Source organism: Oncorhynchus gorbuscha, linkage group LG13, assembly GCF_021184085.1.
Source record: "Oncorhynchus gorbuscha isolate QuinsamMale2020 ecotype Even-year linkage group LG13, OgorEven_v1.0, whole genome shotgun sequence".
In the NCBI taxonomy this organism is placed as follows: Eukaryota; Metazoa; Chordata; class Actinopteri; order Salmoniformes; family Salmonidae; genus Oncorhynchus; species Oncorhynchus gorbuscha.
Genome location: NC_060185.1, coordinates 95270588 through 95342676, shown reverse-complemented (window position 1 = coordinate 95342676; position 72089 = coordinate 95270588). Strand labels below are relative to the sequence as shown.

Genomic DNA, 72089 nt, shown 5'->3' with positions numbered 1-72089 from the left:
AGTAGAGGGTGGTATCTAGAGAGAACTGTAACATTCTGATCTTACTGCAGTAGAGAGTGGTATCTAGAGAGAACTGTAACATTCTGGTCTTACTGCAGAAGAGAGTGGTATCTAGAGAGAACTGTAGCATTCTGGTGTTACTGCAGTAGAGGGTGGTATCTAGAGAGAAGAACTGTGTGCAACCAAATTCCACATACAGGTCAGAAACAGAACTTTACAACAATGACAAAGCTGTTCAATATTCTACATTCAGCAGACCATAAAAACCAACAATATATTGTTTTTGTTGTATGATAGCCATTTACTAATTTTCCCAAGACTATAATATAGTACCGTAATATCTACCAGCAATATTGCTACGTAAATCTGTAAAATTACAGGTATAAATTACTGCATTACAATGATTCATATTCTGCTATCAAATCACCATTCAAATGTCTTTAAATCTATTCTCCTTGACAAGCACAGTGTATTTTGCAGTGGTAGAAAAAGTACCCAATTATCATACTTGAGTAAAAGTAAATGAAAATGACAGAAGTAACAGAAAATGACTCAAGTAAAAAAAAATGTTTAATTTACAGATTTCCAGGGATACACTCCAACACTCAGACATCATTTATAAATGAAGCATTTGTGTTTAGTGAGTTGCCAGACCAGAGGCAGTAGGTATGATCAGGGACGCTCTTTTGATAAGAATTAGACCATTTTCATGTCCTGTTAAGCATACAAAATTTAACAAGTATTTTTGGGTGTCAGAGAAAATGTTATGGGAGTAAAAAAGTACATTATTTTCTTCAGGAATGTTGTGAAGTAAAAGTAAAAATTGACAAAAATATAAATAGTAAAGTACACATACACAAAAAACTACTTAAGCAGTACATTAAAGTATTTTTACTTAAGTATTTTACACCATTTGTATTTTGAACCTACACACATCATTGGATGAATTCAATACACATCAGAAGCTGAGCATATTCCATGAAAGCCTGGCCGGTAGGTAGCCTGGTGGTTAGAGAGTTGGACGACAAGCACGATCAACTCCTTGAGCTGACAAGGTATAAATCTGTTGTTCTTCTATAGAACAAGGCAGTTTAACCCACTGTTCCTAGACCATCATTGAAAATAAGAATTTGTTCTTAACTTACTTGCCTAGTTAAAGTGAAAAGAGAAATTTGAATCATTCTGTAAAGTGCTACAGTATATCAAGAGCTATTTTCTTTTCCAGGACGACTGGGAGCAACTACCTTTTTTGTTCTTCCAACTCAAATCGAATTAGACAACCGTAATATCCAATTATATTACACACCTGCATACAAAGACAGGGGAAAACATCACACGATTAAGCAAAATGGCTGAGTGAATGGATGAAAAGCATACCTGTCATCCCACTCACGCCTCACTTGGCTCTAATTAGTCGATGTATTGATCTAATTAAGCAAATCTGCCACTGTTTGAAGGCATCCAGGACTGACTGAGAAGATTGCCAGAGGCATAAAGTTGGTGAGATGGGGATTAGGAAGACTTCATGGTTTATATTATAGCTAGTCATGCTCCAATCAGAGATATTGAATTATTAGATTACCCTGAAGCAGCAAACCGTAATGTAATATTGTGTATGAAATGTAATATGTTAATTACAGTAACCACTATGATAATGTATGGTTAAATAAGCAGTGATTTAGGTTAATGATTTATACTGTAATAGGGTCAGGTAGGTGTTGGAGTGACACACTTCCGGGTTAAAATGAGGTTAAAACGGGTTTACTTCCGGGTTAAAATGAGGGGTTGGCTAATCGAAAAAACAGGAACAGAAAGGGGTCACTGATTTTAGCAGTCCTGACGGAAACCCGTTGTTCATTCCTAATGGCACCCTCTGGGCCCTGGTCCAAAGCAGTGCGCTTCAAACCGGGCTGTCTGCATTGTGTCCCACCACCCACCAACCCCTCTTTTACGCTACTGCTACTCTCTGTTCATCATATTTGCATATTCACTTTATCTACATGTACATACTACCTCAATCAGCCTGACTAACCGGTGTCTGTATGTAGCCTCGCTACTTTTATAGCCTCTCTACTGTATATAGCCTCTCTACTGTATATAGCCTCTCTACTGTATATAGCCTCGCTACTGTATATAGCCTCGCTACTGTATATAGCCTCTCTACTGTATATAGCCTCGCTACTGTATATAGCCTCTCTACTGTATATAGCCTCTCTACTGTATATAGCCTCTCTACTGTATATAGCCTCTCTACTGTGTATAGCCCCTCTACTGTATATAGCCTCGCTACTCTATATAGCCTCGCTACTGTATATAGCCTGTCTTTTTACTGTTGTTTTATTTCTTTACTTACCTATTGTTCACCTAATACCTTTTTTTGCACTGTTGGTTAGAGCCTGTAAGTCAGCATTTCACTGTAAGGTCTAAACCTGTTGTATTCAGCATTTCACTGTAAGGTCTACTACACCTGTTGTATTCAGCATTTCACTGTAAGGTCTACTACACCTGTTGTATTCAGCATTTCACTGTAAGGTCTACCTACACCTGTTGTATTCAGCATTTCACTGTAAGGTCTACTACACCTGTTGTATTCAGCATTTCACTGTAAGGTCTACCTACACCTGTTGTATTCAGCATTTCACTGTGAGGTCTACTACACCTGTTGTATTCAGCATTTCACTGTAAGGTCTACTACAACTGTTGTATTCAGCATTTCACTGTAAGGTCTACTACACCTGTTGTATTCAGCATTTCACTGTAAGGTCTACTACACCTGTTGTATTCAGCATTTCACTGTAAGGTTTACTACACCTGTTGTATTCAGCATTTCACTGTAAGGTCTACTACACCTGTTGTATCCAGCATTTCACTGTAAGGTATACTACACCTGTTGTATTCTGCACATGTGACAAATAAACTTTGATTTGATTATAGGGGAATATGATATCATTTTGGATGCAAGCCTAGTGTCCATAGTGCTATATCTGCCTAAAGCAAACCTAATCCAGTGTCCATAGTGCTATCCAGTGTCCATAGAGCTATCCAGTGTCCATAGTGCTATATCTGCCTAAAGCAAACCTAATCCAGTGTCCATAGAGCTATCAAGTGTCCATAGAGCTATCCAGTGTCCATAGTGCTATCCAGTGTCCATAGTGCTATCCAGTGTCCATAGAGCTATATCTGCTTGAAGCAAACCTAGTCCAGTGTCCATAGTGTTATCCAGTGTACATAGTGCTATCCAGTGTCCATAGTGCTATCCAGTGTCCATAGAGCTATATCTGCCTAAAGCAAACCTAATCCAGTGTCCATAGTGCTATCCAGTGTCCATAGTGCTATATCTGCCTAAAGCAAACCTAGTCCAGTGTCCATTGAGCTATCCAGTGTCCATAGTGCTATCCAGTGTCCATAGAGCTATATCTGCCTAAAGCAAACCTAATCCAGTGTCCATAGTGCTATCCAGTGTCCATAGTGCTATATCTGCCTAAAGCAAACATAGTCCAGTGTCCATAGTGCTATCCAGTGTCCATAGTGCTATCCAGTGTCCATAGAGCATATCTGCCTAAAGCAAACCTAGTCCAGTGTCCATAGTGCTATCCAGTGTCCATAGTGCTATCCAGTGTCCATAGAGCTATATCTGCCTGAAGCAAACCTAGTCCAGTGTCCATAGTGCTATCCAGTGTCCATAGTGCTATCCAGTGTCCATAGAGCTATATCTGCCTGAAGTAAACCTAGTCCAGTGTCCATAGTGCTATCCAGTGTCCATAGTGCTATCCAGTGTCCATAGAGCTATATCTGCCTAAAGCAAACCTAATCCAGTGTCCATAGTGCTATCCAGTGTCCATAGTGCTATATCTGCCTGAAGCAAACCTAGTCCAGTGTCCATAGTGCTATCCAGTGTACATAGTGCTATATCTGCCTAAAGCAAACCTAGTCCAGTGTCCATTGAGCTATCCAGTGTCCATAGTGCTATCCAGTGTCCATAGAGCTATATCTGCCTGAAGCAAACCTAGTCCAGTGTCCATAGTGCTATCCAGTGTCCATAGTGCTATCCAGTGTCCATAGAGCTATATCTGCCTAAAGCAAACCTAATCCAGTGTCCATAGTGCTATCCAGTGTCCATAGTGCTATATCTGCCTAAAGCAAACCTAGTCCAGTGTCCATTGAGCTATCCAGTGTCCATAGTGCTATCCAGTGTCCATAGAGCTATATCTGCCTGACGCAAACCTAGTCCAGTGTCCATAGTGCTATCCAGTGTACATAGTGCTATATCTGCCTAAAGCAAACCTAATCCAGTGTCCATAGTGCTATCCAGTGTCCATAGTGCTATATCTGCCTAAAGCAAACCTAGTCCAGTGTCCATTGAGCTATCCAGTGTCCATGGTGCTATATCTGCCTAAAGCAAACCTAGTCCAGTGTCCATTGAGCTATCCAGTGTCCATGGTGCTATATCTGCCTAAAGCAAACCTAATCCAGTGTCCATAGTGCTATCCAGTGTCCATAGTGCTATCCAGTGTCCATAGTGCTATCCAGTGTCCATAGTGCTATCCAGTGTCCATAGTGCTATTTCTGCCTGAAGCAAACCTAGTCCAGTGTCCATAGAGTGGTCAATACATTGAACAAGTGGAGAGAGGGTTTAAAATCCCAAACTTTACAATTTATGAGATATCATTCCTGGCACCTGTTCTGACTGCAGGGGCAGGGTTGTCCAGTCCTGGGACCTGTTCTGACTGCAGGGATTGGGATGTCCAGTCCTGGGACCTGTTCTGACTGCAGGGGCAGGGTTGTCCAGTCCTGGGACCTGTTCTGAATGCAGGGTCTGGGATGTCCAGTCCACTCCGCCATGCAACAGAGGGTGTCTAAGACTGTGTGATTAGCACACTGGCCAGCTAATTTTAGCAGGGTTTGAAATTGGACTAATCAGGAATTAAGAGCCGACATCCAGTCTAAATCCCCTTCTTTACACATTCACAGGGGATACTTTCAGGATGGAAAAAAGGCAATTGTCTGTGGTCTTCCGATTATCCCCTAGAAAAGCCTCTAATCTGGCTGAAAGTACTTAAGGAGTCAAACAGCAAAATAAACTAGATTAATTATCATCCATCCATTGGTCTGGTCTGTTTTCATACTCGACCACAGTAGATGGATGAGGGAGGAGGAGGAGGAGGAGGAGGGAGTTGTGAGGAGGAGGAGGAGGAAGATGAGGAAGATGTGTTGGAAGTTGTGAGGAGGAGGAGGAGAAGGAGGAGGAGGAAGATGATGAAAAGGGGGTGGAAGTTGTGAGGAAGAGGATGGGAAGGAGGAAGGTGAGGTTGAAGAGGAGGAAGAGGAGGTGCAAGTTGTAAGGAGGAGGAGAAGGAGAGATGGGGGAGGTTGTCAGTAGGAGGAGGAGGAGATATGGAGGAGGTTGTCAGGAAAAGGAGGAGGAGGAAGAGGAAGAGAAGCAGAGATGGGGGGTTGTCAGGAGGAAGTGGAGGAGGAGGAGGAGGAAGATGTCAGTAGGAGGATGGAGGAGGAGGAAGAGGTTTTCAGGAAAAGGAGGTGGAGCAGGAGGAAGAGGATGAGAAATGGGGAGGTTGTCACGAGGAAGTGGAGGATGAGGAGGAGGAAGAGGAGCAGAGATGGGGGTTGGCAGGAGGAGGAGGAGGAGAGTTGGGGGAGGTAATCAGGGAAAGGAGGAGGAGGAGGAGGAGGAGAGATGGGGGAGGTTGTCAGGAGGAGGAGGAGAGTTGGGGGAGGTAATCAGGAAAAGGAGGAGGAGGAGAAGGAGGAGGGGGAAGAGAAGCAGAGATGGGGGGTTGGCAGGCGGAAGTGGCGGAGGAGGAGGAGGATGAGAGATGGGGGAGGTTGTCAGGTGGAGGAGGAGGAGGAGGAGGAGGAGGAGGAGGAGGAGGAGGAGGAGGAGGAGGAGGAGGAGGAGGAGGAGGAGGAGCAGAGATGGGGGTTGGCAGGAGGAAGTGGCGGAGGAGGAGGAGGAGGAGGAGGAGGAGGAGGAGGAGGAGGAGGAGGAGGAGGAGGGGGGAGGGAGGAGGAGAGATGGGGGAGGTTGTCAGGTGGAGGAGGAGGTGGAGGAGGAGGAGGAGGAGAGATGGGGGAGGTTGTCAGGTGGAGGAGGAGGAGGAGGAGGAGGAGGAGGAGGAGGAGGAGGAGGAGGAGGAGGAGGAGGAGGAGGAGGAGGAGGAGGAGGAGGAGGAGGAGGAGGAGGAGGGAAGATGGGGGAGGTTGTCAGGTGGAGGAGGAGGTGGTTTTGCCAGCTGGCCTGGCCCCTCCTAACCACCATCTGCTTTAACAAATGTTAAGGCTGGACTAAATTCCCCTGAGTCCTCTGTCCTAACCAGATTATCAGATATTCTAAAACGGGGACTTGCCTCTTATCGTCTCCCAATCTCTTTTACAAAAGTAAATCAAGACTTGCTGTAGGGGATTACCAGGATTAGGGGCGACCACAGACAAGGTTCTCAACTCTGTGTCTTAAAGTCGCTGCCCTTCAGCCTGTCTCCCTTCTGCTTACTAGCATCTAAAGACATGCAAAGCCTTTCATTCAGTGCATTCAGCTGGCCCATTATTTCCTCTGTCCTTGAGTGTCACTCTACTGTAAATTATCTTGCAGGAAGGCTGGTTTATTCAGATGGTGAAATCAAAGGTAACATTTACAATAATGAGTTAATGAGTCTTATCTGCAGCACTCTTATATAACGTGTCTATATGAGGTCAGCCTCGGTTCCAACACATTAGAGTCATCTCTAAAAGCCTTGTCCACACATGGTGGAGGAACCCCAAGCAGTTCAGATATACACTGAGTGGACAAACCATTAGGAACACCTTCCTAATATTAGCCCTTAGGAACAATCTCAATTCATCGGGGCATGGACTCAAAAGGTGTCGAAAACATTCCACAGGGATGCTTGGCACACAGTTCTGTAAATTTGGCTGGATTTCCTTTGGTTGGTGGACCATTCTTGATACACACAGGAAAACCAGCAGGTACTACTACCATACCCCATTCAAAGGCACTTAAATATTTTGTCTTGCCCATTCACCCTCTGAATGGCACACGTACACAATCCATGTCTCAATTGTCTCAAGGCTTAAAAATACATCTTTAACCCGTCTCCTCTCCTCCACTCTACACTGATTGGAAGTGGATTTAACTCGTGACATCAATAAGGATCATAGCTTTCACCTGTATTCACCTGATCAGTCTATGTCATGGAAAGAGCAAGTGTTCCTAATGTTTCGTGCACTCAGTGTATATGAAACGTGAGTATGTGGTGTCGAGCACCCAACCAGCATGGAATATTAAACAATGCCTCAGAGGAGAGGATTTCCTGGTTAGAGACTCAACCCACAGTCTGCGTGATAGATTGCTGACAGATTTCCCAGTGTACACCACTTCAAAGAGGATAAAATGAGGCATGAATTTCAATACAAACAACCCTGAGCTGGTCTTGCTCTGCCTCTCTACACTGGCGTTCACAGATGGCGGCTGATTTCAGACGTAGTAGCCTACAGTACCAGACAGTATATGCCACAAGACAACAACAACAACAAAACATTGTCTAGAGCACACACACACACACACACACACACACACACACACACACACACACACACACACACACACACACACACACACACACACACACACACACACACACACACACACACACACACACACACACACACACACACACACACACACACACACACACACACACACACAAAGCTCTCTAAATAAAATGTTGTATTCCTCTTTTTACTATTATCATGTGTGTCTAATACAGTTCCCTGTCAAAGATTATGTTCATCCTCAGGCTTAATGCATTTAACATGGTTCCCAGTTTTCAAAGGAAAAATCTTGTAATTCTTGTTTATCCGTATGACAACCTGAAATGACAAAACATGGAGGAAAAAAAGCAACCGAGGACAAATCAGACTAAACCTTTACAGCACCTCGGATGAGGTTACAGTGCACTGCGTTCTAGGCTTGCAGTTATCAAGTCATTCCCGGATGAGGTTACAGTGCACTGTGTTCTAGGCTTGCAGTTATCAAGTCATTCCCGGATGAGGTTACAGTGCACTGCGTTCTAGGCTTGCAGTTATCAAGTCATTCCCGGATGAGGTTACAGTGCACTGCGTTCTAGGCTTGCAGTTATCAAGTCATTCCCGGATGAGGTTACAGTGCACTGCGTTCTAGGCTTGCAGTTATCAAGTCATTCCCGGATGAGGTTACAGTGCACTGCGTTCTAGGCTTGCAGTTATCAAGTCATTCCCGGATGAGGTTACAGTGCACTGCGTTCTAGGCTTGCAGTTATGTCATTCCCGGATGTTATCAAGTCATTCCCGGATGAGGTTACAGTGCACTGCGTTCTAGGCTTGCAGTTATCAAGTCATTCCCGAAATGACACAAGATACAAATGTGTACCCGGACAACACGATGTAGTCGTCGTGGAGATAATTACATCAGTGGTAAAGGAATAACCGGAGGGTTTTCTACACCAAATAAAACCCCATCTCATTATTATATGAGTCCAGGATAGTGTGTATTTAAGCAATAAGGCACGGAGGGGGGGGGGGGGGGGTGGTATATGGCCAATATACCACGGCTAAGGGCTGTTCTTACACACGACGCGTCGCAGAGTGCCTGGACACAGCCCTTAGCCGTGGTATATTGGCCATATATCACAAACCCAGAGGGGCCTTACTGCTATTACAAACTGGTTACCGACGTAACTAGAACAGTAAAAACAAATGTTTTGTCATACCCGTGGTATATGTTAGCCAATCAGCATTCAGGGCTGGAACCACCCAGTTTATAATTCTTCTTTAGATAATGGTTAAACATGGAACAAACCGTGCTGCTCGGATTCCTAGCCGTGGTAACACCTCATTTCCTCAACAGAATTGTTTTTAATGGAAACAACAATCTCGACTGTAGAGCCACTCCACATCTTAGAGAGGAAACACACTCCTCTCGGTCTTCGCCACTGATTTGATTGTTGTACACACACAAAGGTAAGAAGGCTGCAGCAATGGGGATGATTGAATTATTCAGTTTGGCAGAGATTTGGCAGCAATTGTGTGGAGTGCCTTGAGGAGGGAGAAACACAGACAGAAAGGAAGGGGGGAGATTGCGAGTAGAAGGAGAGAGAGAAAGAGAGCAAGAGAGAGAGAGAGAGACAGAGCAGAGAGACAGTGAGAGAGAAAGAAAGAGGGAGAGACAGAGGGAGAGAGAGAGAGAGAGATAGCGAGTGAGAAAGAAAGAGGGAGAGAGAGAGAGAGACAGAGGGAGAGAAAGAAAGAGGGAGAGAGTTAAGGAGAGAGAGACAGGGGGTGAGAGAGAGAAAGAGAGAGAGGGAGTGAAAGAGAGCTAGATATAGAGACAGAGAGAGAGACAGCGAGAGAGAAAGAAAGAGGGAGAGAGAGAGGGAGAGACAGCGAGAGAGAAAGAAAGAGAAACAGTGAGAGAGAAAGAAAGAGGGAGAGAGAGAGAGGGAGAGAGAGAGACAGTGAGAGAGAAGAAAGAGGGAGAGAGAGGGAGAGAGAAAGGCTGCGAGAGAGAAAGAAAGAGGGAGAGAGAGGGAGAGAGAAAGGCAGAGAGAGAGGCTGCGAGAGAGAAAGAAAGAGGGAGAGAGAGACAGTGAAAGAAAGAAAGATAGAGGGAGAGAGAGAGAGCTTCCTCTAGTTTTCTGCTCCATTAGACAGCCCCATGCGTAGCCCAGTACAGCCCATCAGCAGTGATGCAACAACAGCATTCTCCAGATCACAGTTACCACTCTGCTAATTTCCTCTCCTCTCCTGACACATAGAACAATGAAAGCTTTATGAGTAGAACTAAAAAACTGAAAGAGATTTACATTTGAAGCCGGAAGTTTACATACACTTAGGTTGGAGTCATTAAAACTCGTTTTTCAACCACTCCACAAATGTCTTGGTAACAAACTATAGTTTTGGCAAGTTGGTTAGGACATCTACTTTGTGCAAGACACAAGTCATTTTTCCAACAATTGTTTACAGACAGATTATTTGACTTATAAGTCACTGTATCACAATTCCAGTGGGTCAGAAGTTTACATACAATTAGTTGACTGTGCCTTTAAACAGCTTGGAACATTCCAGAAAATGTTGTCATGGCTTTAGAAGCTTCTGATAGGCTAATTGACATCATTTGAGTCAATTGGAGGTGTACCTGTGGATGTATATCAAGGCCTACCTTCAAACTCAGTGCCTCTTTGCTTGACGTCATGGGAAAATCAGAAGAAATCAGAAGAAAGATGCTGGAGGAAACAGGTGCAAAAGTATCTATATCCACAGTAGGTCTATATCGACATAACCTGAAAGGCCACTCAGCAAGGACGAAGCCACTGCTCCAGAACAGTCATAAAAAAATGATGTGGATATATTGAAGCAACATCTCAAGACATCAGTCAGGAAGTTAAAGCTTGGTCGCAAATGGGTCTTCCAAATGGACAATAACCCCAAGCATACTTCCAAAGTTGTGGCAAAATGGCTTAAGGACAACAAAGTCAAGGTATTGGAGTGGCCATCACAAACTCCTGACCTCAATTCTTACAGAAAATTTATGGGCAGAACTGAAAAAGTGTGTGCGAGCAAGGAGGCCTACAAGCCTGACTCATTTACACCAGCTCTGTCAGGAGGAATGGGGCAAAATTCACCCAATTTAATGTGGGAAGCTTGTGGAAGGCTACCTGAAACGTTTGATCCAAGGTAAACAATACTAATTGAGTGTATGTAAACTTCTGACCCACTGGGAATGTGATGAAAGAAATAAAAGCTGAAATAAATCACTACTATTATTCTGACATTTCACATTCTTAAAATAAAGTAACTGACCTAAGACAGGCGATTTTAACTAGGATTAAATGTCAGGAATTGTGAAGTTTGTGAGTTTAAATGTATTTGGCTAAGGTGATTGTAAACTTCAACTGCACATCCACTACATCCAACTGACTCCGTGTTGATGAAAAGCCGAGGAAAAAATGAGAAATCCAAGATAATTATTTACAATTGTAATTGAGTTGAAAACCCTTTTAAAATCGAGGGAAAACTTGAAACTGAGCCCTGGCTGGTCAGCAAACTATCCCTAGGCAAATGGAACATGACAGACAACATGATCTTATGGAAGCTTGTAAATCAATGCTAATGTGAAAAAATATTGGTTTTCTGTATTGATAGCCACATCTCACTAATGTAGTACTGATTTATGCAGGAATATGGCAGTATAGCGTTACACATATAAGAGGGGCGATTGACCAAGCTAGTCTGATTGAAGATTTTAGCGTTTTTGAAGGTTGTTTGGACTATTCATGTCATTTTTCACTGGCCCCTCGATTATGACAAACATATGATCAATTAGACTGTATTTTTTGGCAGATCTATTCTCTGCTTGATTAAGCAATAGGAGTAATATCAGATTGTACAAGAGAACATACACTCACTGTATCACATTTCTATTTACAATTAACATTGTAGAAACATATAGAGTATTTGTTCAAGTCCAAGAAGGGCTTAGCTATATCCTAGTAGAATTACCGTGTGTGTGTGTGTGTGTGTGTGTGTGTGTGTGTGTGTGTGTGTGTGTGTGTGTGTGTGTGTGTGTGTGTGTGTGTGTGTGGACAAGTCAGTGCATTATGTGTAATCCAACTTACTATATATGTCCAGCTTCCTGGGCTGTTAGATGAAATGTTACACGAGGCCAGGTGCTCAGGACTCATGAATCAATAAGTCAGTGACAGGCTGTAATACAACCAGTAGACAACCTTAAAGTCATTTTTACAAGATGATTTTTTTAAAAAAATCACTGAGAATGTTCTCAAAGGGCATCTGACTGGAATCACAAACAACATCTTAGAAAAGACTCTAGAATCCGAATTTGTATATTTATTTTTCATCAACTGGATGAAAGTCTGCAATCAAAACAGTCTGTAAAAGCTCTTCCCTTTCTGTTGCTTTACGTAAAGTGACGCGCGAAATGAATAGAGAATCCAGCCATAAAACTTCATCTTTCATATGTCTTTCGTAAAAAGACATTCATTAAAAAAAAAAAATCTCACATCCTCACATTTTTTTTTGTATTTTGAACTTCCTGTCTTTAATTTAGAGCCTACTGCTAATGATACTGAGGATGTCTGACTGTTGACGTTGCATTCCTGTTATATGTAGATGCATTCTTTCCTTTTCCATTACTTTTCCCTATTAGCCAAAACCTCATTCAAGTCTGCAAACTTTAATATGAATGTCTGAAAGGGGAAATGGTTACTGTTTTATGTTTTACTTCATTTTTATCTCTCTCTCAATACCTTAAAGTATAACTGACAGCGTTGTTTTCCTTGTTTTCACAAAAGTCCTGTTTGCATATTTTCCATCATAACTTCTGATTAAAACTGTTCCCGAATGAGAGATGGATATCTAAACTGTTTAATCATTTCTTCCCGCTAGTCCAGTTATGTTGTTGCAAGAATAATTGGACATACATTTATTATTGTGTGTCCAACTAACCATTCCAGCAACACAGAAGTTGTGAAGGGCATTGGCCGTCGTTGACCTCGACACTACAATGTAGAATAACAAAACAGAAAATGTACTAATCATCGTATATATGATCTCAAGGTTATTTTTATTCTTAATGGGATTCTGTTATAAGTAGAGGAAATTAAGAAAAGAAGGACAGACAGTATAATATAATGAAGGAAAGAAGGACAGACAGACAGACAGACAGACAGACAGACAGACAGACAGACAGACAGACAGACAGACAGACAGACAGACAGACAGACAGACAGACAGACAGACAGACAGTATAATATAATGAAGGAAAGACAGACAGACAGACAGACAGACAGTATAATATAATGAAGGACAGACAGACAGGACAGACAGACAGACAGACAGACAGACAGACAGACAGACAGACAGACAGTATAATATAATGAAGAAGGAGAGACAGTATGAAGGAAGGAGAGACACAGACAGACAGACAGAATAATATAATGACAGACAGACAGATATAATGAAGGACAGACAGACAGACAGTATAATATAACAGACAGACAGTATAATAAGACAGACAGACAGACAGACAGACATTATAATAATGAAAATGAAGTATAATATAATGAAGGACAGACAGACAGTATAATATAATGAATGAAGGACAGACAGACAGACAGTATAATATAATGAAGGACAGACAGACAGTATAATATATTGAAGGACAGACAGTATAATATAATGAAGGACAGACAGTATAATATAATGAAGGACAGACAGACAGTATAATATAATGAAGGACAGACAGACAGTATAATATAATGAAGACAGACAGACAGTATAATATAATGAAGGACAGACAGACAGTATAATATAATGAATGAAGACAGACAGACAGTATAATATAATGAAGGAAGACAGACAGTATAATATAATGAAGGACAGACAGTATAATATAATGAAGGACAGACAGACAGTATAATATAATGAAACAGACAGACAGTATAATAATATAATAATGAAATGACAGACAGTATAATATAATGAATGAAGGACAGACAGTATAATATAATGAAGGACAGACAGTATAATATAATGAAGGACAGACAGTATAATATAATGAAGACAGACAGTATAATATAATGAAGAGACAGACAGTATAATATAAATAATGATGAAGGACAGACAGATAATATAATGAAGGACAGACAGACAGTATAATATAATGAAGGACAGACAGACAGTATAATATAATGAAGGAAGGACAGACAGTATAATATAATGAAGGACAGACAGTATAATATAATGAATGAAGGACAGACAGTATAATATAATGAAGGAAGACAGACAGTATAATATAATGAAGGACAGACAGACAGTATAATATAATGAAGGACAGACAGACAGTATAATATAATGAAGGAAGGACAGACAGTATAATATAATGAAGGACAAACAGTATAATATAATGAATGAAGGACAGACAGTATAATATAATGAATGAAGGACAGACAGTATAATATAATGAATGAAGGACAGACAGTATAATATAATGAATGACAGACAGTATAATATAATGAAGGACAGACAGACAGTATAATATAATGAATGACAGACAGTATAATATAATGTATAATATAATGAAGGACAGACAGTATAATATAATAATGAAGGACAGACAGTATAATATAATGAAGGACAGTATAATATAATGAAGGACAGACAGTATAATATAATAAGTATAATATAATGAAGGACAGACAGTATAATATAATGACAGACAGACAGTATAATATAATGAAGGAAGACAGACAGTATAATATAATGAAGGACAGACAGTATAATATAATGAAGGACAGACAGACAGTATAATATAATGAAGGACAGACAGTATAATATAATGAAGGACAGACAGTATAATATAATGAATGAAGGACAGACAGTATAATATAATGAATGAAGGACAGACAGACAGTATAATATAATGAAGGACAGACAGTATAATATAATGAAGGACAGACAGTATAATATAATGAAGGAAGGACAGACAGTATAATATAATGAAGGACAGACAGACAGTATAATATAATGAAGGACAGACAGTATAATATAATGAAGGACAGACAGACAGTATAATATAATGAAGGACAGACAGTATAATATAATGAATGAAGGACAGTACATATAATAATATAATATAATGAAGACAGACAGTATAATATAATGAAGGACAGACAGACAGTATAATATAATGAAGGAAGACAGACAGACAGTATAATATAATATAATGAATGAAGGACAGACAGTATAATATAATGAAGGACAGTATAATATAATGAATGACAGACAGACAGTATAATATAATGAAGGACAGACAGCATAATATAATGAATGAAGGACAGACAGTATAATATAATGCAGGACAGACAGACAGTATAATATAATGAATGAAGGACAGACAGTATAATATAATGAAGGACAGACAGACAGTATAATATAATGAAGGACAGACAGTATAATATAATGAATGAAGGACAGACAGTATAATATAATGAATGAAGGACAGACAGTATAATATAATGAATGAAGGACAGACAGTATAATATAATGAATGAAGGACAGACAGTATAATATAATGAAGGACAGACAGTATAATATAATGAAGACAGACAGTATAATATAATGAATGAAGGACAGACAGTATAATATAATGAATGAAGGACAGACAGTATAATATAATGAAGGACAGACAGTATAATATAATGAATGAAGGACAGACAGTATGATATAATGAATGAAGGACAGACAGTATAATATAATGAATGAAGGACAGACAGTATAATATAATGAAGGAAGTATAATATAATGACAGACAGTATAATATAATGAATGAAGGACAGACAGTATAATATAATGAATGAAGGACAGACAGTATAATATAATGAATGAAGGACAGACAGTATAATATAATGAAGGACAGACAGACAGTATAATATAATGAAGGAAGGACAGACAGTATAATATAATGAAGGAAGGACAGACAGTATAATATAATGAATGAAGGACAGACAGTATAATATAATGAATGAAGGACAGACAGTATAATATAATGAAGGAAGGACAGACAGTATAATATAATGAAGGACAGACAGACAGTATAATATAATGAATGAAGGACAGACAGTATAATATAATGAAGGAAGGACAGACAGTATGATATAATGAATGAAGGACAGACAGTATAATATAATGAAGGACAGACAGACAGTATAATATAATGAATGAAGGACAGACAGTATAATATAATGAATGAAGGACAGACAGTATAATATAATGAAGGACAGTATAATATAATGAAGGACAGACAGACAGTTTAATATAATGAATGACAGACAGACAGTTTAATATAATGCAATGAGAAGGTCCAATGTCCTGATTAATAAGAAGAGTCATGGGAAATGTGCAATACAATGCAAAAAGACTTTAATAAATTCCAGAAGCTCACACATACATAAACAAAACATTTATATACAGTTTTTCTTCACATAATTGGCAAATCAAAGTTAATTACAAAGAGTAATGTAAGGAGCATATTGTACTTCACATTGAATAAAAGTGAGGTTGTATTCCATCGTCATCTGTCTCCCGTACAACAGAAGCTGTCTTGTCTCATGTATTCATGTGTGTTTTTTTCTATTTTCTCCCGAAGATCGGGTACATCTAATGATGATTGCAGTGCTAAGATGCTCTGTATAGTTCACACTGTGTTTCTACTCAGTAGTGTTACATTTGATACCATAATTACATCTGATACCTTCTCCAAGAAACGATTTGAATCATTAGGAAGGTATCGTATATGTGCCACACATACTGTACATACAGCCTCGTCTACCAAAGCAGTCTCTATCATAAGACAACCGTTAAACATCATGACTATTAACAACAGTGCTAACCCACCAAGCTGTTTATTAGTGTAGTATTGAAGATAGTAATTATTATCAGGACATGACTCCAAGTGTTTACGCAATGCAGTAGAGGCATATATTTGTGTGGATACCAAACCAGAAACCAAAAGATTCTTCTCTCTTCCTAAAGTCACCTTATTGCTGCTAATAAATCGAAGCCTGCTGAACGCTGAACGCTCTACCCGTGTAGGTGTTCAAGGTTTATCCCTCCTAATTTCAATGGAATAAATAATGCGTCAATATAAATTAATGCACAAGAAAAAAGAAAAAAAAAAGTTTGCATTATTATTTTTTTGCTTCAGACCAACCAAGTGGTATCAACGAACTGCCTGAGTTTTATCATTTGGAATATTCATTTTAAATTTGTAACACTATATCTCACAGGTTAGATCGGCGGTGACTTGTGCAGCTGTCTCGCTGACTCCGATACACTAAGGTTAAACCATGGTGCTCTACTGTGGAGCTGTCTCGCTGACTCCGATACACTAAGGTTAAACCATGGTGCTCTACTGTGGAGCTGTCTCGCTGACTCCGATACACTAAGGTTAAACCATGGTGCTCTACTGTGGAGCTGTCTCGCTGACTCCGATACACTAAGGTTAAACCATGGTGCTCTACTGTGGAGCTGTCTCGCTGACTCCGATACACTAAGGTTAAACCATGGTGCTCTACTGTGGAGCTGTCTCGCTGACTCCGATACACTAAGGTTAAACCATGGTGCTCTACTGTGGAGCTGTCTCGCTGACTCCGATACACTAAGGTTAAACCATGGTGCTCTACTGTGGAGCTGTCTCGCTGACTCCGATACACTAAGGTTAAACCATGGTGCTCTACTGTGGAGCTGTCTCGCTGACTCCGATACACTAAGGTTAAACCATGGTGCTCTACTGTGGAGCTGTCTCGCTGACTCCGATACACTAAGGTTAAACCATGGTGCTCTACTGTGGAGCTGTCTCGCTGACTACACGAGGTTAAACCATGGTGCTCTACTGTGGAGCTGGTTAAACCATGGTGCTCTACTGTGGAGCTGTCTCTGTCTGACTCCGATACACTAAGGTTAAACCATGGTGCTCTACTGTGGAGCTGTCTCGCTGACTCCGATACACTAAGGTTAAACCATGGTGCTCTACTGTGGAGCTGTCTCGCTGACTCCGATACACTAAGGTTAAACCATGGTGCTCTACTGTGGAGCTGTCTCGCTGACTCCGATACACTAAGGTTAAACCATGGTGCTCTACTGTGGAGCTGTCTCGTGACTCCGATACACTAAGGTTAAACCATGGTGCTCTACTGTGGACACGATAAGGTTAAACCATGGTGCTCTACTGTGGAGCTGTCTCGCTGACTCCGATACACTAAGGTTAAACCATGGTGCTCTACTGTGGAGCTGTCTAAACCATGGTGCTGACTCCGATACACTAAGGTTAAACCATGGTGCTCTACTGTGGAGCTGTCTGTGGATACACTAAGGTTAAACCATGGTGCTCTACTGTGGAGCTGTCTCGCTGACTCCGATACACTAAGGTTAAACCATGGTGCTCTACTGTGGAGCTGTCTCGCTGACTCCGATACACTAAGGTTAAACCATGGTGCTCTACTGTGGAGCTGTCTCTGCTGACTCTAAACTGCTCTACTGTGGAGCTGGCTGACTCCGATACACAGGTTAAACCATGGTGCCTACTGTGGTTGAGTGTTAAACCATGGTGTTGGAGCTGTCTCGCTGACTCCTCCGGTAAACCAGTAACCGATAGGCTTGGACGATCGAATCCCCGAGCTGACAATCTGTCGTTCTGCCCCTGAACAAGGCAGTTAACCCACTGTTCCTGGGCTGTCATTGGAAATAAGAATTTGTTCTTAAAACTGGCTTTCCTATTTGAATAAAGATTTTAAAAAAACATGGTGCTCTGCTATGAAGCTGTCTAACTGACTCTAGTACAGGTTAAACCATGGTGCTCTGCTATGAAGCTGTCTAACTGACTCTAGTACAGGTTAAACCATGGTGCTGTGCTATGAAGCTGTCTATCTGACTCTAGTACAGGTTAAACCATGGTGCTCTACTGATAAACTGTCTATCTGACTCTAGTATACTAAGGTAAAACCATGGTGCTCTACTGATAAGCTGTCTATCTGACTCTAGTACAGGTTAAACCATGGTGCTCTACTGATAAACTGTCTATCTGACTCAAATATACTAAGGTAAAACCATGGTGCTCTACTGATAAGATGTCTATCTGACTCTAGTACAGGTTAAACCATGGTGCTCTGCTATGAAGCTGTCTAACTGACTCTAGTACAGGTTAACTCATGGTGCTCTGCTATGAAGCTGTCTATCTGACTCTAGTACAGGTTAACTCATGGTGCTCTGCTATGAAGCTGTCTATCTGACTCTAATACAGGTTAACTCATGGTGCTGTGCTAGGAAGCTGTCTATCTGACTCTAGTACAGGTTAACTCATGGTGCTGTGCTATGAAGCTGTCTAACTGACTCTAGTACAGGTTAAACCATGGTGCTCTGCTATGAACCAAGCCATTCCGTCCCTTGTGATTGTGGCTCAAAGTAGTAAACTCTATTATGAGGTACAATTCCCTACTGTCCCACGGTGACAATCAGTAGACAATGTGGTGTTCCAGTCCAGTGGGCCATCCACTTGCCACACTCTTCAGTACTAACAGTTAGCTGTGGTGTTCCAGTCCAGTGGGCCATATATATTAACACTAGCCACGCTCTTCACTGCTAACACTAACTGTGGCACTGTAAGTGTATGGGATGATATGAGGTGATCATTGACATAAAAGTACAGAACAGTCACATAGTAGGCCCATGAGCAGTAGGCCAATTTGCTGTAGGCCTATTAGCAGTAGGCCAATTTGCATTAAGGCCCATTTGCATTAGGCCAAGATTGCAGCATCATACATTACAAGTCACTATATCCATGAGCCTCCCCCCCCAAAAAATAGCGAATTCAATGGATTCAAAAGCAAGTGAAATAAAATAGCCTCTTGGCACACTCTTAGAAAAAAAGGTGTTATCTAGTACATTAAAGGGTACTTCAGCTGTCCCCACAGGAGAACCCTTTGAAGAACCCTGTTTGGTTCCAGGTAAAAATCCTTCTGAGTTTCATGTAGGAGCCTTTCCACAGAGGGTTCTACATGGAATCCAGAAGAGTTCTAACTGGAACCAAAAAAAAGGGTTCTACATGGAATCCAGAAGAGTTCTAACTGGAACCAAAAAAAAGGGTTCTACCTGGAACCAAGAAAGGTTCTGCCTATGGGAACAACCTTAGAAACCCATACGGAACCCTTATTTCTAAGAGTGTAGGTCAAACTTTACTCAAACAGAATCAATAAAAATAAACAAAGTCAACTCTGTGATAAATATACATAATATACATACATATAAACATATGGTACATAATAACGGTTCATTATATTTACAGGGCGGTGGGTCATACCGTGTGTCATCATCTAGGAGATAGATACGAGATAAGTGATGCTATAGGGTTTCTGTGAAGTATTTCAAACCTCCTACAGGTTTAACAAGTAGAGCTTTGTCAAGTTTCAGGCAGGCAACGACGTGTCTTCATTTCGGTGAAAATTATTCAAGTAAATACTTTTTTATTTTTTTCGCCCACAAAAAAATAAAATAAAACAAATTAACATATTCCTTTTGATGGTTGGTGTTTTGAGGCTGTAGAGACTGTATAGTATGAGATTCACCTCTTCGTCTGTGCCTTCCTCCCTCTCTCTCTCTCTCCCTCTCTCTTTCTCTCTCTAGGTACTGGCAGCTAGAGATTGATTTTTATCCTGTGGCAGCGACTTGTACCTGAGCCACAGAGTGTGTCATAGAGTGGTGGTTTCAGTGCCGTCTCCTGTAATATAGAGAGACAGACAGATATAGGGAGATTGAAGTTACAATATAATCCAGCTCTTAGAAATCTAATCTGTAGTAGCTGTTAAACTCTATTACACTCGGAACAGTGAATACACAAATCTAGATCATTTGTATTCAATTTAAAAAATACAAAAAAAGCATTCTTCAAGACACACCTGACAATCAGGTATAATTTCCTCGCCAGATGAAGTCCTTGAAGAATACTACATGAGAGCATAAGCGTGTGCATTTTACTGTGATTATCAGAGCATGCAATTCTCTTCAACTGATTTAGCTCCAAATGTGAAATGACATCCACCACCCTACTGCAACACTTCGTTTTAACCCTGAAAACAGCATTTGTCTCGTACTTTAAACCTTACTCTGGCACCCTACAGTAAGGTCCTCTGATAGGTACACGTCTGCAATTCATTTGGTCTGCCCCAAAACTACAAAAAAACACACATCTGCCGATATCTGGATGATCACGTTGAATCTGATCTTGCGCTGCTGCTTACGTTAGGCATATTGATTATAGAAGCACTGACTTTTGCGCGAAAAGAAAAACTGTTGCACGTGAAATTTCATGTGATTTTTCTATATGTGAAATCATGTGATTTTTCTATATGTGAAATCATGTGATTTTTCTATATGTGAAATCATGTGATTTTTCTATATGTGAAATCATGTGATTTTTCTATATCTGAAATCATGTGATTTTTCTATATGTGAAATCATGTGATTTTCTGTGAGGGTAACTTTGACATTTAGCTAGAGTGATTGTTTTAGGAACATATTGTAAATTTACCACAACAACATAATCACGTCCGCAATCCTTTCAAATGTTCATGTTCTGAGATCATAAGTTAAATGGTAATGTCTGTGTACAGTATGTTAAGTATGAGTATGTTAATAGGGCCTGCTAGCTAGGAAAATACACAGATCACAGGAGGGTTTGGTCTGACATCAACAACTGACCTGGTATGCACTATGGCACTATGGCCCTGTGGAATATAGGACAAACAAAATAGCATATTGGCCTTTTTGCTGTTGCATATTCATACCCGTGTCTATGATCACTCAGCCAGCCAGGGAGGTTGCTCACTTGATCTGCCACAACTAAAGCACAGATGGAGACAGAGGTTTCCCTCACGTCACCGGGAGGGGGATTGACCTCTAAAACTACCGGCTGGGAACAGGGAGATAGACAGAGATAAAAGAAAAGGAAGGCAGATATGAGGGAGGGAATAAAAGAGAGAAGGGAAGCTAGGGAGAGAGGAAAAGAGGCTATGGTGCACTGAGCAGCATTGGATCCTACCAAACAAAGCTCTTAGGATATTAAGATACCATATGGTGCCATAAATATGTCGTCTCTGAAGGTTTTTTTGACAAGCTTCCCTCTTTAGCGCCTACGTCCATGTGACCTTCTCCTGTGTCTCCTATTAGGATTCAATGATCGTTTTCTGTCATATCCTTTATCCTCTAGCTGCTTTGGGTAAGAGGTCAATGGAAGAGGCACGCAAAAGGAACTAAATCAGTCTTTCACTTTCATGAACAAATAAAAACATCACAATCTGCTTTTATCCTGTATTTTGGACTTTTTGTATTACAGGTTTATGCTGGGGGAGATTGAGTGATGCCAACTTGCCATATGCTGCTTTTGTTAAGGCCAGTTGAACAGATCCCAATTGTGAATTCCACACTCGACGAGATAAAAAAAACATGAATGTTAATATTCTGGGGAGCATTAGAGAATGTATCTGAACTGTATCAATGTTAAAAGAGGAATCTATTGGAGCGAGAGTTTACAGACAAGTCAAAAACTAGGAAGTTGTAGCCAGCATTGGCAGTCATTGGCTGTCAGAGGTCCAATAATATTAAAGACCTAGTAACTGCCAATGATATTTAGGTATACCTGATATAATATTAACAATCCTAAAGGACATTGACTTCTTTCCTCTTTTATCTATTATCCTCTCCCGAAACCTAATTACAGAGATTTTAATCATATTGTATGATGAGTGATTAACCCTTTTATTCATTTAATTAACCTTTTGAGCTCTAGATTCTCACCAGACCCTTGCATTACTTCACATATAGGCTTTGAATAAGCACACTTAGCTGTCACATCTAATGCCAACAGGGAGGACCTACTTTCCAAAACGCTCCAGGTGACAGGAGATTACAACGGAGATAATAGATATACCATCGTCATTGACATCTCTAAGGTGGTGCTGGTCTTTCAGTTTGAACAACGCCGTCCCACTTTAGACCAAAAGCATGTGTTTGACAGAATCTGACCAACTAATATGACCAATAATTACGCCATCATAAGAAACAGAAAGTGATTAAACTCGCAATGCCTGACTAATAATTACCCCATAAGAAACAAATAATGATTGGATTCAACTCGCAAAGCCTTTTTCAGATTAGCAAGCCCTGAAATACACAAGATAGAATATACTGATGGAACGGTTGATATGGCACATTACAAGGACGGAGGAGAACGTTGACTTAGTCATCAATCCATTCAAATTCAGATTAGCTTAAAGGAGAAATATTTCTCACTGACGAACAACATCAGTGACATGGAATATTTGAAATACACCATTAATGTCACCCGCCCCGCCCCCCCCCCCCGCCCCCGCCCCCCCCGCCCCCCCCCCCCCCCCCCCACCACCCCCGCCCCCGCCCCCCACCAAACACAAAAGAATACATCAGAATTGTAAAACATTGGTTAAATATTTGTGCATATTTAATGGGATATTTCAAGGCAGGGCATAACCAGTATGTGTGCAAAGCCATTCTGACAACTTGACAGGGAGCATTACAAACCCAAGTGAATTATATGTTCCTTAGTACGCTGTACTGGCTATGCAAGTAGGCTTATGTATAATGTCCCATGGCAATGTTGCTTTTAAAAGGGGTTTTAATTCAAAAAAAGTGGGTGGGGAAAATGAATATCTGCTCTGTGTGGGTGTCTCTTCAAATGTCTACGGACCTAAAGCAGCAGTGCATAGTTGTCCTGTGGAGTAGAGCATGGTGCTTGTAATGACAAGGTTGTGAGCATGGTGCTTGTAATGTCAAGGTTGTGAGCATGGTGCTTGTAATGTCAAGGTTGTGAGCATGGTGCTTGTAATGACAAGGTTGTGAGCATGGTGCTTGTAATGTCAAGGTTGTGAGCATGGTGCTTCTAATGTCAAGGTTGTGAGTATGGTGCTTGTAATGTCAAGGTTGTGAGCATGGTGCTTGTAATGTCAAGGTTGTGAGCATGGTGCTTGTAATGTCAAGGTTGTGAGCATGGTGCTTGTAATGTCAAGGTTGTGAGCATGGTGCTTGTAATGACAAGGTTGTGAGCATGGTGCTTGTAATGACAAGGTTGTGAGCATGGTGCTTGTAATGTCAAGGTTGTGAGCATGGTGCTTGTAATGTTGTGAGCATGGTGCTTGTAATGTCAAGGTTGTGAGCATGGTGCTTGTAATGTCAAGGTTGTGAGCATGGTGCTTGTAATGTCAAGGTTGTGAGCATGGTGTCAAGGTTGTAGCATGTCTTGTAATGTCAAGGTTGTGAGCATGGTGCTTGTAATGTCAAGGTTGTGAGCATGGTGCTTGTAATGTCAAGGTTGTGAGCATGGTGCTTGTAATGTCAAGGTTGTGAGCATGGTGCTTGTAATGTCAAGGTTGTGAGCATGGTGCTTGTAATGACAAGGTTGTGAGCATGGTGCTTGTAATGACAAGGTTGTGAGCATGGTGCTTGTAATGTCAAGGTTGTGAGCATGGTGCTTGTAATGTCAAGGTTGTGAGCATGGTGCTTGTAATGTCAAGGTTGTGAGCATGGTGCTTGTAATGTCAAGGTTGTGAGCATGGTGCTTGTAATGTCAAGGTTGTGAGCATGGTGCTTGTAATGACAAGGTTGTGAGTTTGGTGCTTGTAATGTCAATGGTGCTTGTAATGTCAAGGTTGTGAGCATGGTGCTTGTAATGTCAAGGTTGTGAGCATGGTGCTTGTAATGTCAAGGTTGTGAGCATGGTGCTTCTAATGTCAAGGTTGTGAGCATGGTGCTTGTAATGTCAAGGTTGTGAGCATGGTGCTTGTAATGACAAGGTTGTGAGCATGGTGCTTGTAATGTCAAGGTTGTGAGCATGGTGCTTGTAATGTCAAGGTTGTGAGCATGGTGCTTGTAATGACAAGGTTGTGAGCATGGTGCTTGTAATGTCAAGGTTGTGAGCATGGTGCTTGTAATGACAAGGTTGTGAGCATGGTGCTTGTAATGCCAAGGTTGTGAGCATGATGCTTGTAATGACAAGGTTGTGAGCATGGTGCTTGTAATGACAAGGTTGTGAGCATGGTGCTTGTAATGTCAAGGTTGTGAGCATGGTGCTTGTAATGTCAAGGTTGTGAGCATGGTGCTTGTAATGTCAAGGTTGTGAGCATGGTGCTTGTAATGTCAAGGTTGTGAGCATGGTGCTTGTAATGTCAAGGTTGTGCTTGTAATGTCATGAGCATGGTGCTTGTAATGTCAAGGTTGTGAGCATGGTGCTTGTAATGTCAAGGTTGTGAGCATGGTGCTTGTAATGTCAAGGTTGTGAGCATGGTGCTTGTAATGTCAAGGTTGTGAGCATGGTGCTTGTAATGTCAAGGTTGTGAGCATGGTGCTTGTAATGTCAAGGTTGTGAGCATGGTGCTTGTAATGTCAAGGTTGTGAGCATGGTGCTTGTAATGTCAAGGTTGTGAGCATGGTGCTTGTAATGTCAAGGTTGTGAGCATGGTGCTTGTAATGTCAAGTTGTGAGCATGGTGCTTGTGAGCATGGTGCTTGTAATGACAAGGTTGTGAGCATGGTGCTTGTAATGTCAAGGTTGTGAGCATGGTGCTTGTAATGTCAAGGTTGTGAGCATGGTGCTTGTAATGTCAAGGTTGTGAGCATGGTGCTTGTAATGTCAAGGTTGTGAGCATGGTGCTTGTAATGTCAAGGTTGTGAGCATGGTGCTTGTAATGTCAAGGTTGTGAGCATGGTGCTTGTAATGTCAAGGTTGTGAGCATGGTGCTTGTAATGTCAAGGTTGTGAGCATGGTGCTTGTAATGTCAAGGTTGTGAGCATGGTGCTTGTAATGTCAAGGTTGTGAGCATGGTGCTTGTAATGTCAAGGTTGTGAGCATGGTGCTTGTAATGTCAAGGTTGTGAGCATGGTGCTTGTAATGTCAAGGTTGTGAGCATGGTGCTTGTAATGTCAAGGTTGTGAGCATGGTGCTTGTAATGTCAAGGTTGTGAGCATGGTGCTTGTAATGTCAAGGTTGTGAGCATGGTGCTTGTAATGTCAAGGTTGTGAGCATGGTGCTTGTAATGTCAAGGTTGTGAGCATGGTGCTTGTAATGTCAAGGTTGTGAGCATGGTGCTTGTAATGTCAAGGTTAGGTTGAGCATGGTGCTTGTAATGTCAAGGTTGTGAGCATGGTGCTTGTAATGTCAAGGTTATGAGCATGGTGCTTGTAATGTCAAGGTTGTGAGCAATGTCAAGGTTGTTGAGCATGGTGCTTGTAATGACAAGGTTGTGAGCATGTTGCTTGTAATAACAAGGTTGTGAGCATGGTGCTTGTAATGACAAGGTTGTGAGCATGGTGCTTGTAATGTCAAGGTTGTGAGCATGGTGCTTGTAATGTCAAGGTTGTGAGCATGGTGCTTGTAATGTCAAGGTTGTGAGCATGGTGCTTGTAATGTCAAGGTTGTGAGCATGGTGCTTGTAATGTCAAGGTTGTGAGTTTGATTCCCACAGTACAGAAAAAAGTATACAAAATTATGCACTCACTACTGTAAAACATGTTCTAGTTAAGAGTTTCTGTTAAATGACTGAAATGTTAAATGATAGACAACGCTTGTGTAAGAACTATGCTACAAAGGATTGAAACATTGAAGTCAATTTGTTTTTTAAATCTCTCAAGAAGAAGTACAAAATTCCCCCCCCCCAAAATTCGCCCCACTTCATCAAATACAATATTTTAAAGACATATGATGAAACTACACCAGAATGTGTTATTTTAGCAATAATTCTGAACAAAAAAAAAATAAATATATATATAGCAGTAAAAGATAAAACTTTAAAAATTACAAACTAATTCCAGGACAATACTATTGTATTAGACATCTATAATTCACATGCATTTTACTTTACAAACTCTGAGGGTACCACAGGGTTATATTCTCGGGCCAACTTTTCTCTGTATATATCAATGATGTCGCACTTGCTGCTGGTGATTCTCTGATCCACCTCGACGCAGATGACATCATTCTGTATACTTCTGGCCCTTCTTTGGACACTGCGTTTTAACTAACCTCCAGACGAGCTTCAATGCCATACAACTCTCCTTCCGTGGCCTCCAACTGCTCTCAAATGCAAGTAAAACTAAATGCATGCTCTTCAACCGATCGCTGCCCGCACCTGCCTGCCCGTCCAGCATCACTACTCTGGACGGTTCTGACTTAGAACATGTGGACAACTTCAAATACCTAGGTGTTTGGTTAGACTGTAAACTCTCCTTCCAGACTTACATCAAACATCTCCAATCCAAAGTTAAATCTAGAATTAGCTTCCTATTTTTCAACAAAGCATCATTCATTCATGCTGCCAAACATACCCTCGTAAAACTGACCATCCTACCGATCCTCGACTTTGGCGATGTCATTTACAAAATAGCCTCCAACTCTCTACTCAACAAATTGGATGCAGTCTATCACAGTGCCATTCGTTTTGTCACCAAAGCCCCATATACTGCCCACCACTGGGACCTGTATGCTCTCGTTGGCTGGCCCTCACTTCATACTCGTCGCCAAACCCACTGGCTCCAGGTCATCTACAAGTCTTTGCTAGGTAAAGCTCCGCCTTATCTTAGCTCTGGTCACCATAGCAGCACCCACCCGTAGCACGCGCTCCAGCAGGTATATCTCACTGGTGACCCCCAAAGCCAATTCATCCTTTGGCTGCCTTTCATTCCAGTTCTCTGCTGCCAATGACTGGAACACACTGCAAAAATCACTGAAGCTGGAGACTCATATCTCCCTCACTAGCTTTAAGCACCAGCTGTCAGAGCAACTCACAGATCACTGCACCGTTACATAGCGCCTCTGTAAATAGCCCATCCAACTACCTCATCCCCATACTGTATTTATTAATTGCTCTTTTGCACCCAAGTATCTCTACTTTCTTCTGTACATCTATCACTCCAGTGTTTAATTGGTATATTGTAATTACTTCGCCACCATGGCCTATTTATTGCCTTATCTTACCTCATTTGCACACACTGTATATAGGCTTTTTCTACTGTATTATTGTCTGTATGTTTGTTAATTCCATTGCATAACACTGTGTTGTTGTATGTGTCGAACTGCTTTGCTTTATTCTTGGCCAGCTCGCAGTTGTAAATGAGAGTATGTTCTCAACTAGCCTAAATAAAGGTGAAATAAAATAAATAAATAACTTACTATTTGAATTAATCCCATGTTATAACCTTGTTTCCAAAATGTCTAAAATGTACAATAGTACCTTGTCCTCCTCCTAAACAACAGTTGATGTATAATGGCGTAGTTACTGTATCTATACCACACCATAACGACAACCAATGATGAACCCTAACCTATATAAATACTGTATCTATACCGCACCATAACAAATACTAATGATGAACCCTAACCTATATCAATACTTTCTCTACCACACTACCCACCTTCTATCTAACTACATTTTTGTACTGCTATTTACACCATTCAAGAATGCAATTAAAGATTCTAATGAATTGGTCCCAATTTGTCCCAAGATTCTAATGAATTGGTCCCAAGCCCCCTGACACTCTCTAGGTACCGCCTCCTCCTATTGGTCCTAAGCCTCCATCTAGCTACCCACTCCTCCTATTGGTCCCAAGCCCCGTCATGCTATCCCCCCCTCCTTTTGGTTCAAAGCCCCGTCAAGCTACCCCCTCCTCCTTTTGGTTCCAAGCCCCGTCTAGCTCCATCTCCTCTTATTCGTCCCAAGCCCTCGTCCTATTGGTCCCAAACCTCCATCTAGCTACCTCCTCTGTCTATTGATCCTAATCCTCCATCTAGCTAACTCCACTTTCTACTGGTCCAAAGCCTCCATTTAGCTACCTCCACTTTCTATTGGTCCAAAGCCTCCATCAAAATCCCTCCTCTTTCAATTGGTCCCAAGCCTCAAACTAGTTACACCTCCTGATATTGTTCCCAAGCCTCCATCTTGCTACACCCTTGCCCTATTGGTCCCAAGCCTCCATCTTGCTACACCCTTGCCCTATTGGTCCCAACCCTCCATCTAGCTACCTCTGCTTTCTTTTGGTCCTAAGCCTCCATCTCGCTACCTCCTACTACCAGTGTTTCCAAGCCTCCATCTCGCTCCTTCCACTTATTATTGGTACCAAAACCTCCATCTAGATACCCCGTCCTCCTATTGGTACACAGCCTCCATCTAGCTCCACCTTTCCTCCATCTAGCTACCTCCTCTTTCTATTGGTCCCAAGCCTCCATCTAGCTCCACCTTTCCTCCATCTAGCTACCTCCTCTTTCTATTGGTCCCAAGCCTCCATCGAGCAACCTTCGATTTCAATTAGTCCCAAGCCTCCGCCTAGCTACCCCCTCCTCATATTGGTCCCAATCCTCCATCTAGCTACCGCCTCTTTCTATTGGTCCCAATCCTCCATTTAGCTTCCACCTCTTTCTATTGGTCCAAAGCCTCCATCTAGCTACCTCCACTTTCTATTGGTCCCAAGCCTCCATCTAGCTACCTCCAAATAGTTTTGGTCCCAAGCCTCCATCTAGCTACCTCCTTCTCCTATTGGTCCCAAGCCTCCATCTAAATCCCTCGTATTTCTAATTTTGCCAAGCCTCCATCTAGCTACCTCTTGATATTGCCTCTATCTAGCTACATCCTTCCCCTATTGGTCCCAAGCCTCCATCTAGCTACCTCCACCTCCTATTGGTCCCCAAGCCTCCATCTAGCTACACCCTCCTCCTATTGGTCCCAAGCCTCCATCTAGCTACCCCCTCCTCCTATTGGTCCCCAAGCTTCCATCTAGCTACCTCCTCTTTATATTGGCCCCAAGCCTCCATCTAGCTACCTCCTCCTGCTATTGGTCCCAAGCCTCCATCTAGCTACCTCCTCCTCCTATTGGTCCCAAGCTTCCATCTAGCTACCTCCTCTTTCTATTGTTCCTAAGCCTCGATCTAGCTACCTCCTCTTTCCATTGGTCCCAAGTCTCCATCTAGCTACCCCTTCCTCCCATTGGTTCCAAGCCTCCATCTAACTCCCTCCTCTTTCTATTGTTCCCAACCCTCAATCTAGCTACCTCCTCTTTCTATTGGTCCCAAGCTTTTATCTAGCTACCTCCTCATTCTATTGGTCCCAAGGCTCCATCTATTGACCTCCTCTTTCTATTGGTCCCTAGTTTCCATCTTGCTATCTCCTCCTGCTATTGTTTCCAAGCCTCTATCTTTACCTTGATCTTAGTGACCCACCATATCAGTCTCCATCCCATAGAGCTCCGCCCACTCTGCTCTGCCCCGCCCCTCTCTGCTCTGCTCTGCTCCGCCCCGCTCTGCTTTGCACCGCCCCACTCTGCTCTGCTCTGCTCCACCCCGCTCTGCTCTGCTTTGCACCGCCTGCTCCCCGCTCTGCTTTCCGCCCCGCTCTGCTCTGCTCTGCCCCGCTCTGCTCTGCTCCGCCCCGCTCTGCTCTTCTCCGCCCCTCTCTGCTCATCCCCTCTTTGCTCTGCATCGCTCTGCTCTGCTCCGACCCACTCTGCTCTGCTCCGACCCACTCTGCTCTGCTCCGCCCCGCCCCGCTCTGCTCTGCTCTGCTCTGCCCCGCTCTGCTCTGCTCCGCCCCGCTCTGCTCCGCCCCGCTCTGCTCTGCTCTGCTCTCTGCTCTGCTCTGCTCTGCTCCACCCCGCTCTGCTCTGCTTTGCACCGCCCCACTCTGCTCTGCTCTGCTCCACCCCGCTCTGCTCTGCTTTGCACCTCCCCACTCTGCTCTGCTCTGCTCCACCCCGCTCTGCTCTGCTCCGCCCCGCTCTGCTCTGCCGCCTGCTCTGCTCTGCCCCACTCTGCTCTGCTCCGCCCCGCTCTGCTCTGCTCTGCCCCGCTCTGCTCTGCGCCCCGCTCTGCTCTGCTCCGCCCCGCCCCGCTCTGCTCTGCTCTGCTCTGCTCCCGCTCTGCCTGCTCTGCCCCACTCTGCTCTGCTCTGCTCTGCTCCACCCCGCTCTGCTCTGCTCTGCCCCGCTCTCTCTGCTCTGCCCCGCTCTGCTCCGCCCCGCTCTGCTCCGCCCCGCTCTGCTCCGCCCCGCTCTGCTCTGCTCTGCTCTGCCCCGCTCTGCTCCGCCCCGCTCTGCTCTGCTCTGCCTGCTCTGCTCTGCTCTGCCCCGCTCTGCTCTGCTCTGCCCCTCTCTGCCCGCTCTGCTCTGCTCTGCCCCTCTCCGCCCCTCTCTGCTCATCCCCTCTTTGCTCTGCCCCGCTCTGCTCTGCTCCGACCCACTCTGCTCTGCTCCGACCCACTCTGCTTTGCTCTGACCCGCTCTGCTCTGCTCCGACCCGCTCTGCTCTGCTTCGACCCACTCTGCTCTGCTCCACCCCGCTCTGCTCTGCCCCACGCTGCTCTGGTCTGCCCCACGCTGCTCTGCTCTGCCCCACGCTGCTCTGCTCTGCCCCACTCTGCTCTGCTCTGCCCCACTCTGCTCTGCTCTGCCCCTCTCTGCCCCACTCTGCTCTGCTCATCCCCTCTCTGCACTGCCCCTTTCTGCTCATCCCCTCTCTGCACCTCCCCACTCTGCTCTGCTCTGCCCCACTCTGCTCTGCACCGCCCCACTCTGCTCTGCTCTGCCCCACTCTGCTCTGCACCGCCCCTCTCTGCTCATCCCCTCTCTGCACCGCCCCACTCTGCTCTGCTCCACCTCCCTTACCTCTGATTTACATATATTTCCCTGGGCTGCTGTTATATTTTAGGGTACTTCGCATTTGGCACATCTCTTAAGGAATCATAAGCCTCAGACCAAACCCTAGCATTCAAATGAGCCTTGCTTTTGCCTTTTGCTTTCCTCTCTGCCTCACACTCACAAAGCCTTCAGAGCCTCCACAGTAAAGACGCCACTTCTCCAGCACGCAACCAATATCTGGGCTTATTTAATGAGGTCTTATTATTCTGTAGTGTAGTGGCACTCTTGGGGGATACATGGCCTACTATTTCAGTATGAAAGTGAACAGCTGATTAAACCCAACATTTATCTGTTAAGCTGATGACTGTCAAATCAAAGACTCTATGTTTGGTTTTCTCTGTCTGTCAGACATGCTAGTTTTTTTTCAGGTGTGTCAATCAAAAAAGCTTAGCGTTGCTTTAATCCATTGGTCCTCAGCAAATACAGCTGGGCAGAGTTCAATTAGTAGCGTGGCCGACTTGATTCTCCCTCAAGCATGCTATTACTCTGCCACCAGCCTTTCTCACTTAATATTCTCATTTAACACTGGTTCCCACCATTCCACTGCCTCAATTATACTTTTAAGTGGAACATTAACCCAAATAAGGTTAAAGTTTTTTTGGGGACATTAGTACAAGATAGCAAAGGGAGGTATAATCTGTCTTCGTTTTTCCCTCTTTCTGGGAAGTAAAGATAGATTTCATTTGGTTGATAGTTTCTTGGCCAGACTTCAGTTCTCTACTTCCTCTCTGAGGTATTCTTCCTCAATATTCAATGCTGATGACATTAATGCACATGTGACTTTTCTTGTGTGGTTCATTCTTCCGGCTCCCTCCCGCTGCTACCCATCACCCTCCATCTTATCAACAAAGGTACAGTGGTACGGGGGAGTGGGAGTGGAAACAGTAGGTGGCTTTAGAAAATAAGTTATGAATTACCTGTCTGGTGTGGATTTGCCCAGAAGTCTTGAATCCCCCCTGACAGCTGCACTCTGAGACCGAGTACGGGTCTGAGCTGGTGGAGGAGCACTTGGAGTGCGAGTCACAGCCCACCACAAACGTGTTGTCTAGCGGGAGCTCCTGAATCACGTGGTGTTTATTGGGCGCCATCGGGGTCTCTGGTTTGATTTGGAAGGTTGGCTGGGGGGAGGCAGACTTGTAATGCTTGGCTAAGTCTGGGCTGTCAGGTTTGAAGGTGGTAGGCGTAGTGGCCCAGTTGTATTTCCCCATGGTCTGCTCATCTAGCTCCACAGGCAGGTCCAGGGTTCCATTAATGTGCTCCTGGCTGGGATCATCAGGCTTGGATTCTTCTATGGTGACAAAGTTCAAGAGGAGGCTCTTAGGGGATCTCTTCTTTTTCTTCTTTTTCTTCTTGATTTGACGGTTCTCCTGGTTGGGCGACACCCACTCGCCGCTCTGCTTGCCCTTCTGCACCACTTTGTGCCTGGGCGTCTGACGGCAGCGCACCAAGGCCGTCACGAAGATGACTAAGATAACTGTCATAGTCCCAGCTATAATAGCGATGACAACAATCACGTATCCGTTGGCTTGGGGTGTGACCTCACTGTCTCCCACGTTACGGTCCAATGGAGTCTCCAAGCTCTTACGTAGCTGCTCTTGAATGAACGTAGCGTTGGATACAGTCTCGTTAATGAACAGGTGAATGAGGGCGATTGCGTGTAAGGACTCTGGCTGGCCCAGGTCTTTGACTTTCACCACTAGCCTGTGTAAACCCTGATCGGCTGAGACTATCTTCTCCTGCAGAGTTATATTACCAGTTGTTTTGTCTATGGCAAACAGCCCTCTTGGTGATCCCCCAATGATGCTGTACTGCAGCTCAGCATTCATGCCAGTGTCATTGTCTATAGCGAACACCCTGGTGACCACAGACCCAGGGCTGGTGGTAGACTGGACCAGATCGTAAGAGTAGTTGGACGAGGGGATAACAAAAACGGGTCGATTGTCATTGACATCCACAACGTTTATGGTGACCTTGGCATATGAAGTGCTGGGTGGTTGCCCTCCGTCTATAGCCTTCACCATAAAAGTGTATGAGCTCTGCTGCTCTCTATCAAACGTGAGGTTGGGTTTGATTACACCGGTCTGGGGATCAATAAGGAAATTGTCTTTTCCATTCAGGATGGACAGTGTTATGACGGAGTTGTCACCTGCGTCAGAATCTGTGACGGTGATCAGGCCCACGGTCCCGTACAGAGGCAGGTTCTCAGGCACATAGAAGTTATACTCAGGATGGGTGAAAGCTGGGCTGTTGTCGTTGAGGTCCTGCACTATTAACCTCACTGTGACATTGCTCTGCAGGGAAGTAGACCCATTGTCCCTCGCCATGACAGTGAACGAATACTTCTCCTGCTTCTCTCTGTCCAGGCGTTTGCCAACGGAGAGGATTCCTGACCGTCGATCTATGTTAAATCCATCAGGAGCGTCAGGGCCAAGAGAATAAATAATCTCTGCATTATGTCCGCTGTCGGCATCCGTGGCACTGATCTTTATGAGCTGCGTGGATGGATCATTGTTCTCTGGTATGGACAGCTGAATCTCAGGTTGAGGGAAGATGGGAGCGTTGTCATTCTCGTCCTTAATTTTTATTAAAACCATCGCTGACGTGTTCAAAGGAGGCTTCCCTGAATCCGACGCTACTATCTTAATTGCATATTCCCTGGTTGTTTCGTAATCTAAGGGGGCCGCAGTCTCCAGCAGGAACTGGTCATTAAAGACTGGCTTTAACCTGAAAGGAACGTCATGGTCAGTGTAACAAGTCACTTTGCCGTTCAGATCCGAGTCCTTGTCCGTCACTGTAATTAGGGCTATTTTTGTGTTGAGAGGAGCATTCTCTGACAGTAGAACCGTTCCATTTACAAGGTTCATTATATACCGAGTGTCTATGGACGGAACGTTGTCATTAATGTCCGTTACGTTGACGATAACCGTAGCTCTGGAGGGAGTGGAGCTGCCGTCGCTGGCCAGGACGATGAGTTTGTGGACCGGAGTGGCTTCTCTGTCTAAGGGCTGCTTGACAGTGATCAGCCCGGTGGTGCTGTCTATGGAAAAATGCCTCTTGGTGGATGAGGAGATCTGGTTGGAGAAGGAGAAGTGGATCTGGGCGTTGGAGCCGAGGTCTGCGTCTGTGGCATGGAGTTGGGTGACGGAGGTTCCAATGGGGGCGTTCTCAGGGATGTTCACCTCCACCTCACTGTCCTTGAAGACCGGTCGATTGTCGTTGACGTCGGAGATGGTGACCTGGAGGATGGCCGTGCTGGACTTGGGTGGCGTTCCTCCGTCCTCCACCTTGATCTTCATGACGAAGGTGTCCTTCTGCTCGCGGTCCAGGCTCTGCTGGACGATCAGCTGAGGCCATCTGTCTCCCTCTGGGGTCTCGATGATGTCTAGGCCAAACTCACTTACACTCTGTATAGACAGGGAGAAGAACAAAGATCATTTGTGAGTTTCAGTCATTTTTTACTGGACTACATGAAACTACTGTGCTGTCCTGTACATCCTGGCCTATGTTACTAATTACTTAGCTATTCATCAGTGTGAGGGTGTATGCATTCATAGCCTGATTTCTGGTCATTTCACCTGAACATTACTATCTTATATGACATGTGATACACTGCAATAGCCTACTAGTGGTCATGTAAGCTGGCACTAGACTCACACAGCTGGTTTCCAGAATCAACACAAATAAGCAGTAGTTTGTTTTAGTTTCAACAGATGTTTGCTCTCTCTGCAGCAAAACACTTTGGGGTGAAAGTACTTTAATTGTATTAGCAACGGTGGGAAAAAGCACCCAGCTGCCAGACTTGAGTAAAAGTAAAGATATATTTATTTAAAAACGTAAAAGTAAAGATATATTTATTTAAAAACGTAAAAGTAAAGATATATTTATTTAAAAACGTAAAAGTAAAGATATATTTATTTAAAAACGTTAAAGTAAAGATATATTTATTTAAAAACAAAAGTAAAGATATATTTATTTAAAAACGTAAAAGTAAAAGTGAAAGTCACCCAGTAAAATACAATTTGAGTAAAAGTCTAAAAGTATTTGATTAACAAGTAACAAGTACTTATATGTGTCAGTGTATGGAGAAAATGTATGAAAAGTACATGATTTTCTTTAGGAATGTAGTGAAGTAAAAATACAAGTAGTCATCAATATAAATAGTAAAGTACAGAAAAAAAATATGTAAGTAGTGCATTGAAGTATTTTTTACTTAAGTACTTTTTTCATACATTTTCTCAAAATATAGGCTAAATCCAGATGGAAAATATTGATTTATTAAGGAAATACTTAGTCCTATGTAAACAATGGATGCTGACAGTGAGTTAAACAGTTATAACCAAAAAAAATGCAATTGGTGAAGGTTTAGCGCTTTTTAAATCTATTTAAAAAACAAGAAACTGGCAGATGGAATGTACACATATAACAGAAGACGAATGACACACAATGACATCAAACCATGATCAAGGTCCTTGGAATGTAATTATATTGGAGTCATATCGGAGTGACCCGGGGCAGCGTAGCCTAGTGGTTAGAGTGTTGGACTAGTAACCGGAAGGTTGCAAGTTCAAATCCCCGAGCTGACAAGGTACAAATCTGTCGTTCTGCCCCAGAACAGGTTCTTAACCCACTGTTCCTAGGCTGTCATTGAAAATAAGAATTTGTTCTTAACTGACTTGCCTAGTTAAATAAAGGTAAAAATATATATTCATTAACTATCATAGTACATTACTGCTCACTGCCACCCTTCAGCAGATTCTTCTTGTACTATATGCTGACCATCCATTTCAGATTACAAAGTGACACTGGTGCTTTTTAATGAAGTACTCGTTTTAGCCCTCTGCCCTCCTCAGTGCAACTCCTCTGCTTTAAGTAACATTGCATTTCATTTTTACCTTACTATCTTGCGTTTACTTTGGAATAGGGGAGACAGCTCACAAAATGTCAAGTTCATATGCGAGAGAGACAGTTGAAAGGGAAGCCATAGAGATAGCCTATTTAAATGCACTGCCAGACCACCATAGATTAAGGAGACAGAGAGACTCCACATTAAAAAAGCTTTTCACCCAAGGAGTGCCAAATCAGTAGGCCACAGTGATGCCCGAGGAAAATGAAAACAAATGCATGTAATCCCCATGAGAAACTGACTCTGACTGTTCAAAGTAATTGCCTTCCCCACAAAAATGTAGCACTAATATTTATGATTACAGATCAGCTATGCGGTAAAGATGGGTCCTGGCATATTTGCCATCATTATGATTTAGAGAGAGAGAGAGAGAGAGAGAGAGAGAGAGAGAGAGAGAGAGAGAGAGAGAGAGAGAGAGAGAGAGAGAGAGAGAGAGAGAGAGAGAGAGAGAGAGAGAGAGAGAGAGAGAGAGAGAGAGAGAGAGAGAGAGAGAGAGAGAGAGAGAGAGAGAGAGAGAGAGAGAGAGAGAGAGAGAGAGAGAGAGAGAGAGAGAGAGAGAGAGAGAGAGAGAGAGAGAGAGAGAGAGACCTAAAGAACCTAAATGAGACCCATGCATTTTAAGAAACAAAGAGGGTCTTTGAAGGTCTTTCAGTCAGAAGCAGTTTCATGCAAAAACAAGAAAAAACAGCCTCTTTAAAGAGATAAGCTTCATGCAGCACATAATGTTGTAAGAGATTACTCTGTCTAGGCACAGCTATGAAACGAGATTAAGATACATACATTCTGACTGTGAACGGTACAATTTAGACCAAAAGTGTTCATTTGACTACCCAGTATGTTTAGAACCAGTATAGTTCCTGTATCAATATAGTAAGGACCATGGCAGAGGGAAGAAGGAGGCCATTACTATGTCCTGGTAGCTGCAGCAGAGACATGGCGTACACAGGGTTGTTGTTGGTGTTGGGGTTTCACTTGATGTGAATATTGTCACCGGTCTGAAGCACTGCCAAGTGACAGAAGTCCCTTAAGAAACTAAAATCACCGCTGCCTGAATGAGGATGGTTACTTTATGGCGAGTAGCTATAAACTATATACACGACTGGACAGCAAGAACAATGACCGTCCAATAACACTGAGTTCTAGAAGAAGATCAGTCCTAGAAGAAGATGAGTTCTGTAAAAGATGAGTTCTGTAAAAGATTAGTTCTAGTAGAAGATGAGTTCTAGTAGAAGATGAGTTCTAGTAGAAGATGAGTTCTAGTAGAAGATGAGTTCTAGTAGAAGATGAGTTCTAGTAGAAGATGAGTTCTAGAAGAAGATGAGATCTAGAAGAAGATGAGTTCTAGTAGAAGATGAGTTCTAGTGAGTTCTAGTAGAAGATGAGTTCTAGTAGAAGATGAGTTCTAGAAGAAGATGAGTTCTAGTAGAAGATGAGTTCTAGAAGAAGATGAGTTCTAGAAGAAGATGAGTTCTGTAGAAGATGAGTTCTAGAAGAAGATGAGTTCTAGAAGAAGATGAGTTCTGGAAGGAGATGAGATCTAGAAGAAGGTGAGTTCTAGTAGAAGATGAGTTCTAGTAGAAGATGAGTTCTAGTAGAAGATGAGTTCTAGAAGGAGATACGTTCTAGAAGAAGATGAGTTCTGGAAGAAGATGAGTTCTGTAGAAGATGAGTTCTGTAAAAGATGAGTTCTAATAGAAGATGAGTTCTAGAAGAAGATGAGTTCTAGTAGAAGATGAGTTCTAGTAGAAGATGAGTTCTAGAAGAAGATGAGTTCTAGAAGAAGATGAGTTCTGTAGAAGTTGAGTTGTAGTGGAAGATGAGTTCTGTAGAAGATGAGTTCTAGTAGAAGATGAGTTGTAGTGGAAGATGAGTTCTGTAGAAGATGAGTTCTAGTAGAAGATGAGTTCTAGTAGAAGATGAGTTCTAGTAGAAGATGAGTTCTAGAAGAAGATGAGATCTAGAAGAAGATGAGATCTAGAAGAAGATGAGTTCTAGAAGAAGATGAGGTCTAGAAGAAGATGAGATCTAGAAGAAGATGAGTTCTAGAAGAAGGTGAGTTCTAGTAGAAGATGAGTTCTGTAAAAGATAAGTTCTAGAAGGAGATGAGTTCTGTAAATGATGAGTTCTAGAAGAAGATGAGTTCTAGTCGAAGATGAGTTCTGTAGAAGTCGAGTTGTAGTGGAAGATGAGTTCTGTAGAAGATGAGTTCTAGTAGAAGATGAGTTCTAGTAGAAGATGAGTTCTAGAAGAAGATGAGTTCTAGAAGAAGATGAGTTCTAGAAGAAGATGAGTTCTGGAAGAAGATGAGTTCTAGAAGAAGATGAGTTCTAGAAGAAGATGAGTTCTAGAAGAAGATGAGTTTTAATAGAAGATACGTTCTAGAAGAAGATGATTTCAAGTAGAAGATGAGTTCTGTAGAAGATGATTTCTAGTAGAAGATGAGTTCTATCAGAATATGAGTTCTAGAAGAAGATGAGTTCTAGTAGAAGATGAGTTCTGTAGAAGACAAGTTCTAGAAGGAGATGAGTTCTAGAAGAAGATGAGTTCTGGAAGAAGATGAGTTCTGTAGAAGATGAGTTCCGTAGAAGATGAGTTCTGAAGATGAAGAACAAGATGAGTTCTAGCAGAAGATGAGTTCTAAAAGGAGATAAGTTCTAGAAGAAGATGAGTTCTAGTAGAAGATGACTTCTAGAAGAAGATGAGTTCTAGTAGAAGATGACTTCTAGCAGAAGATGAGTTCTAGTTCTAGTAGAAGAGATAGAAGAGATTTTCAGAATATGAGTTCTAGAAGAAGATGAGTTCTAGTAGAAGATGAGTTCTGTAGAAGACAAGTTCTAGAAGGAGATGAGTTCTAGAAGAAGATGAGTTCTGGAAGAAGATGAGTTCTGTAGAAGATGAGTTCCGTAGAAGATGAGTTCTAATTGAAGATGAGTTCTAGAACAAGATGAGTTCTAGCAGAAGATGAGTTCTAAAAGGAGATAAGTTCTAGAAGAAGATGAGTTCTAGTAGAAGATGACTTCTAGAAGAAGATGAGTTCTAGCAGAATATGAGTTCTAGAAGAAGATGAGTTCTAGTAGAAGATGAGTTCTGTAGAAGACAAGTTCTAGAAGGAGATGAGTTCTAGAAGAAGATGAGTTCTGGAAGAAGATGAGTTCTGTAGAAGATGAGTTCGTAGAAGATGAGTTCTAATTGAAGATGAGTTCTAGAACAAGATGAGTTCTAGCAGAAGATGAGTTCTAAAGAAGATAAGTTCTAGAAGAAGATGAGTTCTAGTAGAAGATGACTTCTAGAAGAAGATGAGTTCTAGCAGAATATGAGTTCTAGAAGAAGATGAGTTCTAGTAGAAGATGAGTTCTGTAGAAGACAAGTTCTAGAAGGAGATGAGTTCTAGAAGAAGATGAGTTCTGGAAGAAGATGAGTTCTGTAGAAGATGAGTTCCGTAGAAGATGAGTTCTAATTGAAGATGAGTTCTAGAACAAGATGAGTTCTAGCAGAAGATGAGTTTTAAAGGAGATAAGTTCTAGAAGAAAGATAGTAGAAGATGTTCTAGAAGAAGATGAGTTTTAGAAGAAGATGAGTTCTAGAAGAAGATGAGTTCTAGAAGAAGACAAGTTCTAGAAGATGAGTTCTAGTAGAAGATGAGTTCTAGCAGAAGATAAGTTCTAGAAGGAGATGAGTTCTAGAAGAAGATGAGTTCTAGAAGGAGATGAGTTCTAGAAGAAGATGCGTTTTAGAAGAAGATGAGTTCTAGAAGGAGATGAGTTCTAGAAGAAGATGAGTTCTGGAAGAAGATGAGTTCTGTAGAAGATGAGTTCCGTAGAAGATGAGTTCTAATTGAAGATGAGTTCTAGAACAAGATGAGTTCTAGCAGAAGATGAGTTCTAAAAGGAGATAAGTTCTAGAAGAAGATGAGTTCTAGTAGAAGATGACTTCTAGAAGAAGATGAGTTCTAGCAGAATATGAGTTCTAGAAGAAGATGAGTTCTAGTAGAAGATGAGTTCTAGACAAAGAAGGAGATGAGTTCTAGAAGAAGATGAGTTCTGGAAGAAGATGAGTTCTGTAGAAGATGAGTTCTAATTGAAGATGAGTTCTAGAACAAGATGAGTTCTAGCAGAAGATGAGTTCTAAAAGGAGATAAGTTCTAGAAGAAGATGAGTTCTAGTAGAAGATGACTTCTAGAAGAAGATGAGTTTTAGAAGAAGATGAGTTTTAGAAGAAGATGAGTTCTAGAAGAAGACAAGTTCTAGAAGATGATGAGTTCTAGTAGAAGATGAGTTCTAGCAGAAGATAAGTTCTAGAAGGAGATGAGTTCTAGAAGAAGATGAGTTCTAGAAGGAGATGAGGTCTAGAAGAAGATGAGTTCTAGAAGATGATGAGTTCTAGTAGAAGATGAGTTCTAGTAGATGAGTTCTAGTAGAATATGAGTTCTAGTAGAAGATGAGTTCTAGTAGAAGATGAGTTCTAGTAGAAGATGAGTTCTAGTAGACGATGAGTTCTAGAGGGAGATGAGTTCGAGAAGAAGATGAGTTCTAGAAGGAGATGAGTTCTAGTAGACGATGATTCTAGAGGGAGATGAGTTCTAGAAGAAGATGAGTTCTAGTAGAAGATGAGTTCTCGTGGAAGATAAGTTCGAGAAGAAGATGAGTTCTAGAAGGAGATGAGTTCTAGAAGGAGATTATTTCTAGTAGAAGATGTATATTCATGGAGTGATTCTTTGAACATGAAGTAGTAATTACTAAGAACTCCACATTCGTTTAGTGAGTAACGATTTGACCATTGACCAAGCTGACATTAAAATAACTGTACTACGACTTTTCGATGAAATTCATAGGACTGACTTTACCACTTCAATTCAGTGAATCATAATATATTGGCCCTTCTTACAATATGGTTGTTAAATCTTAGTGTAGACTTTAGTATCTGGGACTTTGGCACTGTGCTTCCATCCAGTCAATGTCATAAGTGCTCCTAAAGATGATTTATGAGCCAGACAGATTATTCCCCACCTGTCTCATTTTCACACATTTAGAACATTTCAATCAGTTTCAGAGAGCTATAACTAACTATCTATAATGACTGTTTATTTTTACTTCAGTGAATTCAAATTAGGCTGTTGGATTGTGAAAACATTTAGGGCAGGCAAACTTACTGTAGAAAAGGTTAAGAATATGAATCACTGGGCCCTAAGGTGCAGTGACAATAACCTTTAAATAAAATACAAAACTGTACAGTTTAAAAAGAAAGCAGATACTTCAGCTTCACCCAGACTGGACTCCTAAACCCTGGTGATGAAGCATTCATCTACCATTGTAGATCACGTGTCTATAGGGACCATATATCTAGAGTCGCCTCCAAAATGATTGACATCCTTGATAAAAATTAGCATATAAAATACATATTTTTTATAATGATGCAATTGCTAAGAGAAAGAGATTTTGTTTAACAAGTAATGTTTATTTTTTTCCCAAAATCTAGGTTTAAATATATTTGCCGTCCATGTTTTCAATACTTTGTACACCCTCCTCTTACAAGGATGATGTCACTGAACATTTTTCTATAATAATTTATGACATTTTTACACTCTACGCGCTTCAGCACTCAGCGGTCCTGTTCTGCGAGCTTGTGTGGCCTACCACTTTGCAGCTGAACCGTTGTTGCTCCTAGATATTTTCACTTCACATTAACAGCACTTACAGTTGACCGAGGCAGGTCTAGCAGGTCAGAAATTTGCCTAACTGACTTGTTTGAAAGGTGGCATCCAATGACAGTGCCACATTGAAAATCACTGAACTCTTCAGAAAGGCCATTCTACTGCCAATGTTTGTCTATGGAGAATGCATGGCTGTGTGCACAATTTTATACCCCTGTGGGTGTGGTTGAACTAGCCGAATCGACTAAGTTGAAGGGGTGTCCACATACATGTGTATATAGTGTATGTGTAGAGATCTATAAATTAAACATTTATGTAGATATATAACATCTTGTTAATGATGTTAGTCGTCCAATCACAACAATCAAACGTTCCATCTCTGTAGCAAACAATGATGTAGAGCCGCAGTTGGCTGATATTGGGGGAAGCTGACTGAAATCGCCTCACTGCAGACTCTTTCAATGTTTCAGATTGTCATCTGACGCATCTTTGAATCAAGTTGATGAGAGGAGACTGGGATTGAATCACGTTGATTACCTGATTAAACCTAGAGGAGACTGGGATTGAATTACGTTGATTACCTGATTAAACCTAGAGGAGACTGGGATTGAATCACGTTGATGACCTGATTAAACCTAGAGGAGACTGGGATTGAATTATGTTGATTACCTGATTAAATCTAGAGGAGACTGGGATTGAATCACGTTATTGAACTGATTAAATGTAGAGGAGACTGGGATTGAATCACGTTGATGACCTGATTAAACCTAGAGGAGACTGGGATTGAATCACGTTGATTACCTGATTAAACCTAGAGGAGACTGGGATTGAATCACGTTATTGAACTGATTAAATCTAGAAGAGACTGGGATTGAATTACGTTGATTACCTGATTAAATGTAGAGGAGACTGGGATTGAATCACGTTATTGAACTGATTAAACCTAGAGGAGGCTGGGCTTGAATCACGTTGATTACCTGATTAAATCTAGAGGAGGCTGGGCTTGAATCACGTTGATTACCTGATTAAACCTAGAGGAGACTGGGATTGAATCACGTTGATTACCTGATTAAATCTAGAGGAGACTGGGATTGAATCACGTTGATTACCTGATTAAACCTAGAGGAGACTGGGATTGAATCACGTTGATTACCTGATTAAACCTAGAGGAGACTGGGATTGAATCACGTTGATTACCTGATTAAACCTAGAGGAGACTGGGATTGAATCACGTTGATTACCTGATTAATTCTAGAGGAGGCTGGGCTTGAATCACGTTGATTACCTGATTAAATCTAGAGGAGACTGGGATTGAATCACGTTATTGAACTGATTAAATCTAGAGGAGACTGGGATTGAATTACGTTGATTACCTGATTAAATGTAGAGGAGACTGGGATTGAATCACGTTATTGAACTGATTAAATCTAGAAGAGACTGGGATTGAATTACGTTGATTACCTGATTAAATGTAGAGGAGACTGGGATTGAATCACGTTATTGAACTGATTAAACCTAGAGGAGGCTGGGCTTGAATCACGTTGATTACCTGATTAAATCTAGAGGAGACTGGGATTGAATTACGTTGATTACCTGATTAAATCTAGAGGAGGCTGGGCTTGAATCACATTGATTACCTGATTAAACCTAGAGGAGACTGGGATTGAATCACGTTGATTACCTGATTAAATGGAGAGGAGACTGGGATTGAATCACGTTGATTACCTGATTAAACCTAGAGGAGACTGGGATTGAATTACGTTGATTACCTGATTAAATCTAGAGGAGACTGGGATTGAATCACGTTATTGAACTGATTAAATGTAGAGGAGACTGGGATTGAATCACGTTGATGAACTGATTAAATCTAGAGGAGACTGGGATTGAAATATGTTGATGACCTGATTAAACCTAGAGGAGACTGGGATTGAATCACGTTGATTACCTGATTAAACCTAGAGGAGGCTGGAATTGAATCACGTTGATCACCTGATTAAACCTAGAGGAGGCTGGAATTGAATCACGTTGATCACCTGATTAAACCTAGAGAAGACTGGGATGGAATCAAGTTGATGACCTGATTAAACCTAGAGACTGGGATTGAATTATGTTGATGACCTGATTAAATCTAGAGGAGACTGGGATGGTGCTTTGAATATATCAGCCTTTCATAGCTATGCTAATGGTGGTGGATGGGCCGACGGGCAAGGCTATTTATCATTGGCTATATCATCCCTTTTATACAATACGGATGGAAGTCTCCCTTGCCACCGGCCATGATCTGATGCATATCATTTAGACAAAACCAGCACAGAATTGTTTGTTTCCTCTTGTCAACCTCTGGTGGAAGATAATGTGTCAAAATCAGAAACAAATGAAATCTGGAAGCGCTTGACAGTAAGCTGAACACAGGCAGTGAGCTGAACACAGGCAGTGATCTGAACACAGGCAGTGAGCTGAACACAGGCAGTGAGCTGAACACAGGCAGTGAGCTGAACACAGGCAGTGAGCTGAACACAGGCAGTGAGCTGAACACAGGCAGTGAGCTGAACACAGGCAGTGAGCTGAACACAGGCAGTAAGCTGAACACAGGCAGTGAGCTGAACACAGGCAGTAAGCTGAACACAGGCAGTGACTGGGCTGAACACAGGCAGTGATGAGCTGAACACAGGCAGTGAGCTGAACACAGGCAGAGCTGAACACAGGCAGTGAGCTGAACACAGGCAGTGAGCTGAACACAGGCAGTGAGCTGAACACAGGCAGTGAGCTGAACACAGGCAGTTAGCTAGCTGAGCTCTTTGTTTAATTGTCCATTCTGCAGCAAGCAGCATCCAATGAAGAACATTAATCAATTATGAAATGCCAATTTGAGTGATTTGAAGAGAGAGCTCCTACATGTTGAATCTATTGCAGTGTTACGGCATAACTGGCATCTGTAAATGAACATACTGTATAAATGAACTCTGGCGTTACACATTTTCAACATTTCTCTTTGTTTTCTATGACAGGCAGAACCTAATTTTTCTACCATCTGCTCATAATAGCCTGGCAAACAAGTTAGATGTGTACATTTTTAAACAAAGACGAGTTGTTGCTCCAAATCCACACACCGAAATAAAGACTTCCTCTTTCTTTCAACACCAAGTTTATCTGGCTCTCATATAGCAGGATATTGATCTACACAAGGTGATCCCGACAACGCCCGCCCACAACAAATGCTGTTAAGACACACTGAAAATCCTCTCAAAATAGGAACGATTCGCTTTCCTGCAGTGGGGTTTCAAATCTCTTTCAAATTCTTGGAGAAAAATAACATTTGGAGAAGTGTAGAACCCAAAACAACCTAAATCAATACCGATATCCCTTGAGCCTGACCTGCATCACACGGTCAAAGTCTCAAATGGAACCATATTCCCTATATAGTGCACTACGTTTGACCAGAAACCGATATGGAATAGGGTGGCGTTTGCGACACAGTCTGGGTCTGAGGAGGAACCTGTAAAGAGGTACGCTTTAAGTGATAAAATGTGTTCCTAACGGAAGAGACTCCTGCATCCATGCATGGCATTACTTTCCCCTGACCTTGGACGTGTTCTTAGAACACCTTTGCGTCATTCCAAGACGACGTAGCAGTTCCAACCCTGACGCTGCTAATGGTAAACATTCCATTTTAGAATCCCAGAATTCAAAGGTTGCTATGGATGACACTGCTACACTCATTATTAAGGTGGCATTACTGGTTTCGAAAAGGTGTTATAGATGCCTTATTTTAGGCCTATACCACTTTCAAGTAAAGGGTTACTGACCATTATGTGTGATATCAAACAGACTATATGGGGTGGTATTGTGTATTAGCCCTCCATATGAAAAGACAGAGCCAACTTGGTTTTGAATTAAGGTGGCTGTCATATCTCATCTGTCCTTTCTAATATCAGCTAGCCTACAGTATATGTCTGTCAGCTGAGGGGATAGAACTGGCCTACTGTGATGACACACAGGGGTAGCAGTTTCAGCTTGATGTCAGGGACAAAACAGGAGCACTGTGGTAGTAAACTATTATTCTGTATGGAGCTCCACAGACAAATCTCTGAGGACCATACAAAGATAGTCCAAGGGGTGGATTAAAGACCAGCAGCTATTCTAGGAATGCTTTTGCACAAACCCCTAAAGAACTAAACTATGCTCTGTACTGTAAGACTGTATAGTGCACTTCTAAAATTCACTTGAATTAATGTCCTCATGGGTACTGTACCTCTATGTTGTATTTATGTTTATGGACTGCTTTTCAGAAAACCTCTTTTGAATGAAACGGATGGGTAGAAAATACAAAACAGACATATTTCCCCAAGGAAGATAAGATATGGAACTGAATTTAAATAAACAAGAGAAAAAAAGCAAGGATAGGAAATCTAAAATCAAATAAAAATAAGTGAGGCAAGGATATGAAACAGCTTTAATATACATGAGAGGAGATAACACTCCAAATGAGAAGAGGAGAGGAGATAACAGGAGGAGATAACAGTCATGAAAGGAGAGGAGGAGAGGAGATAACAGTCATGAAATGAGAAGAGGAGAGGAGATAACAGTCATGAAAGGAGAGAAGGAGAGGAGATAACAGTCATGAAAGGAGAGGAGGAGAGGAGATAACAGTCATGAAAGGAGAGGAGGAGAGGAGATAACAGTCATGAAAGGAGAGGAGGAGAGGAGATAACAGTCATGAAATGAGAAGAGGAGAGGAGATAACAGTCATGAAAGGAGAGGAGGAGAGGAGATAACAGTCATGAAAGGAGAGGAGGAGATAACAGTCATGAAAGGAGAGGAGGAGATAACAGTCATGAAAGGAGAGGAGGAGATAACAGTCATGAAAGGAGAGGAGGAGAGGAGATAACAGTCATGAAAGGAGAGGAGGAGATAATAGTCATGAAAGGAGAGGAGAGGAGATAACAGTCATGAAAGGAGAGGAGGAGAGGAGATAACAGTCATGAAAGGAGAGGAGGAGAGGAGATACCAGTCATGAAAGGAGAGGAGGAGATAATAGTCATGAAAGGAGAGGAGAGGAGATAACAGTCATGAAAGGAGAGGAGGAGAGGAGATAACAGTCATGAAAGGAGAGGAGGAGATAATAGTCATGAAAGGAGAGGAGAGGAGATAACAGTCATGAAAGGAGAGGAGAGGAGATAACAGTCATGAAAGGAGAGGAGAGGAGATAACAGTCATGAAATGAGAAGAGGAGATAACAGGCATGAAAGGAGAGGAGGAGAGGAGATAACTGTCATGAAAAGGAGAGGAGATAACAGGAGGAGATAACAGTCATGAAAGGAGAGGAGGAGATAACAGTCATGAAAGGAGAGGAGGAGAGGAGATAACTGTCATGAAAAGGAGAGGAGATAATAGTCATGAAAGGAGAGGATGAGAGGAGATAACAGTCATGAAAGGAGAGGAGGAGAGGAGATAACAGGAGGAGATAACAGTCATGAAAGGAGAGGAGGAGATAACAGTCATGAAAGGAGAGGAGGAGAGGAGATAACTGTCATGAAAAGGAGAGGAGATAATAGTCATGAAAGGAGAGGATGAGAGGAGATAACAGTCATGAAAGGAGAGGAGGAGAGGAGATAACAGTCATGAAAAGATAGGAGGAGATAACAGGCATGAAAGGAGAGGAGGAGAGGAGATAACAGTCATGAAATGAGAAGAGGTGAGGAGATAATAGTCATGAAAGGAGAGGAGGAGAGGAGATAACAGTCATGAAATGAGAGGAGGAGAGGAGATAACAGTCATGAAAGGAGAAGAGGAGAGGAGATAACAGTCATGAAAGGAGAGGAGGAGATAGAACAGTCATGAAAGGAGAGGAGGAGAGGAGATAACAGGAGGAGATAACAGTCATGAAAGGAGAGGAGGAGATAACAGTCATGAAAGGAGAGGAGGAGAGGAGATAACTGTCATGAAAGGAGAGGAGGAGATTATAGTCATGAAAGGAGAGGATGAGAGGAGATAACAGTCATGAAAGGAGAGGAGGAGATAATAGCCATGAAAGGAGAGGAGATAACAGTCATGAAAAGATAGGAGGAGATAACAGTCATGAAAGGAGAGGAGGAGAGGAGATAACAGTCATGAAATGAGAAGAGGAGAGGAGATAACAGTCATGAAAGGAGAGAAGGAGAGGAGATAACAGTCATGAAAAGAGGAGGAGAGGAGATAACAGTCATGAAAGGAGAGGAGGAGAGGAGATAACAGTCATGAAAGGAGAGGAGGAGAGGAGATAAAGTCATGAAATGAGAAGAGGAGAGGAGATAACAGTCATGAAAGGAGAGGAGGAGAGGAGATAACAGTCATGAAAGGAGAGGAGGAGATAACAGTCATGAAAGGAGAGGAGGAGATAACAGTCATGAAAGGAGAGGAGGAGATAAAGTCATGAAAGGAGAGGAGGAGAGGAGATAACAGTCATGAAAGGAGAGGAGGAGATAATAGTCATGAAAGGAGAGGAGAGGAGATAACAGTCATGAAAGGAGAGGAGGAGAGGAGATAACAGTCATGAAAGGAGAGGAGGAGAGGAGATACCAGTCATGAAAGGAGAGGAGGAGATAATAGTCATGAAAGGAGAGGAGAGGAGATAACAGTCATGAAAGGAGAGGAGGAGAGGAGATAACAGTCATGAAAGGAGAGGAGGAGATAATAGTCATGAAAGGAGAGGAGAGGAGATAACAGTCATGAAAGGAGAGGAGAGGAGATAACAGTCATGAAAGGAGAGGAGAGGAGATAACAGTCATGAAATGAGAAGAGGAGATAACAGGCATGAAAGGAGAGGAGGAGAGGAGATAACTGTCATGAAAAGGAGAGGAGATAACAGGAGGAGATAACAGTCATGAAAGGAGAGGAGGAGATAACAGTCATGAAAGGAGAGGAGGAGAGGAGATAACTGTCATGAAAAGGAGAGGAGATAATAGTCATGAAAGGAGAGGATGAGAGGAGATAACAGTCATGAAAGGAGAGGAGGAGAGGAGGAGATAACAGTCATGAAAGGAGAGGAGGAGATAACAGTCATGAAAGGAGAGGAGGAGAGGAGATAACTGTCATGAAAAGGAGAGGAGATAATAGTCATGAAAGGAGAGGATGAGAGGAGATAACAGTCATGAAAGGAGAGGAGGAGAGGAGATAACAGTCATGAAAAGATAGGAGGAGATAACAGGCATGAAAGGAGAGGAGGAGAGGAGATAACAGTCATGAAATGAGAAGAGGTGAGGAGATAATAGTCATGAAAGGAGAGGAGGAGAGGAGATAACAGTCATGAAATGAGAGGAGGAGAGGAGATAACAGTCATGAAAGGAGAAGAGGAGAGGAGATAACAGTCATGAAAGGAGAGGAGGAGATAACAGTCATGAAAGGAGAGGAGGAGAGGAGATAACAGGAGGAGATAACAGTCATGAAAGGAGAGGAGGAGATAACAGTCATGAAAGGAGAGGAGGAGAGGAGATAACTGTCATGAAAGGAGAGGAGGAGATTATAGTCATGAAAGGAGAGGATGAGAGGAGATAACAGTCATGAAAGGAGAGGAGGAGATAATAGCCATGAAAGGAGAGGAGATAACAGTCATGAAAAGATAGGAGGAGATAACAGTCATGAAAGGAGAGGAGGAGAGGAGATAACAGTCATGAAATGAGAAGAGGAGAGGAGATAATAGTCATGAAAGGAGAGGAGGAGAGGAGATAACAGTCATGAAAGGAGAGGAGGAGAGGAGATAACAGTCATGAAAGGAGAAGAGGAGAGGAGATAACAGTCATGAAAGGAGAGGAGGAGATAATAGTCATAAAAGGAGAGGAGATAACAGTCATGAAAAGATAGGAGGAGATAACAGCCATGAAAGGAGAGGAGGAGAGGAGATAACAGGAGGAGATAACAGTCATGAAAGGAGAGGAGGAGATAACAGTCATGAAAGGAGAGGAGGAGAGGAGATAACTGTCATGAAAGGAGAGGAGGAGATTATAGTCATGAAAGGAGAGGATGAGAGGAGATAACAGTCATGAAAGGAGAGGAGGAGATAATAGCCATGAAAGGAGAGGAGATAACAGTCATGAAAAGATAGGAGGAGATAACAGTCATGAAAGGAGAGGAGGAGAGGAGATAACAGTCATGAAATGAGAAGAGGAGAGGAGATAATAGTCATGAAAGGAGAGGAGGAGAGGAGATAACAGTCATGAAAGGAGAGGAGGAGAGGAGATAACAGTCATGAAAGGAGAAGAGGAGAGGAGATAACAGTCATGAAAGGAGAGGAGGAGATAATAGTTATAAAAGGAGAGGAGATAACAGTCATGAAAAGATAGGAGGAGATAACAGCCATGAAAGGAGAGGAGGAGAGGAGATAACAGTCATGAAATGAGAAGAGGAGAGGAGATAACAGTCATGAAAGGAGAGGAGGAGATAATAGTCATGAAAGGAGAGGAGGAGATAACAGTCATGAAAGGAGAGGAGGAGATAACAGTCATGAAAGGAGAGGAGGAGATAACAGTCATGAAAGGAGAGGAGGAGATAATAGTCATGAAAGGAGAGGAGAGGAGATAACAGTCATGAAAGGAGAGGAGAGGAGATAACAGTCATGAAAGGAGAGGAGAGGAGATAACAGTCATGAAAGGAGAGGAGAGGAGATAACAGTCATGAAAGGAGAGGAGAGGAGATAACAGTCATGAAAGGAGAGGAGGAGATAACAGTCATGAAAGGAGAGGAGAGGAGATAACAGTCATGAAAAGATAGGAGGAGATAACAGCCATGAAAGGAGAGGAGGAGAGGAGATAACAGCCATGAAAGGAGAGGAGGAGAGGAGATAACAGTCATGAAATGAGAAGAGGAGAGGAGATAACAGTCATGAAAGGAGAGGAGGAGAGGAGATAACAGTCATGAAAGGAGAGGAGGAGATAATAGTCATGAAAGGAGAGGAGGAGAGGAGATAACAGTCATGAAAGGAGAGGAGAGGAGATAACAGTCATGAAAGGAGAGGAGGAGAGGAGATAACAGTCATGAAAGGAGAGGAGGAGATAATAGTCATGAAAGGAGAGGAGGAGAGGAGATAGCAGTCATGAAAAGGTGATGGGAATGACTGGAGATCATCATCGCTGCTATATGTGACAAACATTTGGCTGGTCATTTTCCAGGCATGAACAATTCAGGACATTTCAGCGGGGGAGGCTTTGGCACAGAAATAACTCATTCAAAATGCAAATTGGTAATCAAGTCAGACATGAGCAGCAAGGAAACTGTTAATTTTCACACAAAGCAAACTTAATATGAGACAACCTGTGACTTGTCTCATTATCATCTCACATCGAGCTCCTAAAAACATCATCGTGTCGCCGAGATGAGACAACCTTTTCCAGAGCAACCTTTTCCCGTACCTGCTTGTTATAGAAGACTATCTGCTACAGCCTTTACATGTGTTTAGTCCTTGTTATAGAAGACTATCTGCTATAGCCTTTACATGTGTTTAGTCCTTGTTATAGAAGACGATCTGCTACAGCCTTTACATGTGTTTAGTCCTTGTTATAGAAGACTATCTGCTACAGCCTTTACATGTGTTTAGTCCTTGTTATAGAAGACTATCTGCTACAGCCTTTACATGTGTTTAGTCCTTGTTATAGAAGACTATCTGCTACAGCCTTTACATGTGTTTAGTGCCACCTCCGCATAGCAAATGGTGTGCTGCATCTCCTCTCAAAAACTGTAAGAATTAGAATTCACAAGCAGGCTTCAGATAATCTGCAATATTCATCTTCCTCCACGACGTATTGAGTATTGTCTAGACTATGGATGGAGAATGCATGACATTATCCTACTTTCTGTTTTTAGGCCGACTTCATTAAGGCAACTGAGAAAATTGCGCTGCGATTTAATAGAACATCAATTAGATGATAAAGAAGAACGGTGGGTTCTGCATGAGGCACTTATTAGCATAATACAGTACGGTCCTTTTCTCGGCAATAATCTACAATGTTCCCCACATTTAACCTTTTTTTCCTGGGATTCGGAGGAATATGCTGCATCTGCAATTTCCTAGAGGGACTTTTGTTGTTATGGTTTATAGCAGAACTACACCTTGCTTTTCACTTGCTACACGTAATGACATAAAGCCCTTTCAAAGAAAGCATGGTGGTTTCTCAGTGGCCCTAAGGCTCTGTTCTGATTTAAGCGTGGAAACGTTGCTCATACAGTCTGACAACAGAGAACAGCTCTACTAACACACGGCCTTATGGGTTCAACTAAATGCAGGTGAACAGCAGTGATACTGGGAGGGGTGGTACTGTATGCAGGTAGTACCTAGTACATCTACCTCATCTCTTCTGCTCTTTTGAATTCTGGAATATTTTTAAATGATTTAAACTAGCGTTGACAATCTTCTGGAGTTAGCAATTTGTGTAACTGTTTTTCAAACAAATAAGAATGAAAACAAACCATTTTTAAGAATACAAACTATTGATCTTAAGGTCAAGCACACAAGCAGTGACAGTCACTCGATACTGATTGAGAGAAGTGTGAGCTCACCTTGACAAGTTCATAGTGTTGGATCCCATTGATCCCCACATCTGGGTCAAATGCAGAGGGCACGGGGTACCGGGTGTTGATGGCAGTGTTCTCTGGGATGGAGATGTTTATTACGGTGGACTGGAAGAGTGGAGCGTTGTCATTGATGTCCTCAATCAGGAACCGGATCTTAACCAGACGGAAGATCTCGTCAGGCAGAACGGCGACCTCGATCTCGTAGAAGCAGCGCTTCTCGTTGAATACTCCCGAGCAGAGCTTCTCTCGGTCGATGCGGTGAGCCGTGGTGAAGATCTCCCCGGTGTTGGCCTCTACCCTCACCAAAGGCACATCGCCCGTTTTGTAGACGGGCTTAAACTGCAGTGGCGAGGACAGCTTGAAGTCAGGGTCAAGGTTCAGGTCCAAGTCCTTCCGTAGGTTCCCGATGCGGACATTCTCGGGCTGCTCCTCCCTCACCGTGTAGTCCTTCTCTTGGGCCCAGGACAGCAAGACCAGGCAGGTGAGTAACACCACCAGCACATGAGCATGACCTGCTAAGTCCATAATCAGAGAGGGTGGGAGTATTTTTTTCTTAAGGCTGCAACTCTGTCACTGGGGTAAAGAGAGAAAGAGAGAGAGAGAGAGAGGGAGAGGGAGAGGGAGAGAGACAGAGAGAAGGAAAGAGAAAGAGTCATGTCTCTGCAAAAGTTACATGACACACAGGTTACGTCTGAAAAGCGCACCCTATTCCCTGTATAGTGCACTACTTTTTGGCACCCTATTCGCTGTATAGTGCACTACTTTTTGGCACCCTATTCCCTGTATAGTGCACTACTTTTTGGCACCCTATTCCCTGTATAGTGCACTACTTTTTGGCACCCTATTCCCTGTATAGTGCACTACTTTTTGGCACCCTATTCCCTGTATAGTGCACTACTTTTTGGCACCCTATTCCCTGTATAGTGCACTACTTTTTGGCACCCTATTCCCTGTATAGAGCACTACTTTTTGACAAGAGCTCTATGATCAACAACAGTGCACACTTTAGGGAAGAGGGTTTCACTCAGACCCATGTATTCTGACAGTAATTAGTATGATTGTCCCTTATGGAGAGGGTTGAACGTGACCTATCAACCTAACTAGCTCTGAGCCTGCATCCCTCCAATGTCTTTGAGAGCAAATTAACAGACATTTTACACAATTAACCTTTGATGACACCCCGTTGAACACAAAGACACGAACAGGTTATTAGTTGCCATATTCCATCAATCCGTTACATTGCAGTAATCAACCAATTCATATTTTCATCGCAGGGAGGGTGTGTGTGTGTGTGTGTGTGTGTGTGTGTGTGTGTGTGTGTGTGTGTGTGTGTGTGTGTGTGTGTGTGTGTGTGTGTGTGTGTGTGTGTGTGTGTGTGTGTGTGTGTGTGTGTGTGTGTGTGTGTGTGTGTGTGTGAATCAGAGGAGATCATCATTGGCGTAGTCGATACACAAACTTGTATGAATGTTTTTTGATGAGTTTAGCTAGTGTGAGGCATTACGTTTTTTTGTACATGAGTTGACCTTGCGGTGTCATCGGGTTTGAAAGATATGCATTCTGGGAATCAGTCAGATCGGTACGAGCAGGAAACATGGCGAAACCGTGTGTACTGTATATGGGCTATGGTCCTATTTAGGATGCAGACTACATCTATCTTGCAGTGTGGTGGATAGGTGTTACTGCGTGTGCAATAACCTTCATTTTAATGCACAACCATAGATTAGAAATACACTTTAACAGCAAATTAACTTAAAAGTCTCATTTGTTGAGTATCTGGAACAAACAAAAAAATGTAAATAAAAAAACAGGAATGTGAACGATTGCGTGAATGTCCAGCCATTTGAAAACAACATGTTCTGCATAACAATTCATTGACGCATTACGAAAGCCACCATGTCTCACATTAGGATATAATTATATTATCATAGAATATAATCCTAAAATGAAATCATTACCATTAGTTAATCGAGTTTTCTCTGACATGCTACATGTATTGTTATAAGACAGAAAGGAAGTGCTCTGTCTGTTCTCTCTCTCTCTCTCTCTCTCTCTCTCTCTCTCTCTCTCTCTCTCTCTCTCTCTCTATCATTAAGCCCATGGTAAATTAGTAAATAGTCAACAGTAAAAAGAATAACACCCTATGGTTTCCAGCACCATCTGACAGTATTCATAAATCAGTGTTTTCTTATTTTATGCCAGTTTACTTGGTAGATAGTTCCACCAATTCTATCATGGGCTTTGTGTGCTAAAACCTGCCTGGAGGGCAAAGGTCCCTGTTGCCAAAACCAAACTAGGCCATCCAAAAAGGGAGCATGGAGATATGATGACAGTCGCTCTGGTTCTTATAGCAAAAACAACTTTCAGGTTATTTGGATTAGAATTTACGGTAACAACTATACTTTTTTGATTTAATTTCAGGTCTCTTTTACAAGGGAGACCAGGACCAGCGGGGATGTACAGTTTGTTTAATTAGTGCATTATCATGCAGCTGTGATGCGTTCTACGATGTGACATGGGGACCCGTCTCTGCTTAGGTATGTAGCGCCCCTCATTGCTGGCTCAGTAAGACACATTTTTTATGTAACTTTAGTATCAAAAAATATTCCAAAATTGTGTAAAGTTTCCTGCCAAATTGTGTAAAGTTTCCATTTTTGACCCATTTCCACGGATCCCTTGTCTTGCAAAAATACTATTATCATTGGTCAACAAACAGCTATGTCACTATCTATCTGTAAATTGTGTTCTTAATGTTAATTAATCTATCTGGATTCAGATCTAAACATAGCACCACTACGGCTACCATACTTGTTGTAAATTATATTGCAAATGCCTTAGATGAAATAATGAATAATACTGCCATGTTTGTAGCCTTGTCAAAAGCTTCTGATACTGATTCTGATTAATAAGCTGTCCTCCATAGGGTTGGGTAAAGACGTATGTCAACGGTTTCTTAATTATCTCAATGACAGAATTCAGGACATCAAGGTAGATGTGGTCAAAATAGGAGTTCCTTGAGTTTACATAAAGGGGTGCCCCAAGGTTCGATCCTCGGCCCACTACTGTTTACAATCTAAATAAATAACATTGATAATGCTGTAAAATAATGTTTTATATTCAGATGATACAGGTTTGTACTCAATTGCTCCATCAGTGGGCCAAGACTTCTCACATTTTGAAGTTGGATTTTTATTCAACTGCAGAGGTCATGGATCTAAAGCTAGTGCTAAATGTAAACAAAACAACATGAATACTTTTTTTATAGGTCCCATAACCCAGATTTAAATGCATTTTTAATGACTAGTTTGAACGGTACACAAATTGAGCGAGTACCTTCCTAGAAATATATTGGTATCTTCCTTGACGACAAACTGTAATTTAAAAAACATGTCACTGAGCTGGTGAAGAAGTTGAAGTTCAAGGTTGGTTTATTTTACAGAAATAAGGTAGGTTTATTACTGGTGATGGTTCTAGAACTCACCATTGTTCCCTTAGGTTTATTACTGGTGATGGTTCTAGAACTCACCATTGTTCCCTTAGTTTTATTACTGGTGATGATTCTAGAACCCACCATTGTTCCCTTAGTTTTATTACTGGTGATGATTCTAGAACTCACCATTGGACACTTAGGTTTATTACTGATGATGATTCTAGAACTCACCATTGTTCCCTTAGTTTTATTACTGGTGATGATTCTAGAACTCACCATTGGACACTTAGGTTTATTACTGGTGATGATTCTAGAACCCACCATTGTTCCCTTAGTTTTATTACTGGTGATGATTCTAGAACCCACCATTGTTCCCTTAGTTTTATTACTGGTGATGATTCTAGAACTCACCATTGGACACTTAGGTTTATTACTGATGATGATTCTAGAACTCACCATTGTGTTTTGTGTCAAAAAGTGGGTTGGGCCTCTTTATATGTAAGGAGAGAACAGCATTGTCTTGTGTTGATCTACAAATCACTGATGCAGAAACGTCCTATGTATCTATCAATTTAGACTTACAAATTGCCAAACCCAGTCTCAGGCTTGAATAACACTGGATGCCCCTTCGGTTTCCACAGATTTGGGTAAAGCTTATTTTAGTTTTTTTGCGCCCTTTATGTGAAACAATTTACAGAGTCATGATCGGAGACATCTATGTTGATTAATATGTCTGTTTTTCTTAATATGTTTTGTCATGTCGTGTATTGTATGTGTTTGCCGTACTCATGCAGGGCTCATCTGTAAAACAGATCCTAGTCTCAGTATGACTTCAAAATAAAGGTGATATAAAATAGGAGAATTCATGACCCCTTTTTAATGTCGAACCTTGGAAGAGATCTTAAAAGAAATAGTACATAACACCACAGCTGTAATACACTGGGGTTAAACATGGATGTATTCAATAAGGCTTCGCTTTTCAACGTTATTTTTTACATCATTCCAACAACTTACATCCAATCACTAACATATGAATGTGTTATTTACGTCTCGCTGCATTCCAGGCCTATCCATCTGATCTCTGAGCATTTATCATAAGCCTTATAGGAGATGTAGACTCACACAACACATTGGTTAGGAGGTAATAAAGAGAGTATCAATCTACCTTTCTTTTCCCCTCCCAGAGCCCTTATTTTAATATCCATCACAGAGATTTTGCACAGCTGTGTTGAGAAGCGTTCTGTGGAACTGTTTCTATCGACAGTACATAGGGACAGAGCTAGTACACTGTCTTGAGAATGAATCTATGACTACCGTATGAAAACTTTACAATATGGGATATTTTACATTGAGATGGTGGTGCCATCTAACTGCCATAGCAGCATCCCTAAATGTAAATCAATTACTACAATAGTTTGAAGGATTTAATGAAACTCATTTGGAATCAGCCAGAAAGGCAAGGTGTTCTATTGTTAACTCCTATGATCTTATCTGACTGTCTTTCAATCATTGTCATAATGAAGCACTCGGGTGAGACTCATTATAGGGTTAGAATCCTTATAGGGCTTTAGACTCATTAAACGGATAGACTCATTATAGGATTAGACTCATTATAGACTCATTATAGGGTTAGAATCCTTATAGGGCTTTAGACTCATTAAAGGGATAGACTCATTATAGGGTTAGAATCCTTATAGGGCTTTAGACTCATTAAAGGGATAGACTCATTATAGGGTTAGAATCCTTATAGGGTTAGAATCCTTATAGGGTTAGAATCCTTATAGGGTTAGAATCCTTATAGGGCTTTAGACTCATTATAGGGTTAGAATCCTTATAGGGCTTTAGACTCATTAAAGTGTTAGATTCATTACAGGGTTAGAATCCTTATAGGGTTAGAATCCTTATAGGGCTTTAGACTCATTAAAGTGTTAGATTCATTACAGGGTTAGAATCCTTATAGGGTTAGAATCCTTATAGGGCTTTAGACTCATTAAAGTGTTAGATTCATTACAGGGTTAGAATCCTTATAGGGTTAGAATCCTTATAGGGCTTTAGACTCATTAAAGTGTTAGATTCATTACAGGGTTAGAATCCTTATAGGGTTAGAATCCTTATAGGGCTTTAGACTCATTAAAGTGTTAGATTCATTACAGGGTTAGAATCCTTATAGGGTTAGAATCCTTATAGGGCTTTAGACTCATTAAAGTGTTAGATTCATTACAGGGTTAGAATCCTTATAGGGTTAGAATCCTTATAGGGCTTTAGACTCATTAAAGTGTTAGATTCATTACAGGGTTAGAATCCTTATAGGGTTAGAATCCTTATAGGGCTTTAGACTCATTAAAGTGTTAGATTCATTACAGGGTTAGAATCCTTATAGGGTTAGAATCCTTATAGGGCTTTAGACTCATTAAAGTGTTAGATTCATTACAGGGTTAGAATCCTTATAGGGTTAGAATCCTTATAGGGCTTTAGACTCATTAAAGTGTTAGATTCATTACAGGGTTAGAATCCTTATAGGGTTAGAATCCTTATAGGGCTTTAGACTCATTAAAGTGTTAGATTCATTACAGGGTTAGAATCCTTATAGGGTTAGAATCCTTATAGGGCTTTAGACTCATTAAAGTGTTAGATTCATTACAGGGTTAGAATCCTTATAGGGTTAGAATCCTTATAGGGCTTTAGACTCATTAAAGTGTTAGATTCATTACAGGGTCAGGGTTAGACTTATTATAGTGTTAGATTCATTACAGGGTTAGAATCCTTATAGGGTTAGACTCATTATAGGGTTAGAATCCTTATAGGGTTAGACTCATTAAAGGGTTAGAATCCTTATAGGGTTAGACTCATTAAAGGGTTAGAATCCTTATAGGGTTAGACTCATTTTAGGGATAGACTCATTATAGGGTTACACTCAATTTGGGGTTGGGGTTAAGCTCATTATAGAGTTATGATCATTTAATGGTTTAGGGTTAGACTCATTATAGGGTTGGGGTTAGACTCATTATAAGGTTTAGACTCATTATAGGGTTAGACTCATTATAGGGTTAGAATCCTTATAGGGTTAGACTCATTTTAGGGATAGACTCATTATAGGGTTACACTCAATTTGGGGTTGGGGTTAAGCTCATTATAGAGTTATGATCATTTAATGGTTTAGGGTTAGACTCATTATAGGGTTGGGGTTAGACTCATTATAAGGTTTAGACTCATTATAGGGTTAGACTCATTTTAGGGATAGACTCATTATAGGGTTAGACTCAATTTGGGGTTGGGGTTAAGCTCATTATAGAGTTATGATCATTTAATGGTTTAGGGTTAGACTCATTATAGGGTTGGGGTTAGACTCATTATAAGGTTTAGACTCATTATAGGGTTAGACTCATTATAGGGTTAGACTCATTATAAGGTTTAGAGTCATTATATGATTAGGTTTAGAATCATTATAGGGTTAGGGTTATACTCATTATAGGGTTAGGTTTAGAGTCATTATATGATTAGGTTTAGAATCATTATAGGGTTATACTCATTATAGGGTTAGGTTTAGAGTCATTATATGATTAGGTTTAGACTCATTATAGGGTTAGGTTTAGACTCATTATAGGGTTAGGTTTAGAGTCATTATAGGGTTAGGTTTAGAGTCATTATATGATTAGGTTTAGACTCATTATAGGGTTAGGTTTAGAGTCATTATAGGGTTAGGTTTAGAGTCATTATATGATTAGGTTTAGACTCATTATAGGGTTAGGTTTAGACTCATTATAGGGTTAGGTTTAGACTCATTATAGGGTTAGGTTTAGACTCATTATACGGTTAGGTTTAGACTCATTATCGGGTTAGACTCATTATAAGGTTTAGACTCATTATAGGGTTAGGTTTAGAGTCATTATAGGGTTAGGTTTAGAGTCATTATAGGGTTAGGTTTAGACTCATTATAGGGTTAGGTTTAGACTCATTATAGGGTTAGGTTTAGACTCATTATAGGGTTAGGATTAGACTCATTATCGGGTTAGACTCATTATAAGGTTTAGACTCATTATAGGGTTAGGTTTAGAGTCATTATAGGGTTAGACTCATTATAAGGTTTAGACTCATTATAGGGTTAGGTTTAGAGTCATTATAGGGTTAGGTTTAGAGTCATTATAGGGTTAGGTTTAGACTCATTATAGGGTTAGGTTTAGACTCATTATAGGGTTAGGTTTAGACTCATTATAGGGTTACGATTAGACTCATTATAGGGTTAGGTTTAGACTCATTATAGGGTTAGACTCATTATAGGGTTAGGTTTAGACTCATTATAGGGTTAGGTTTAAAATCATTATAGGGTTAGGTTTAGACTCATTATAGGGTTAGGTTTAGACTCATTATAGGGTTAGGTTTAGACTCATTATAGGGTTAGACTCATTATAGGGTTAGGTTTAGAATCATTATAGGGTTAGGTTTAGACTCATTATAGGGTTAGACTCATTATAGGGTTAGGTTTAGACTCATTATAGGGTTAGGTTTAGAATCATTATAGGGTTAGGTTTAGACTCATTATAGGGTTAGACTCATTATAGGGTTAGGTTTAGACTCATTATAAGGGTTGGGGTTAGACTCATTATAGGGTTTGGTTTAGACTCATTATAGGGTTGGGGTTAGACTCATTATAGGGTTAGGTTTAGACTCATTATAGGGTTAGGTTTAGACTCATTATAGGGTCAGGTTTAGACTCATTATAGGGTTGGGGTTAGACTCATTACAAGCCTTTTTGGGTTAGAAAAGCATTGCCTACGGTATCTACATGACAGCCATCCATGTGAAGGTTACTCTCAGCAGCACAGATACTTGTATAAAAACAGAGTCATTTAAATGAAAACACTGCATGGGGGTTGTGATTTGTTTGTCTTTGAAGTTTTCACCTTTCCTAGAGAGAAAGAACGGTTCATTTAGCCATATTCTGCACAGATCTTTCTCCAAATTACACCATCTTCAAAACTATGCATTGGGCAGATTGAGCAATGAGCTACAACTTTTACAGTTTCAAAAAAGAACAGTTTGACAACGAAGAATTGTGAAAATAATGAATGAACGAATAATGAAAATAAAGTTTAAATGTCAATCAAGCAGAACATCTTTCCATGCTAACATTTCACTAGGCTCCAGAAAGAGCTATTTTGAGCCCTCGGCGAGACAACTCTGCTTCTCTCCCCTCTGGAGACAGAGCTGAACGGGGGAGACTAGTAGTAGACAGCTCCTGGATTACTTTACATGACAATATGATGGACAGGCCGTTCGGGCAGGCTAGTATTATCAGACTGAGCTGTGGCAGAGGAGAGATGGGGGAGGGGGAACACCTTCACCTTCCCAAAGAATGTATTTATCTGGCATCTTAAACGGAAGATTGATGGAGTCACTCCAGAAATGTTGTTCTCTATCCCCAAAACTGTGATTTGGGTGTCCATGGATATACATGAAGAGATATTTCTTAAAGCCTTGCAAGCTGGACTTGCAAAGCGACACAATCTTGGTAACCCCAGTCTCTATCTCTCTTGGTTTCATGGAGCTACGACAGACTGGCAGACAGACAGGTTTATTGTCAAGATCTATTCAGTCTTCCTTTAAAAGATCTACAGCCTAGAAGTTTCCTTATCTAGTTGTCACAAGAGGAATAATGGTAGATTTCTCATCACTGAGTAATGACTGTGGTCTTCAGAGCTGGGGCAGAGAAGATTCCTGCTGATAAGAATGAACCATTTTAAAAATAGCTAATTATTATTGTCTTTTTGACATTTTAGCTCAGATAAGACTAATACATTGTCAATGTCTTAATTCTTCGGTCAAATTTGTAAAAATCGAATTTAGTCCCAATGTACAGTAAATGCATCAATCATATATCAATCCCGAGGTAAAATAAATCAAACATTTCAAAGTTATGAGATTTTTTTTTTTTGCTTTTGTGCAGTTGCATTATTTTCTGGATAGAAATTTTAACACGGTGAGATAATAATAAAAAATAATTTATGTTTTTAATATGAGAAAGAAAACGTCAAGATATTCCATAGATGCATCACTAAGAATGACCAACACAGAAGTGATGTCACAAAAAAATTGGCATGAAAATCCTTTACATCGTGTCACGTCAGTTCATGTGATAACACTCTGAGTACCTCTAGAGGGCAGTGAAGAGACATGTCAGTTAATTACACATGAAATACTACCAGCGCCAATATAAATATCAGGATCATTTGAACATCTAATGCTAAAGAGTAAAATTAACAAATGTTTGATAACATTTGCTTTATTCAAACTTTTGATTGGATAGTCAAACAACCCTTCAAATCTATTTTTATTCGTCACAAACACAAGTTTGTTTGGTAGCTATTGAAAGTGGTAAATAGTATTAGTTCAGAATATAATTTAAAAAATTTATAGGAAAGGGAATAGCAATCATTTTCGAGAAACCATTGGCTTGGTAAGCCTTTTTTTTAACATCTATGCATTTGGAGAGGAAAAATAGTAGTCTAGCACAGCAGGATTAAACGAGACGTGTTTGTTGTGTTAGCTAAAGAGTCGATGAAGACTATACTGTTAACAATAAAATACACATAATTGATACCCTTGACTGTGTTTCTCTGTTTGATGTTGAACATGCCCTACCAGACAGTCATTATGTATGTGTAAATGTTTATCGTTCTAAATCATTGTGGAAGTTAGGCTACTGAAGAAATATAGACGCGATTTAAATTTAAAAAACAATTATAGTTCAAGTTGTATTTGTCACAAGTACAGTGAAATTCATAACTTGAATGCTCTACCCAACAGCGCAGTAATCAATATCAAAATAGCATAGCCAATACAAATGAAGCATATAATAAAGACAAGCACAGTGCCAATAACACGAGTACAATGTCCAGGGCTACTGGAGTGTTTCAGGTACATATGTAGATATAGTAGGGTATTAGAGAACGTGACTGGTAGCAGGATTATTATTCATAATAATAATAATAATAATGATAATACTACTAATAATAATAATCATATAAAAAAATATATATAATATAATTTAATATATATATATATGATAATAATAATATAATATATATGATATCAATAGTATAATATACTGCATATGATAATAATAATAATACAATATAATATATATGATGATAATAATATAATATAATATATATGGTAATAATAATATAATATAGTAGATATGATAATAATAATATAATAACATATATATGATAACAATAAGATAGTATATTATATATGGCAATAATAATATAGTACATATGATAATAATACTATAATATAATAAATATGAGAATAATAATATGATATAATATATTTGATAATATAATATAATGTAATATATATGATAATAATAATATAATATATATGAACATAGTAATATAATATATATGATAATAATAAAATAATAAAAAAATATTATAATAATATCATATAATAAATACGATAAGAGGAAAAAGGAGGACCATTCACAACCACATTTTGAAGCTTGCAACGGAAGTCTCAGATATTGTTTTGGACACTGTTGATATAGCTTCACCAGCTATAAAACCATGAACCAATATAAAACCAGCTACTTATGAATTGGTGGACTTGTAAGAGGCAACACCAGACACAGTTAAAATTGCACATCCAAGTAGAACACTCAGACGTCATACTTAACTACCATTGAAGAATAGTTGAATTACCACAACTAAGGACAGGACAACTAAGCACTGGTGTACATTTGAATGAATGCAACACTAAGAGACTGTAGATGTGTTATGATCACTAAGGTGTAGATCTAAGAACTTAAGCGTTATCAATCTCTGTTAGCCTACACTGCCTACACCATATAATTTATCCGAAAAGCTTAGAAGACTCAACACGTCTTTCTAAGAGTAAATTCAGACATGTCTTGTAAGTCAGAAAATCATGGAGGAATCAATCTTGGATAACCTGCTGTGAATAAAATGTGAATAGCCTCCAGTTGCTCAAACAAGGAATAGACCTACGGTTCGTTTTTATAATAATAATCGCCCTCTACAATAACAGTATGACATCGCCTGCTATGTAAAAATGTAAATGCTATATGGTAGTGACTATGTTGCCCATGTGAATCCCCTCAATAAAATGAGCATGGATAGCCTAGTGCATGTCCCTTTCGAGCATGGAGCGTGTGGGTACTGTGTTTACTGTACAGCATATGTGTTACTCAAGAGCACTAATCAGTCCCTATATATCAAATAATGGACCTGCTGACAATGCTTTTGTAAAAAAGGGATAATGCCCCTGAAGTTGAAAGGATAAACGCTGCATTCCAGTCGCTGTGTGCATTATCCATAATGCAATTTGACCAGGGAGGTCCGCTTTAATTATGAAACTCATTAACCGTCATTAGGGTTAGCAGTGTGGTTAAGATTAGGTATAAAATCAGATTTTTATGACTTTGTGGCTGTGCCAGCTAGTGACCGCTCTGCTAACCTGCTCATTCAACGTGCAGTCAAAAACTCACCTGCCGAAAAGTATGCGGAAGCCTAGTTTACACAGCCTACTTAAACACGAATTTGAAAAAAGTATACCAATGGTGACCACGCACAGGTTGAATAACTCATGACCGACAATAATGGTCATGAGACAGCTATGGTTGAATAGTCTATTCAATAATACCCTATAGGCTGCTTGAAGAAAACACAGTATAAATGTTTTGAAACGTGTCGTGATCATAACTATAATGACATGTACTATAACGAGATGAATGTTGTTGTTTTTGTACACGATAGATTTTGGACTGACCAAATCCGATGCGTAAAAACAATGACTCAATGGGTGTCTCGTTTTAACGCTGAATGTGATTATTGTGTTTTTAATTTTTTAAATCTATAAGTTGTTTGATAACATTGTTATGGTGCCATACCTGCAATCCTGTAACTGAGCGACGCGAATCAACTGCGATGTGGCATCCGGTCCGTAGGAATATAGCCTACAGTTTGCGTAAATTGATGGTCAATTTGGCTTCCTATATTTGACCATTATCATAACATTATTTTCCTCTAGATCGGTTGAATACTTTCCTTTTAAATGTACCTATAATTTTCATATGAGATGATACCGTAAAAACTTGTAGGATTGTATTCAGAATGAAATAAACTAATATTAGAAATGGATGATGTTACCTGTCTTTACTTGACACTAGTGATAGTAATGTTGACCTTCTATCCCTTGAAACAGAATATGGAAAATCAATCGCAATTCCCGTCACGTAGCGACATCAGTGCTTTAGAAGAAGAAGTGCCATAGAATTACACTGAAGTGGAAAAGTGGAGAAAAAAAGATCCTCTTCTGGTAGCGGGAATCAAACAAAAAACACACATCAGGGTAGGGTTATCCACTACAGCAAATGATCCATGTCCTAAAAAAGTCTATGGTCCACATGCGAGAGGCAAAGGCAATGATTGCAGAATATTTTTTTGTAACTCAAAGAGCCTATGTAATTCCTCTTCAGATATCGTGGGTTAACTGTGGTTCAATCGCGGGCGGCAGGAGAGATGCTGATGGTCCAAGTCGCTTGATTTACATGAAATAGCCCTGCGTGTGTTTTAAAATGTTCTCTCTTGCAACAAATGGTGCAAATCGCTTGTATGGAAGACCGTTTCATTGATCATGTGTAACAGCGTTTTAACAAATGCGCATAAACTTCCATCCAAGAGCGCACAAAAATTAAACAGTTTGGTACGATTACTGAAAACTTCAGCTTTTTCGGCACAGTTTTTTTGTAAAGGTTATTATTCAGCAACAAAAAATAACATATAAATGGGCTGTAGCCTGGGTAGTGTTCTGTCCCCCAACGGAGTTTGATGAAAGTGTTCCTTAGTGCGGTATCACTTACAGCGGGGCTGAAATAGACGTTATGCTGTATCTGTGTGCTAAGCTGTGCCTAGTTGTCTCAGTAGTATTGCATGAACCCGGTCCCTTAGTACTGCCCACCTCTCTGCCTCCAACTGACATCACTGTGGGAGGAGGGGCCTACAATACATATTACAGAGCCCATCCTCTCCAATCCTCTTAAAGCTGCACTGCCGATGAGCTCCCTGCATTGAGTTTTAGCTGGATGTCGAGTCTTGTGTTGACCACTACAAACACCACAAGATGCATCGGCTCTGCTGAAACCTGGCTCCAATAACTGCCTGAGAAAGAGGGGGGACTGCACTAGCTTACCCTAACTCCCCACATTGACTCCCACACATTTACTCTGCACCAGTACCCCCCCTGTACATCGCCCAGCTGCTGTTATTTTACTGCAACTCTTTAATCATTTTTATGTTTTATTTTTTTACTTATCTATTTCTTACCTAAAACATATTTTTCTTAAACTGCATTGTTGGTTACGGGTTTGTAAGTAAGCATTTCACTGTAACGAGAGAAAGATGGGGGCACTGCACTAACCTAGACTGGCTCCAATACCCACCTGAGAAAGAGAGGGCACTGCACTAGCCTAGCCTGGCTCCAATACCCACCTGAGAAAGAGAGGGCACTGCACTAACCTAGCCTGGCTCCAATACCCACCTGAGAAAGAGAGGGCACTGCACTAGCCTAGCCTGGCTCCAATACCCACCTGAGAAAGAGAGGGCACTGCACTAGCCTAGCCTGGCTCCAATACCCACCTGAGAAAGAGAGGGCACTGCACTAACCTAGCCTGGCTCCAATACCCACCTGAGAAAGAGAGGGCACTGCACTAGCCTAGCCTGGCTCCAATACCCACCTGAGAAAGAGAGGGCACTGCACTAACCTAGCCTGGCTCCAATTCCCTATCGGAAACACTAAGCATAAAGTTGCTCTTAAAGTTGCTCATACTGTATACCTCAGTTATAACAATGTAATAACATTATAATAATATGCAGTTTCGTGGTAATGTCTCTGTTATCGCAAGTGTGTTTTTAAAAAATGCTTTTAAACAGTAAATACAGTCCCTAATCAACTTGGGTGATTACTCACCTCGAACTGGACAAAGTCGTTTTCTTTAATGAGTCGGGCGGGAAGGATATACTCCAAACATCCGAACAGACCCTCATCCCGTCATTCGCTGGAGAAGGAAAAGAGATTTGTCAAAAAGAGATCAGGGTGCCTTGTGAGGATCAGGTAATGAATGGCTAATCTGCCTTTTCCCTCCGTACTGCTGGCTAATGTTCAATCGCTGGAAAATAAAAGGGACGAAACGAAAGCACATATATCCTACCAACGGGATACTAAAAACGGTAATGTTTGGCTGAACGACATACATACTGAATAACATACAGCTGGCTGGATAGAACAGCAGCCTCTGGTAAGACACGGGGCGGGGGCCTATGCATATTTGTAAACAACAGCTGGTGCAGGATATCTAAGGAAGTCTCAAGGTTCTGCTCGACTGAGGTAGAGTATCTCACGATAAGCTGTGGACCACACTATCTACCTAGAGAGTTTTCATAAGTATTTTTTGCAGCTCAATAAGCTGTATACCGACATAAGCAAACAGGAAAACACTCATCCAGAGGTGACGCTCCTAGTGGCCGGGGACTTTAATGCAGGGAAACTTAAATCAGTTTTACCTAATTTCTACCAGCATGTTAAATGTGCAACCAAAGGGAAAAAACTCCAGACCACCTTTACTCCAGACACAGAGATGTGTACAATGTTCTCCCTCGCTTTCCATTTGGCAAATCTGACCCCCCCCAAAAAAATCTAGATCAACTGTACTCTACACACAGAGACACGTACAAAGCTCTCCCTCGCCCTCCATTTGGTAAATCCGACCACAATTCTATCCGTCTGAATCCTGCTTACAAGCAAAAATTAAAGCAGGAAGCACCAGTGGCTCTTTCTATAAAAAAAAGTGGTCAGATGAAGCAGATGCTAAACTACAGAAATGTTTTGCTAGCACAGACTGGAATATGTTCTGGGATTCCTCCGATGGCAATGAGGAGTACACCACATCAGTCACTGGCTTCATCAATAAGTGCATCGATGACGTCTTCCCCAAAGTGACAGTACGAAACCCAACCAGAAGCCATGGATTACAGTCAACATTTGCACTGAGCTGCCACTTTCAAGGAGCGAGACTCTAACCTGGAAGCTTATAAGAAATCCTTCTATGCCCTCCGACGAACCAGCAAACAGTCAAAGCGTCAATACAGGACTAAGATTGAATCGTACTACACCGGCTCTGACGATCATCTGATGTGGCAGGGCTGGCAAACCATTACAGACTACAAAGGGAAGCACAGCAGAGAGATGCCCAGCAACACAAGCCTACCAGACAAGCTAAATAACTTCTATGCTCGCTTCGAGGCAAGTAACACTAAACATACATGAGAGTATCAGCTGTTCCGGACGACTTTGTGATCACGCTCTCTGCAGATGATGTGAGTAAGACCTTCAAAAAATGTCAACATTTACAAGGCCGCAGGGCCAGACGGATTACCAGGACATGTACTCCGAGCATGCGCTGACCAACTGGCAAGTGTCTTCACTGACATAATCAACCTCTCCCTGTCTGAATCTGTAATACCAACACGCTTCAAGCAGACCACCACAGTCCCTGTGGCCAAGAACAGTAAGGTAACCTGCCTAAATGACTACCGACCCGTAGCACTCACGGCTGTAACCATGAAATGCTTTGAAAGGCTGGTCATGGCTCACATCAACACCATTATTCTAGAAACCCTAGACCCACTCCAATTTGCATACCGTACCAACAGATCCACAGATGATGCAATCTTTTTTGCATTCCACACTGCCCTTTCCCACCTGGACAAAAGGAACACCTGTGTGAGAATGCTATTCATTGACTACAGCTCAGCTTTCAGCCACATATTTCCCTCAAAGCTCATCACTAAGCTAATGTCCCTGGGACTAAACACCTCCCTCTGCAACTGGATCCTGGACTTCCTGACGGGCCACGCCAACGTGGTAAGGGTAGGTGACAACACATCCACCACACTGATCCTCAATACGGGGTTCCCTCAGCGGTGCATGCTCAGTCCCTTCCTGTACTCATGACAGTATTCATGACAGTACTCAGTACTGTACTCATGACTGCACGGCCAGGCATGACTCCAACATCATCATTAAGTTTGCCTAAGACCACAGTGGTAGGCCTGATCAACGATGAGACAGTCTATAGGGAGTAGGTCAGAGAGCTTACCATGTGGTACCAGGAAAACAACATCTCCCTCAAAGTGATCAAGACAAAGGAGATGATTGTGGACTACAGGAAAAGGAGGACCGAGCACACCCACATTCTCATCGACGGGGCTGTAGTGGATCAGGTTGAGAGCTTCAAGTCCCTGGCGTCCACATCACCAACAAACTAACATGGTCTAAGCACACCAAGACAGTCGTGAAGAGGGCACAAGAAAACCTATTCCTCCTCAGGAGACTGAAAAGGTTGGGCATGGATCCTCCAAATGTTTTACATCTGCACTATCGAGAGCATCAGACTAGTTGTATCACTGCTTGGTAGAGCAACTGCTCGGCCTCCGACCGCAAGGCACTACAAAAGGTAGTGTGAACGGCCAAGCTTCCTGCCATCCAGGACCTCTATTAGGTGGTGTCAGGCGAAGGCCCTAAAAATTGTCAAAGACTCCAGCCACCCTAGTCATAGACTGTTCTCTCTGCTACCGCACGGGGTACTGGAGAGCCAAGTCTACACTACCGTTCCAGAGTTTGGGGTTACTTAGAAATTTCCTTGTTTTTTGAAAGAAAATCCATTAAAAAAACATCAAATTGATCAGAAATACAGTGTAGACATTGTTAATGTTGTAAATGACTATTGTTACTGGAAACGGCTGATTTTTTAATGGAATATCTACATGGGCGTAGAGAGGCCCATTATCAGAAACCATTTCTCCTGTGTTCCAATGGCACGTTGCGTTAGCTAATCCAAGTTTTAATTTTAAAAGGCTAATTGATCACCTGTCTCAACATCAACAGTGAAGAGGCGACTCCGGGATGCTGGCCTTCGAGGCAGAGTTCCTCTGTCTTGTGTCTGTGTTCTTTTTCCCATATTTTTTCTTTATATTGGCCAGTCTGAGATATGGCTTTTTCTTTGCTACTCTGCCAAGAAGGCCAGCGTCCCGGAGTCGCCTCTTCACTGTTGACGTTGAGACGGGAGTTTTGCAGGTACTATTTAATGAAGCTGCCAGTTGAGTACTTGTGATGCGTCTGTTTCTCAAACTAGACACTCTAATGTACTTGTCCTCTTGTTCAGTTGTGCACCGGGGCCTCCTATTCCTATTTCTATTCTGTTTATAGCCAGTTTGCGCTGTTCTGTGAAGGGAGTAGTACACAGCATTGTACAAGATCTTCATTTCCTTGCCAATTTCTCGCATGTAAAACGAGTCCTATATTGACATAACCTGAAAGGCCGCTCAGCAAGGAAGAATCCACTGCTTCAAAACTGCCATAAAAGGTCAGATTACGGTTTGCAACTGCACATGTGGACAAAGATTGTACTTTTTGGAGAAATGTCCTCTGATCTGCTGAAACAAAAATAGAACTGTTTGCCCATAATGACCATCATTATGTTTGGAGGAAAAGCTTGCAGGCTAAAGAACACCATCCCAACCGTGAAGCACAGGGGTGGCAGCATCATGTTGTGGGGGTGCTTTGCTGCAGGAGGGACTGGCGCACTTCACAAAATAGATGGAAGAGGAAAGGAAATGATGTGAAAAAATTGAAGCAACATCTCAAGATATCAGTCAGGAAGTTAAAGCTTGGTCGCAAATGGGTCTTCCAAATGGACACTGACCCCAAGCATACATCCAAAGATGTGGCAAAATTGCTTAAGGACAACAAAGTCAAGGTATTGGAGTGGCCATCACGAAGCCAAAATTCACCCAATTTATTGTGGGAAACTTGTGGAAGGCTACCTGAAACATTTTGACTCAAGTTAAACCTATTTAAAAGCAATGCTACTTAATACTAATTGAGTGTACAGTATGTAAACTTCTGACCCACTGTGAATGTGATGAAAGAAATAGAAACTGAAATAAATAATTCTCTCTGCTATTATTGACATTTCACATTCTGAAATTAAAGTGGAGATTCTAACCTAAGACAGGGAATTTTTAGTTGGATTAAATATCAGGTATTGTGAAAAACTGAGTTTAAATGTATTTGGCTATAGTGTATGTACATTTCTGACTTCAACTGTAGATATTCATTTTTTTTTAAATCAGTTCTTTCCAGCTACAATAGTAATTCACGATATTAACAACGTCTGCATTGTATTTCTGATCAATTTGATGTTATTATAATGGACAGAAAAATGTGCTTTTCTTTCAAAAACAAGGACATTTCTAAGTGACCCCAAACTTTCAAACGGTAGCGTAGGTTCAAAAGGCTTCGAAACAGCTTTTACCTCCAAGCCTTAAGACTCCCGAACAGCTAATCAAATGGCTACCCGGACTATTTGCATTGCCCCCCCCCCCTTCTACACTGCTGCTACTCTCTGTTATTATTCATGCATAGTCACTTTAATAATTCTACCTACATGTACATACTCACTCAATTACCTCGATAACGGTGCCCCGGCACATTGACTCTGTACCAGTACCCCTGTATATAGCCCTGCTGTTGTTATTTACTGCTGCTCTTTAATTATTTGTAATACCCTGTCTATAGCCTCCACATTGACTCTGTATGGTACCCCCTGTATATAGCCTCCACATTGACTCTGTATGGTACCCCCTGTATATAGCCTCCACATTGACTCTGTACCAGTACCCCATGTATATAGCCTCCACGTTGACTCTGTACCAGTACCCCATGTATATAGCCTCCACGTTGACTCTGTACCAGTACCCCATGTATATAGCCTCCACATTGACTCTGTACCAGTACCCCATGTATATAGCCTCCACATTGACTCTGTACCAGTACCCCATGTATATAGCCTCCACGTTGACTCTGTACCAGTACCCCATGTATATAGCCTCCACGTTGACTCTGTACCAGTACCCCATGTATATAGCCTCCACGTTGACTCTGTACCAGTACCCCATGTATATAGCCTCCACGTTGACTCTGTACCAGTACCCCATGTATATAGCCTCCACGTTGACTCTGTACCAGTACCCCATGTATATAGCCTCCACGTTGACTCTGTACCAGTACCCCATGTATATAGCCTCCACGTTGACTCTGTACCAGTACCCCATGTATATAGCCTCCACGTTGACTCTGTACCAGTACCCCATGTCTATA

The 72089-nt window shown here is 41.4% G+C and overlaps 1 protein-coding gene across 1 annotated transcript; it reads right to left on the bottom strand.

Annotated features, from left to right (window-relative positions):
* Positions 1-18214: 18214 nt before the first annotated feature.
* Positions 18215-65762, bottom strand: LOC123993753 (protocadherin-11 X-linked-like). Its single transcript, XM_046296206.1, has 4 exons — positions 65021-65762; positions 52409-52996; positions 32246-34732; positions 18215-20341 (listed from the first exon to the last, which is right to left on the bottom strand). The coding sequence occupies exons 2-4, from the start codon at positions 52946-52948 to the stop codon at positions 20258-20260; spliced, it is 3111 nt and encodes a 1036-aa protein (XP_046152162.1). The 5' UTR covers positions 52949-52996; positions 65021-65762; the 3' UTR covers positions 18215-20257.
* Positions 65763-72089: the final 6327 nt, after the last annotated feature.

What these genes read in the sequence shown, in the direction of transcription:
- LOC123993753 (XM_046296206.1), bottom strand. Translation starts at nt 52,948, where the DNA reads ATGGACTTAGCAGGTCATGCTCATGTGCTGGTGGTGTTACTCACCTGC. An exon ending in AACACTATGAACTTGTCAAG is followed by an intron (nt 34,733 to 52,408) that starts GTGAGCTCACAC and finishes CTGTCTATACAG; the next exon opens with AGTGTAAGTGAGTTTGGCCT. An exon ending in GGCAAATCCACACCAGACAG is followed by an intron (nt 20,342 to 32,245) that starts GTAATTCATAAC and finishes TCTATATTACAG; the next exon opens with GAGACGGCACTGAAACCACC.